The sequence below is a fragment of the Sapajus apella genome, unplaced genomic scaffold (assembly GCF_009761245.1).
Source record: "Sapajus apella isolate SASKATOON/1434 unplaced genomic scaffold, GSC_monkey_1.0 scaffold122, whole genome shotgun sequence".
In the NCBI taxonomy this organism is placed as follows: domain Eukaryota; kingdom Metazoa; phylum Chordata; class Mammalia; order Primates; family Cebidae; genus Sapajus; species Sapajus apella.
Genome location: NW_022437062.1, coordinates 8164936 through 8237024, shown reverse-complemented (window position 1 = coordinate 8237024; position 72089 = coordinate 8164936). Strand labels below are relative to the sequence as shown.

Here is a 72089-nt window from a genome sequence, read left to right as displayed (position 1 = left end):
TATAAAGCTATAGAAACTATTGAGTCGGTATAATAAGCTATATATTCATTTATCATTATTAAATTTTATATATATCCACCTATGTTGCCATATATATATATATACACATATATATATACACACACACACATATATACATATATACATATATATACATATATATCTCCACCCATCCATTAACTTATTCATCTATCTGCCCATACACTTACCTATTGGCTGTTTTATCTATTTGACTCCATCCATCAGTCATCTAAATATCCATCTATATTTATTTATACTCAGGCTAAGGGAATATTACACAGAATATTAAGTAAACTTTGACAATGCCAGGGAATAATTATTAGTGGTTACAATAGTTCAGTTTTATACAACAAACATTTCTCCTACATGTAGCTCTCAGAATGACAATGACCAAAATGTTCTTGGAGATAATCTGGCCCTAGTTCAAGAGAGAGAGAGAAAGAGAGAGAGAAAGAGAAAACACCTTTTATGCTAGATTCTTTCATCAAATAGCTTACTTGGGAAAGTAACATTATTCCTGGTTCTCAATTTCATCATCTGTAAAATAAATAGATTTGACTAGGTGATTTGTATTTTCTAAAATCTCCACTTATTATATGCATTATATATGTTGAAGAACCTCTGTTTAATGAAGTCCTTATGTCAAATACTGTGTTCGACCACAGGGAAAATGGCTCATATCCTTTAGGATCCCAGTATTTGCAATGTGGCTTTGGACTAAAAAATGGTACAGTAAATACCATGATACCAGAACAACTTGTTACTGCTTAGGAAATAAACAAATATCTATATTTGTAGATGAATGATATAGAATTTGCCTGTAATTAGCATGATTTTGATAAACCTTGTGTATCATTGGGTCTTATTTTTATCTTTTGTAGAACAGGGCTGTGGATAAGATTTGTTGTCTAGGACTCTAGGTTCCTTTGAATCTTTTAGATAGAGAGATGAAATTAGATAGATAGGTAAATAGATACATAGATAGATCCGACTATAAGAATTTGCATGGAGTTTTCTATATTGTTTTATAACTGTGAAGTCTATGGAATGTAGCAACTAAAGATAAATAAGATAAATTCTTATTCTAAACCACGATAGGTTACAAACATGTTAAATAAATATTTTTACTTACTAAAAGCCCTCTATTGTCTTCTAAATTTTTAGCTACAAAAACACCCATATTCATTAGCATCTTGTCAGCAATAGACATTCTATTATTACTTTAGTGTATAGGATACCATACTAAGTACTGGTGCTTTTATACTTGTCTTTTTTCGTAGAGACTATTGCTAGAGATAGGGATGAAATCTACTCTTTCTTAAAACGTGAATGTCTCAAAGGAAATTATACTCAAATAGATCTGAAAGAAAAAGTTGAATATTCTACAGTGTGGGTCATTTCACACTAAAACGTTAGGTATACATTTCATAATGCTCTGTAGTAAATGTTATGTCGTGTAAGAAATAATTAATATGACCAGAACTTCATGACAGCTGAGGTTGATTTCAGAAACAGTTCTACCGTGAACTATTTGATTTTTTGCAATAGCATCAGTATGTTGACCAATTGAATGAGGGGGATAAATGCTGAACAAGTATTTTATTTTCATATGAAGAAAATTAAGGAGTATGATCAGTCTTCCTAGATTTAAAGATACGGTGGCTTAGTTTCCTCATGGAATACTTGACATCTTTATTCCTAAGGGTATAGATCATTGGATTCAAAAGGGGAGTGAATATGGTATAAAATACTGAGAGTACTTTGTCTATTGGGAAATTTGTGAAAGGCCACACATAGATGAAAATGCATGGGCCAAAGAAAAGGGTCACAACAGTGAAGTGGGCACTGCAAGTGGAGAGGGCTTTGGAGGATCCACCAGAGGAATGTTTCCGAACAGTGACCAGGATGATAGTGTAGGAGATCACCAAGAGGACAAAGCACACTAGGGCAATCATGCCACTGGTGGAGATCATGAACACTCCCAGAATATATGTGTCGACACAAGCGAGTTTAATCACCAAAGGGAGGTCACAAAAGAAACTGTCTACTTCATTGGGTCCACAGAAGGGCAGATTCACTGTAAATGCTAACTGACTCAGAGCATGGAAGATGCCGACAATCCAGGAAAGTACCACAAGCCCAACACACATTCTCCGGCTCATGATAGTTAGGTAACGTAGAGGTTTACAGATAGCCACATACCTGTCAAAGGACATGGAGATCAGTAGTACAATCTCAGCACCTCCTAAGAGATGTAGGAAGAATATCTGGGTTATGCAGCCTTCAAAAGAGATGACTTTGTATGCACTGAGGAAGTCTGCAATCATTTTAGGGGTGGCAAATGAGGCCAGGGACATGTCAATGAAGGAGAGATTGCTGAGCAGAAAGTACATGGGGGAATGAAGGTGTGGCTCTGATGCAATGGTGAGCACAATAAGAAGGTTCCCCAGCACAGTGGCTGCATAGACTATGGAGAAAAACAGGAAGTAGAAAATCTGGAGTTCTGAAGAACTGGACAGACCCCTTAGTATGAATTCAGTGACCACAGACTGATTGCTCCAGGCCATTTGCTCTGATTTCTGGAAGGACTCCAGCATTTCCAGTTGGAGGAGAACTAGGAAAAAATACAGCAATCAAACTCAAAGTGGGATATTTGCATAGAATGATTTAGTGGCATCCCACCATCATATAGTTCCCTATTGTCTCTTTTCCGTATCCACAGTAGCCAGATATTTTTCCCAATGGCCTTTCCAGATATTTCAAATGATTCAACTAAATATCAATTTTTGTGACTTAGTAATTTGCCTTACAAGTAAAATACAAATATTCATAAAAGAAATAAAAATTAAGGGTTTCAAACATTTACTCCTCAGTTTGTGAAATACTTTTAAAATTTCACAGCTTGCTGCCAGCAGGTTTTGTAAGAAAAGGGAGTGAAAACCTTTTTCAAAACATCTTGAAGGGTGAAAGACGGACACGAGGAATACTTAAGGATCAAAGCTTGTTTTTAGTGGGAACACAATAGTGGAAAGAGATGTGGGCACTGTTCTCTTGCAGTGGCTAGGACAAAGGAATCAAACATGAGGGGAGGGAAAATAGCTACAGAGAAACATCATCTGTTCCAATTTTCTAATGGAGATTGTCTAGAATGAAAGTGAAATAGCCTCTAATTATTATTAATTTCAGTCATACAGATATTATGAATAATACTTGTTGTATGCCACCAATGCCATACATTTTTCAGAGGATAATGAACTTGTTCTGGTTAAAGCTTGAAGGACTCATACATTTCTAATTGTATTTTGATTAGAAAAACTGTTAAATACCATGCTGCCGGAAGCCAGGGAATTTTTAAATGCTAGAAATTATTGATTTCACAGAAGCTGTTTGAAAAAAACTCTTCCTGTTTCCAGAGTTTACTTGGAATAAATATTGAGACAAGTTTACATCAGACAGAAGATAGTAATGAATTTAGAAGTTATGTAACAACACACCACAAAAGTTGTAACTTGGCTGATTAAGAAAATCTCTCTGTCACTGAGATCTGAGATTTACTAAGTGTATCAAAAGCCAGTTGAAATGATGTGTACTCCAAATCATGACAAAACCTTTTCATTTTGCTACTAAACTAACCATTTGTTTTTCTTTTCTTCTCAAACCTCTGTTGTAACTATATATTCTAAGCAAATTGTTCTAAGACCAAACCCAGTTTACTCGTTCAGCTACCTACTGCTCTTTGGCTTTCTATTAAAAGTTCTGTGGCCTTTGAAAAACTAATAAACAAAAAACCTTCACATTGTTCTTCTAGCTTTACCCATTCCAGAAAGTAAAAAATTTTATTTTGCATGCACCTACCTGATATTTAAATAGATGTCTGTAGCACAGCTCTCGTTTAAATTGGTGTGTCAGAAATAACGGTGACCTGAGAGTCAGAAAATGGGAATTGAAATCTTGTCCTAGGAGTGTGAGGTCGAGTAATTTACTGAGTCAACCTATGCTTCCAATTCTTCATATGTAAAATAGGGGGATTGATTTAGATAATTTTAAGATCCTTTCCACACACACAATATAATACTCGACGAGTTTCTGAAGCAGAGACAACCACTTGAGAGTGAAGTTAGGTGAATCCCTTGCCTAATTTCTGGGGAAAGGAGGCTCACAGTTCTTGAGACCTTTGTATTTATGGCAGCTATATTGACATGAAATGATTTTGTGCCTTACATGGCAAGAAAAAGATCAGCTGCTGCTTGGGGAATAAACAAATGCTCAAGTTGCAGTGGGAGTTATTAAAACATTTGAGTTGGTTTGGCCATATTTAAAGGTAAATTACAGAATATATGATTGCTCATAAATGCTTCATGTACATGGCATGGATGTGATGGGCTGCGAAGATACAAAGAATAACCTTTATCTTGGACCACAGCAAAGACAAGACAGATAGTATCTATTATTTGACTTACGAGGCTACAAGTGTTATCTCTCAGTTCCTCCATTAATAAAGGCACAAGAATTGCTTGAACCCAGGAGGCGGAAGTTGCAGTGAACCGAGATTGCGCCACTGCACTCCAGCCTGGGCAACAGCGAGAGACTTGTCTCATAAATAAATAAATAAGGCCTGTGTCTCCCCATTGGGGAAAAACCTGATGCAGAAAATAATAAAAAGAATGTTTAAGAATTTAAATTTTGTACTATCCACTTATGTCATTATGGAGTAATTGAAGAGAAAAGGGAAAAGTGAAAACGTTCTGGTTTGTAAATTCTAACTATGTAAAGAATGTTATATAATCATCAAAATTTTAACATCTCCTAAAAATCAGAATAACAATAAAATTTAAATGCCATCCATACTTAAATATTTCTCTATTAACAAGAAAGTTTTGAATATTTACATTTCACAGAGCTGGTATTTATAAGGTGAAAAGAAGTAACTTGATGAAACTGCATTATATGCCTCTAGTGTATATATATACACATACATATACATATATATACATATATACAGAGAGAGACAATGCTGGAGTCCCGCATTGACTTTTTTTTGTACTTTAGGTTCTAGGGTACATGTGCAGATCATAAAGGATTGTTGCATAGGTACATACATGGCAAGGGGGTTTGCTGCCTCCATCCCCCCATCGTCTGTACCTGGCATTTCTCCTCACATTACCCCTCCCCACCCACTGCTGTCCCTCCCCTAGCCCCCCAGCAGACCCCGGTGTGTGATCTCATTCCCTCCCTGTGTCCACATTGTTCAACACCCGCCTGTGAGTGAGAACATGAGGTGTTTGATTTTTTGTTCTTGTGTAAGGTTGCTGATAATGATGGTTTCCAGGCTCATCCATGTCCCAACAAAGGATGTGAACTCATCCTTTTTTATGGCTGCGTAGTATTCCATGGGGCATATGTGCCACATTTTCTTTGTCCAGTCTATCATTGATGGGCATTTGGGTTGGTTCCAGGTCTTTGCTATTGTAAACAGTGCCACGAAGAACATATATGTGCATGTGTCTTTATAATAGAATGATTTATAGTCCTTTGGGTATATACCCAGTAATGGGATTGCTGGGTCAAATGGAATTTCTATTTCTAGGTCCTTGAGGAAGCGCCACACTGTCTTCCACAATGGTTGAACTAATTTACACTCCCACCAACAGTGTAAAAGTGTTCCTATTTCTTCACATCCTCTCCAGCATCCGTTGTCTCCAGATTTTTTAATGATTGCCATTCTAACTGGCATGAGATGATATTTCAATGTGGTTTTGATTTGCATTTCACTAATGACCAGTGATGATGAGCATTTTTTCCATATATTTGTTGGCTTCATATATGTCTTCTTTTGAAAAGTGTCTGTTTATATGCTTTGTCCACTTTTGGATGGGTTTGTTTGTTTTTTTCTTGTAAATCTGTTTTAGTTCTGTGTAGATTCTGGATATTAGCCCTTTGTCAGATGGGTGGATTGAAAACATTTTTTCTCATTCTGTTGGTTGCCAAGTTCACTCTAATGATTGTTTCTTTTGCTGTACAGAAGCTCTGAAATTTAATTAGATCCCATTTGTCTATTTTGGCTTTTGTGGCCATTGCTTTCGGTGTTTCTGTCGTGAAGTCCTTGCCTATGCCTATGTCCTGAATGGTTTTGCTTATGTTTTCTTCTAGTGTTAAGTCTTGTTTAAATCTTTAATCCATCTGGAGTTAATTTTAGTGTAAGGTGTCAGGAAGGGGTCCAGTTTCTACTTTTTACACACTGCTAGCCAATTTTCCCAACACTGTTTATTAAACAGGGAATCCTTTCCCCATCGCTTGTTTTTGTCAGGTTTGTCAAAGTTCAGATGGTTGTAGACATGTGGTGTTGCTTCTGAGGCCTCTGTTCCATTGGTCTATGTCTGTTTTGGTACCAGTCCATCAACACATGGACTTTTAAAACTTCTCATGTGTGGCATGTCATACTTCTAATCACATTACTTTGAACAAAGTCAGTCATGTATCCAAGGTTCTGGTAAATAAAGTGAGACTTATACTCCTCCCACAGTGTGGGAGGGCTCCTGAAGGGATGAGCCTTATACAAAAAGATAACCAATTTTGATTTTTTAAAATTCAGTCTGCCAGATACGGTGGCTCATGCCTGTAATCCCAGCATTTTGCGAGGCGGAGGTGGGCAGATCCGTTGAGGTCAGGACTTCAAGACCAGCCTGGCCAACGTGGCGAAACCCTGCCTCTACTGAAAATATAAAAATTAGCCAGGCATGGTGGCTCATGCCTCTAATCTCAGCTGCTTGGGAGGCTGAGACAGGAGAATCTCTTGAACTTGGGTGGCAGAGGTTGCAGTGAGCCAAGATCGTGCTATTGCACTCCAGCCTGGGTGACAAGAGTGAAATTCTGTCTCAAAAAGAAAATATTCAGTCTACTACATAGACTTCCACTTGATAATAATCATATTAATATTCCGTAAATAAAAATATTCATAATGACAGTTACTTGGAAGTCTCATTTAGTTAATTACAATCACATTCACATTGCTGGTAATCTAGTCCAAGTTATCTCCTTAACTCCATTTCATTTAATGACCTGCATTAAATTTCTCCCTTCTCCAAATTATCTAAATAAATTCTTACAAAACACTCCTTTCAAATAATCATAATTCTTTCCACTATGTTAAAATGATCCCTTATCTTTTATATCAAGTTAAATTTTTGGAAAGACATTCTTATTCTTCTAAAGTGCTAAGTATCCTGTTTCATGGTAAATAAGTTGCACTGTTTTCCCTCCACATGCATTTTTTTTTCTTCTGCCAATAGATATTTTAGTTTTCATCCTAAGTCAAGTTCATGATATGTCTCCTGCAAGAACACTTGCTTGACTGATTCTGCACATTACCCTTTTATTTTAGCTGAAGTCTACTTCATCCATGGTCTCTGAGAAGTGGCTGAACACTAGGTTTATTTGGTTGCTTTTTTCACCAATTGTTTTATTTAATATCTTCAAATAACTGTAAATTACTTGAAGCAGAGGTAAATGTTTTGGATTTTGTTCTTCATTGCTTCTAATATAGTATTAGATAATCAAGAGTGCTTATTAGAATTAGTTGACTTGATATTTCCTGCTGCTTTTTGAAATCAGGACTGTCCCAGCTTCTAGTCCCTGAGTCTCTCAGGTCCAGGTGAAAACAATCATCATAAATTCTCATAAGATTCTTGAAATATCTTTCCTTTGTGAGCTCAATAATGCGATTTTGTTTAATAAATCCCATTGCAAGATGATGTCTTTTTCAATTCCCAAGTCCCTACAACATCCATTTTATCCACAGTTGTTACACAACTAATGATTCAACTAGGTCATTTATTTATTTTTAAAATTGCCTTCTCTGCCCTGTCAGAGCCTGCATAACAATGAGTAATTTAAAGCCCTGGTTCTGCTATAGATTTGGTAAGTAAAAGTGTTTTACAAATGAGTTCTACTGAAATATTTTAAATGTTTGCCCTTCATACTCCCATTTCCTAATTCCTATTCCATGAAGCTGAGGTCAATACAACAGTTTACATATATTGACATTTACAGAAGAATAATTCAAACAGAGGTAAAATGAAAGAGATTGATCTTTGAGCACTTTCCCATGAAAATGTTCTTATATATCCTTTAGGATATAAACTTTTAAATCATAGAATGATAGATATTTGCAAGGAACGTGTTCATATTTTAATTAAAAGAAAGGACCAAAAGATGTTAAATGACTTTCCTTTGTCTATATGACTATATTGTAAGAAATCAGTCTTCGTTCTCTGGATTAATATCAACAAAACTAACTTTCTATGTATTTCTTTTTAGTTTCAAACAGAAAACTTTATCTGGGAATACTTTAACAGTTCATCTCTGGAAATTTACAAGAGCTCTACAACTGTCCATTGAAACTTCACTATAATGTTGCCTAAGAGCCCTTACAAGTGATATAATTTTTATATGTTTTTGTTGGGATATCTTTATGGACAAATTCCAAATGACTAAACATATATGTGTATGTGTGTTTCACACATTGTCAGCATAAAGTAAGTGCTTACTGTTATCTTTAGGATTACATAGATGAATAGATGGACAAATAGGTAGGTAGGTAGGCCTGTTCAGAATGATATTATCTTGATTGGATTGCCATTTAGTACCAGGAAAGAAAGTGTTCTTTTCAACACCTGTGATTTAAGGAGTATTTTGCCATAAGCTCTGATATTCCATAATTTCCTTTCAATCCAATATACCAAATGAGAAGAATGGAAAGAATAGTTAAGATAAATTTTATAGAGAAAATAAAATATCTGAAAGTAGGTTATTAGATGAATCTTTTTCTTCCATTGGATCTGACTTTCCTCTTTTTTTACTTTTGATATAGGCTCCTACCTATAAATCAAGACAATGGATGTGGCCAACAAGTCCACCATGTCTGAATTTGTTTTACTGGGGCTCTCTAATTCCTGGGAACTACAGATGTTTTTCTTTACGGTATTTTCATTGTTTTATGTGGCAACAATTGTGGGTAACAGCCTCATAGTCATCACAGTTATAGTGGACCCTCACCTACACTCCCCTATGTATTTCCTGCTTACCAATCTTTCAATCATTGATATGTCTCTTGCTTCTTTTGCCACCCCCAAGATGATTACAGATTACCTAACAGGTCACAAAACCATCTCTTTCAATGGCTGCCTTACCCAGATATTCTTTCTCCACCTTTTCACTGGCACTGAGATCATCCTACTCATGGCCATGTCCTTTGATAGGTATATTGCAATATGCAAGCCCCTGCACTATGCTTCAATCATTAGTCCCCATGTGTGTGTTGCTCTCGTGGTGGCTTCCTGGATTGTGGGAATCATGCATTCAATGAGTCAGGTTGTATTTGCCCTCACGTTACCATTCTGTGGTCCCAATGAGGTAGACAGCTTTTTCTGTGACCTTCCGGTGGTGTTCCAGCTGGCTTGTGTAGATACTTATGTTCTGGGCCTCTTTATGATCTCAACAAGTGGCATAATTGCTTTGTCTTGCTTTATTGTTTTATTTGATTCATATGTTATTGTCCTGGTTACTGTGAAGCATCATTCTTCCAGAGGATCGTCTAGGGCCCTTTCTACTTGTACAGCTCATTTCATTGTTGTCTTCTTGTTCTTTGGGCCATGCATCTTCATCTACATGTGGCCACTAAGCAGCTTTCTCATAGACAAGATTCTGTCTGTGTTTTATACCATCTTTACTCCCATTTTGAACCCAGTAATCTATACTCTGAGGAATCAAGAAGTAAAGACAGCCATGAGGAAACTGAAAAATAGGTTTCTAAATTTTAATAACGCAATGCCTGCTCATTATTTTTCATCTTATCTTTTAGTTCTACTTAACTTCTAGCTTTTATCTTTAAGGCATTAAGTGTCACAGTTTTTGTGACACAGAACGTTAGTGACAATACTGTGTTAGGCTCTTCTTTCTAGAGAATTCTTATCAAATCGTATTGCCAAGAATTTGTGAGGGCTCAAGGTCAGTGAATGTTGAAACTATTCTCATGAAGATGAATGTGTTCAAAATACATTTGAAATTTCAGAAAAGCAAGTTAATGAGAGCAATTTATTCCAGAAACAAAGACTATAAAAATTTCAGGAGTGACAGTTCCAGTTAGAACATTCAATATCAATAATCAATTTATTAGAAAAGAGGACCAAGGAATGAGAAGAAGAAATATAGATTAAAGCAGAGCTAGGAGATAATGACAATTACACACAGAAATTGAGTCATTCCGTGAGATGCTTCTAAAGTATGACAAACTAGTGAGATTCTATGATCCTTAGAAACTCCATACAGAAAAGTGATGATTTTTGACATACTTTCCGAAGCCACTCCTACTTAACATTTAAACCAATTTGTGATCTCTTCTATTAAAGAAAACTCTAGATATATTTTTATTACAAATGTTGATGTCCATAAAAATGCTGTAAGTGTAGCAGTCTTTACCAATCACTTTTAGTTCATCATCAAAGCAATACAGTCATGATATTTCTTTCTGATAATGCAGAATTGAGTAGAGTGGCTGGAGATTTCTGCAAATCAGAAAATATTATGTAATAAGTTGCAGAGCAGTACACTTTGTTTTGTATAGACTCTATGGTTACTTAATTCCCAAGAAGTCAAAGCTAGAATTAAGAGACACAGCTTATCATGGTTGAATTTATGGAAAGTCCATGCTTTCATTTTAAAGTGTTATATTGCTTTGCATTTTGGTTACTTTTTTCTTGAAATATTTGGATGTAAAAATAAGAAATCTGCATTTAGTAATATACTGTCAATGTAATAAGCATGTTTTTGTACACGAATAGGTTTTGTTACTATTATAAATAAGCCTGGTAGGGTCAATATTAGCTTTAATATATGCAAATTATCACTACCACCTGCTGCTGGTACTTACTGGAATTGCAAGTGTGAAAGAAACATAATTCTGTATATCCTGCTTTGCGAATCATCTTTAAATGATGGCAAACAAACGAAATAACATGAGTTAACAGTTATTTAGAATTTTCTAAATGATATTGATAAAATATAGTGTCCTATATATGATTCAACATGTATCCACAAATGGAAAGATATATTGCAACCACAGTATTTGATAATATCAGGTTGTTGTTTTCTGGTAAGATTGAATAAGTGGAGAAGACAAACAAAATTCACTAATTATCATTTACGAGAGACAATTAAAATAGAACATTTTTAGATGTTCATTTTAAGCAAAATTAGAAAAGGAATGTATTTTTCTTCATTGGTTTGTGTTTTTTTTCTTCATTAATGTACTAAAAAAATAAGGAACAAATTTACAGCTTGAAAGTCTGTGATATTTGTGTTTAAAGCCTGAGTAGCTTTGAAATTATTAGATAATAATGTCTACAATATTAACATAAAATAAAACATCCTTATGTAAGCACAAAATTAGCATAATTCTATTTTAAATAGAGAAACAAATAGGCCAATTTAGGTTTTAAGAGTGGACTTTCTCTCAGTTGCAGTTATATGTACAAATATGTTCATATTCAAGGACCTTGTTTATGTAGAATGTTTTACCTGATGTTTAAAAAATACTCAAAAGAATTCTTTCAGTTGATATATTTATTCGTCCGGGGAATATTTTAAAAACTGTACTGCTTTTTGCAATATAAAACTGTGGAGTCTTTTGAAAGAAATGCTATTGATTTTCGTGCTTTTGTGGAGAATTCTAAAACTCAAGAACATTTGCCAACATACCCTCAAAGGTGGAGCTATAAGGCAAGTCAATAATGAGATTGAGTAGTTGGATTGATAGTAAATTTCTGTAGCTGATAAAAAGGATTACAGAAAGCCACTGGAGGACTTCCATGTATAAATGGAAATATCTACCCCATTTCTTGGTGGCTTAGTGTGAGGAGTTAATATTCATGATACCTTTTCATGTTATATAGACATTTAAAAAAATCTTAGGTCTCTGGGACTCATGGTGGATGGTTTTCCTCCAAGGCCCTAGATTGGGACATCTTTTAGACAAGATGCTGGCACTCTTTTACCAAGGATAACTGCAGTGACATGACCAGGGACTCATTAAGCAATAGTAATGATGGTGCCAGTTGCCACCAGAGTATCCAGAGACAAAGATGATGTTCTGCAGAGAATAGAAGATAAGCAGAAACTAGTTAATGTAAATGTAACCGGACAAGTATAGTTTTAAGTGATCTGCACAATTTGCAATAACACAATTGAGGGAGTTCCAAAGCGTTTATAAGCAGATCATGTTGACAAGCAACTTCATCTTCCTCTAAGTGTTTAGGAAGCTGTGAAGCTCGACAATAGTAAAAAATACTGAATAATGTTAAGCAGAATAACTGAATGCAGATGGAAAAACTGTTAAAAATCAGGTACAGATGAAAACAGATAAAATGTAAATTTTAATATGTGGAGGAACGGGATATATGTAACAGCAATAAAAATGTTAAATTATGTTTGTTTCTGAAATTGCCTAAGAAAACTTTTAGAATAAATACTATATGGTATAATGATGGTGGATTTACATAAAGCTAGTAAAGCTTAAGTTATAGAACTCCTCCTTTGCATGGATTTCCTCCAAGGCCCGAGAATGGGACCTAACAACCACTTATTAGTTATTTTGATTTTTTTTTTTTTCCTAAAACAGATGTCCTCAAACTGTATAAGCTTTAGGTCTAGCTTGTCCAACCCGTGGCCTTCAGGTTGCATGCACTCATGAGATGGCGTTAAATGCAGCCCAACACAAATTTGTAAGCTTTCTTAAAACATTATGAGATTGTCTTATAATTTCATTTTTTAAGCTCATCAGCTATGGTTAGTGTCAGTCTATTTTATGTGTGGCCCAAGACAGTTCTTCTTCCATGTACCCCAGAAAATAAAGTACAATTAAAAAAAAAGAAAAAAGAAAAAAAGTATTTTCAAACTTAAGAACTCTTCCCTACCCATGAGTATTTAAACAACAGAGTTAAAGCAAAATTGTTGAGAGAGTTGGAGTAATTCTCTTATCTCCCTTTTTTCCCCCGATATTATTTTCCATGATTTTCAGATGTATGTGTCAATTGAAAAACAGGGAGAAGAAAACAGCTGGGAAATCTAATTCATGTGAACTTCTTGCATGTACGCTCAGATACAATGAAATCCACTAAGCAATTTGATAGCTTTTCAGTTTATAAGTTTCTTTTATGCTTTGTTGTTTGGAATTATTTTCAATGCTCTTGGTTACATCTGTGAGATAAATATGCACAAATTATTCTGGAGTCAGCAGGACCAACACTTAAATGAGATTGAAAATGTCTATGCGATCATTGATTGATGTATTCTGTCTGCATTATTGCTGATATAATTCAATTGACAGGTTGTTTATTTTTTCTCTCTGATTTTTGTAAAACAAATTTCAGTAATCTTTCATATTACACTTTCATTATTATGTTTTATTCTGATAATTTACACTGCCAATATAAGGAGATGTATACCTGTTTGTTTGTTTTTTTTTTTTTCTTAAATAAAAATATTTTAGGACTGGAGGCTCCAGGTTTTTTCCATTTTTATGACTACTAAATGCAGGACCATTGTTAATTTACCTATCTTTTTTCTTTACCTTTTAACTGTACTAGGAATCTGAATCCATGAATAAAAGCTAGATTTTTATCTTTTTTCCCACTTGCCACCTGTTAAAGAAAATTTAAAGGAGATAATTTTTTTTTTTAGTTTGAGACTAGAAATAGCAATTTAATTAGTCATTTTAAAATATATTTATATTTATTTTTTTTCTTGTTAGAGTATACTTATATTGGTATACTCCCATAGTAAGGAAAACATAGTAAGGAAAATATAAACCCATAGTAAGGAAAACATAAACCATAGTAAGGAAAACATAAACCACTGGGTAAATTAAGCAGATTTAATACAATGTATTAAATGCTTATGAATAATTCAAAGACTTACAGGAACATGCACTGGAGGCTGCTATTGTGCTCCAGAGCCCATTACCCCAGTAATGCGATGTAAAGGCAAAAGGCAAAAAGCCTTGCTGTCACTGCCACTCCTTCACCACCCTCAACACTCTTAAAGGTGGTGAATAGTCACTGGACACAGGTATGGCTGCCACAGTTGCATTCCCTCACATCTCATCATCATCTTGCTTACTAGCATCAATTACATCAGTAGATGCCCTCTGCCTCACTTATGCATTTGGTACATCTAATTGGTAGAATCTACTTTGCATAGAGAACCATGGCTTCAAAAATCAATTTGCAGATTTCAAGATTTTTATGCAAAAGAAAACATGCTAATAGAGGATGGATTGGAGATTCCATCAGTCAATAGCCATTACTTTAATATTTTTTGTTATTACAGTCTTTTCATTGTAGTGTAAAACCAAGGTAAAAAAATATACAAATATGCTTACCTTAATGAAATGTTATAAGGCAAATTATAATATTTATCATTTATATTTATAATTATAATAGTTATAAATATAATTATATATTATATAAATATATAATTATATTTATAACTATTATAATCACATTTCAAGTCACAAAATAGAACTTTGCCAGCTACTCCATTCTGACTAGTGTGAGATGGTATCTTGTATGGCTTTAATTTGCATTTTTCTAATAATTAGTGATGTTGGGCATTTTTTCTTGTGTTTGTTGGCTATCTGTGTTTCTTCTTTGAGAAGTGTTTATTCCTGTGTTTTGTCCAGTTTTTGATAAGGCTGTTTATAAATCCCTTGTTAGAGGCGTAATTTGTAAATATCTTTTTCTCATTCTGTAGATTGTCTGTTTATTCTGTTAATTATTTCTTTGGCTGTGCAGAAGCTTTTTAGTTTGTTTAAGTCCCATTTGCCTATTTTTGTCTTTGTTGCAATTGCTTTTGGGGTCTTCATCACAAACTCTTTGCTTAGGCCAATGTTCAAAATAATTTTTCTAGGCTTTCTTCTAAGAATTTTATAGTTTGAGGTTTTACATTTAGATCTTTAATCCATCTTGGGGTAATTTTTGTATATGGTGAGAGGTAGGGGTCTAGTTTTATTCTTTCACTTTTTGCTTAGGATTGCTTTGGCTATTTGGGATTTTTTTGTGGTTTCATATGAATTTTAGAATTTTTTTTTCTAACTCTGAAAAATGACATTGGTATTTTGATAGGAATTGCATTAAATATGTAGATTGCTTTGGGTAATAAGGTCATTTTAATGATATTCTTCTAATTCATAAGCATGGAATGTTTTTCCATTGTTTTGTGTCATCTTCAATTTCTTTCTTCAGGGTTTTGTAGTTCTCCTTGTAGAGATATTTCATCACCTTGATTAAGCGTATTTCTAGGCACTTTATTTTTGTGTGTGCTATTGTAAATGTAATTGAGTTGTTAATTTGGTTCTCAGCTTGAAGCTTATTGGTGTATAGAAATGGTACTAGTTTTTGTACATTGATTTTGTATCCTGAGACTCTCCTGAAGTTGCTTATCAAGTCTAGGAATCTTCTAGAGGAGGCTTTAGGGTTTTCTAAGTATACAATCATGTCATCAGCAAACAGAGATAATTAACTTTCTCTTTTCCAATTTGAATGTCTTTTATATCTTTTTCTTACCTGATAGCTCTGGAGAGGAGTGCCAGTGCTCTGTTGCATCAGAGTGTATGTTTATGCACATTAATTCTTTTCTTCTAGGTTTCTAGTTTGTGTGCATAGAGGTGTTCATAGTAGTCTCTTATTATTTATTATATTTCTTTGATGTCAGTTGTAATGTAATTTTTATCATTTCTGATTGTACTTATTCGAATTTCCTCTTTTGTTTCTTAGTCTTGCTAGCGGTATCAATTTTGTTTACTCTTTCAAAGAACCAATTTTTTTTTGTTTTATTGATTACATTGTATCCTTCTTTGTCTCAATTTCTCTTATTTCTGCTTGGATTTTACATATTTCTTTTCTTTTGCTAATATTGGGTTCGGTTTGTTCTTATTTTTCTAGCTCCTTGAGGTGCAACATTATATTGTTAGCTTGAGATCTTTCCATCTTTTTGATGTAAGCATTTAACGCTGTACAATTTCCTTCTACCGCTACCTTTTCTATATCCCAGAGACTTTAGTATGTTGTGTCTCTATATCATTTATTTCAAAGAATTTTTACAACTTTCGTCTTGATTTCATGGAAAGGGACAACTAGTACCAGCTACTACAAAAACGTAACAAATGGTGACTAAACCTAGAAAGGAACAACCAGTACTAGCCACTCCAAAAACATACCAAATGGTAAAGAGCATTGACACAATGAAGAAAATGTGTCAACTAATGGGCAAAACAACCTCCTAGCACCAAAATAGCTGGATCAAATTCACACATAACAATATTAACCTTAAATGTAAATGGGCTAAGTGCCCCAATCAAAAGACACAGCCTGGCAAACTGGATAAAATGTCAAAACCCGTCAGTGTGCCGTATCCAGGAAACCCATCTCATATGCAAGGACACACATAGGCTCAAAATAAAGTGGTGGAGGAAGATTTACCAAAGCAAATGGAGAACAAAAAAAAAAGCAGGAGTTGCAATCCTAGTCTCTGATAAAATAGACTTTAAACCAACAAAGATAAAAAGAGACAAAGAAGGGAATTATGTAGTGGTAAAATAATCAATGCAACAGGAAGAGCTACTGATCCTAAATATATATGCACTCAATACAGGAGCACCCAGATACATAAAGCAAGTTCTTAATGACCTACAAAGAGACTTGACTCCCACACAATAATAGTGGGAGACTTTAACACTCCACTGTCAATATTAGACAGATCAACAAGACAGAAAATTAACAAGGATATCCAGGACTTGAATGCAGATCTGGACCAAGCAATCCTAATAGACATCTACAGAACTCTCCAGCCCATATGCACAGAATATACATTCTTCTCAGCACCACATCACACCTACTCTAAAATTGACCACATAATTGGAAATAAATCACTCCTCAGAAAATGCAAAAGAACGGAAATCATAATAAACAGTCTCTCAGACCACAGTGCAATCAAATTAGAACTCAGAATTCAAAAACTAACTCAGAACTGCACAGCTTCATGGAAACTGAACAACTTGCTCTTGAATGTTCACTGGATTAACAATGAAATGAAGGCAGAATTAAAGATGTTCTTCAAAACAAGTGAGAATGAAGACACAATGTACCAGAATCTCTGGGACACATTTAAAGCAGTGTCTAGAGGAAAATTTATAGCAATAAATGCCCACATGAGAAGCAAGGAAAGATCTAAAATTGACACCCTATCATCAAAACTGAAAGAGCTAGAGGAGCAAGACCAAAAAAACTCAAAACCTAGCAGAAGACAAGAAATAACTAAGATCAGAGCAGAACGGTAGGAGATAGAGACACAAAAAACCCTTCAAAAAATCAATAAATCCAGGAGCTGGTTTTTTGAAAAGATCAACAATAGACAGACTGCTAGCCAGATTAATAAAATAGAAAAGAGAGAAGAATAAAACAGATGCAATAAAAAATAGTAAAGGGGATATCATCACCAATTCCACAGAAATACAACCTACCATCAGAGATTACTACAAACAACTCTATGCACATAAACCAGTAAACCTGGAAGAAATGGATAAATTCCTGTACACTTGCATCCTCCCAAGCCTAAACCAGGAAGTTGAAACCCTGAATAGACAAATAGCAAGGGCTGAAGTCAAGGAAGCAATTAATAGCCCACCAACCAAAAAAAGTCCAGGTCCAGATGGGCTCACAGACAAACTACCAGACAAAGAGGAGCTGGTACCATTTCTTCTGAATCTGTTCTAAACAATACAAAAAGAGTAAATCCTCCCTAACTCATTTTATGAGACCAACATCATCCTGATACCAAAACCTGGCAGAGACACAACAAAAAAAGAAAACTTCAGGCCAATATCCATGATTAAAGTAGATGCAAAAATCTTCAATAAAATACTGGCAAACCGATTGCAACAGCACATCAAGAAACTTATCCACACCATCAAGTAGGCTTTATCACAGGATGCAAGGCTTGTTCAACATACGCAAGTCTATAAATGTAATCTACCACATGGACAGAACCAAAGACAAAAACCACATGATTATCTCAATAGATTCAGAGAAGGCCTTTGACAAAATTCAACAGCCCTTTATGCTAAAAACTCTCAATAAACTAGGTATCAGTGGAACATACCTCAAAATAATAAAATGATAAACCTCCTCCTCCTAGGTTCAAGCGATTTTCCTGCCTGTCTCTCGAGTAGCTGGGATTATAGGCATATGCCACTACGCCTGGCTAATTTTGTAATTTTATTACAGATGTGGTTTCTCCATGTTGGTCAGACTGGTCTCAAACTCCTGACCTCAGGTTATCCTCCCACCTCAGCTTCCCAAAGTGCTGGAATTACAGGCTTGAGCCACTATGCCCCGCCTAATATTCTAGACTTTTAACCTCCAACCCAAATTATAATTTTGTCATCTTAATTCACATCTTTTATATGGTTTATTTCTTAAAACCTTATTGCAGCTGTGGTTATTGTTGAACATTTTGACTTTTTAAAATTGCGTTTTAGGTTTTGGGTACATGTGAAGAACATGCAAGATTGTTGCATAGGTACACACGTGGCAGCGTGATTTGCTGCCTTCCTCCCCTTCACCTATATCTGGCATTTCTCCCCATGCTATCTCAGCTCTGGACCAAGTGGAACTAATAGACATTTACAGAACTCACCACCCTAAATCAACATTCTTTTCAGTGCCACATCACACTTATTCTAAAATTGAACACATAATTGGAAGTAAAACATGCCTCAGCAAATGCAAAAGAATGGAAATCATAGCAGTCTCTCAGACTACAGTGCAATCAAATTAGAACTCAGGATTAAGAAACTCACTCAAAACTGCACAACTGCATGGAAACTGAACAATCTGCTCTTGAGTGATTACTGGGTAATAACGAAATGAAGGCAGAAGTAAATAAGTTATTTGAACCCTTGAGAACAATGTCACAATGTACCAGAATCTCTGGGACAAAGCTAAAGCAGTGTTTAGAGGGAAATTTATAGCACTGAATGCCCACAAGAGAAAGCAGAAAAGAGCTAAAATTGACACCCTAACATCACAATTAAAAGAACTAGAGAAGCAAAATCAAACAAATTCAAAAGCTAACAGAATACAAGAAATAACTAAAACTACAATCAAATCAATTAGATAAATACCAATATGACCTCTTAGGATTCCAGAAAAAAGACTCTGCAGAAGACAACTGCTTAATGTTTAAAAAATAAATCTTAGTATGCTGTTGGGCCTTATCAGGGACAATGTTCCTGACCATTGATTTCCAAGTGATTGCCTATGTGACAAACACTGCTCATCATGAACTGTTATCAGATTTATTAAGTCATAATTTCTAGCTGCCACAGCAGAAAGCCATCACACATTGGAAATGGCATGTCTAAGACCATGCTGAAGCAGGTATAAAGGCACTAGTAATTGGTATGAACAGGTAGTCTAAATCCCTTATCAAGTATATCTGTTGCATTAATATATTTTCTTAAGCTCAGTATTATGGGTTGGCAGTGGGTGGGTGTTCTGTCGATGACTTCATGCTACATATTGGTGCAAGCCAAAAAATGGACTACTGTTGCGTTACAACTCACTAAGGTGACCCTTATGGACACTCATAAGAAAGAATTCTTTCATTGGCCAGAGCTATAAATATTGCACTTAGTTATCAGATTTAGATGGAGAATTGGTCATAAATAAAAATAAACATGAATTTCTGGACTTTGAAAAATGGCTTTGCTAGCTTGTAGGGGTCTTGAAGATCAAAAGTGAAAATTGAAGGAAAATAGTCTTGGAAGGAAGAATGAGGATGAACCTGTGTGAGTCGGCACAAAGTGTATAGATTTTTGTACCACACAAAAATGCCCATCAGAGACCAAAAACATGGACTCCCTTTTATCAAGGTTAGTCTCATACTACTACTACAGCTCCTGAATGCTTGATCTGTTGGTAGAAGGGAGTGATGCTGCAATGTTGTTATGGTGCCATTCTTCCAAAAAACTCCATCCATTTGGTGGTAAATCAACTGTATTACCCTGCTTTCTCTGATGTGGATGGGGGAGGGCAGTGATTTGTCTTTATTGGAATTCATTCTTACTCCTGATATGAGTTTTCCTTCCCCAACTGTAGTTCTTCTACCCAGACACAATTCCAGGGCACACAGAGTGTTTGATATATGGATATAGGATTCCACAAAGATTGTCTCTGGAATTGTAGACAAAAGTATTTACAGTGAAAAAAGTGGAATTTATTGGATTTACGGAGAAGAGGTGTGACAATAGAGACATATCACGAGATTTATTTTTCTGGGACACTTGCAGCCGCAGACAACATTGCAATAACCTTTAAAAGCCTCAGATAAGAGGCTGTTGTTGAGATTATACTCAAATTTGTTGAGATGGTGAACTCCAAAGGGTAAAATATTAATTGAAACAACAGTTAATTTGTAATTTTGTGTTGCCAGTAGCTAAAATACTTACATAAGGATAACAAGGAATAGACAAAAATAGATGGGACTTTCTCCCCAACATTCCCATTGATCCACTTGTGCATTTTGTGCTTCCTGTCCTAGCAATTCCAGGATTTACTACGATCTTGCTTATTTATTTATTTGTTTGTTTGTTTATTGCTAGTGGTTTATTGAACATCTTGCTTCTATGGCTAGAAGTATGCTTCAGTTATGGAAAGGTTTTAGCCAGGATCTCTTCAGCTATTGATCTAGGCTTGTGCTCCCTTCTTCTGTGACTACAATTACGTTTACCTTTTTCCCATGTGTCTCTAATGCATGTCTTTTCTTCGCCATCTTTGCACATTTAACTGACAACAAAAAGCTTATTTTTAAAATTCCTATTTGTCTTGGATTTTTTTTTATTCCTATTTATGTATTTTACATTTCTGTAAATAAAAACAGAGTATTTTTAATTCGGCATTTTTTTGTCACTTAAAATATTACTTGTTTTCTGCTTTAAATATATTCACTAAGTACAAAATGTATGTTTCTAACTAGGCTTTCATTGACATGAATTAACACATTTTTTTCCCAAATTACTTCAAATTATGTTGACATTTTTTCGATCTGTAAAGAGGCCTTATTATTGTGATAGAGTTGTACTTGTGTTCTTTTGAACGCCTCGTGTATGCTTTCTACTTAGTTATTGATATTTCCTTATTTTCATTGCTAATAGCATTTTGATCTACAAGGAATTAGTCTTGTTGGCCATATGTGTTGCACATATTTTACAGTTTGCTATTGTCTTCTAATGTTCATTGTGGGTTTTATGATATATCAAATCTGAACATGATTGTTAAGTCAATTCTACCCATTACATATCCATATATTTATGGCGTCTTTAATATCATGCTTTAGAGGCTTTAACAACTCCAAGATTATAAAAAAAAACTCCATGTGCTTTTTTCTGATATATATATACATATTTTTATTGCATTTTAGGTTTTGGGGTACATGTGAAGAACATGCAAGATTGTTGCATAGGTACACACATGGCAGTGTGATTTGCTGCCTTCCTCCCCATCACCTGTATTTGGCATTTCTCCCCATACTATCTCTCCCCATCTCCCCATTCCCTGCTGTCCCTCCTCTATTTCCCCCCAGCAGACCCCAGTGTGTGATGCTCCCCTCCCTGTGTCCATGTGTTCTCATTGTTCAACACCCACCTATGAGTGAGAACATGTGGTGTTTGATTTTCTGCTCTTGTGTCAGTTTGCTGAGAATGATGGTTTCCAGGTTCATCTATGTCCCTACAAAGGACACAAACTCATCGTTTTTGATGGCTGCATAATATTCCATGGTGTATATGTGCCACATTTTCCCTATCCAGTCTATCATCGATGGGCAGTTGGGTTGGTTCCAGGTCTTTGCTATTGTAAACAGTGCTGCAATGAACATTCGTGTGCACGTGTCCTTATAGTAGAACAATTTATAATCCTTTGGATATATACCCAGTAATGGGATTGCTGGGTCAAATGGAATTTCTATTTCTAGGTCCCTGAGGAATCACCACACTGTCTTCCACAATGGTGGAACTAATTTACACTCCCACCAACAGTGTAAAAGTGTTCCTATTTCTCCACATCCTCTCCAGCATCTGTTGTCTCCAGATTTTTTAATGATCGCCATTCTAACTGGCGTGAGATGGTATCTCAATGTGGGTTTGATTTGCATTTCTCTAATGACCAGTGATGATGAGCATTTTTTCATATGTTTGTTGGCCTCATGTATGTCTTCTTTTGTAAAGTGTCTGTTCATATCCTTTGCCCACTTTTGAATGGGCTTGTTTGTTTTTTTTCTTGTAAGTCTGTTTTAGTTCTTTGTAAATTCTGGATATCAGCCCTTTGTCAGATGGGTAAACTGCAAAAATTTTTTCCCATTCTGTTGGTTGCGGATTCACTCTAAAGACAGTTTTGTTTGCTGTGCAGAAGCTGTGGAGTTTGATTAGGTCCCATTTGTCTATTTTGACTTTTGTTGCCAATGCTTTTGGTGTTTCGGTCAGGAAGTCCTTGCCTATACCTATGTCCTGAATGGTTTTGCCTAGATTTTCTTCTAGAGTTTTTATGGTGTTAGGTCTTATGTTTAAGTCTTTAATCCATCTGGAGTTAATTTGAGTGTAAGGTGTCAGGAAGGGGTCCAGTTTCTGCTTTCTGCACATGGCTAGCCTGTTTTACCAACACCATTTATTAAGCAGGGAACCCTTTCCCCATTGCTTGTTTTTGTCAGGTTTGTCAAAGATCAGATGGTTGTAGATAAGTTGTGTTGCCTCCGAGGCCTCTGTTCTGTTCCATTCATCTATATCTCTGTTTTGGTACCAGTACCATGCTGTTTTGATTACTGTAGCCTTGTAGTACAGTCTGAAATCTGGTAGTGTGATGGCTCCAGCTTTGTTCTTTTTGCTTAGAATTGACTTGGCTATGCGGGCTCTCTTTTGGTTCCATATGAAGTTTAAGGTTTTTATTTCCAATTCTGTAAAGAAGGTCATTGGTGGCTTGATGGGGATAGCATTGAATCTGTAAATTACTTTGGACAGTATGGTCATTTTCATAATATTGATTCTTCCTAACCATGAACATGGAATGTTTCTCCATCTGTTTGTGTCCTCTCTTATTTCGTTGAGCAGTGGCTTGTAGTTCTCCTTGAAGAGGTCCTTTACATTCCTTGTTAGTTGTATTCCTAGGTATTTTATTCTCTTTGTGGCAATTGTGAATGGCAGTTCATATTTGATTTGGCTCTCTTTAAGTCTGTTATTGGTGTTTAGGAATGCTTGTGATTTTTTCACATTGATTTTGATTCCTGAGACTTTGCTGACGTTGCTTATCAGTTTCAGGAGATTTTGGGCTGAGACGATGGGGTCTTCTAGATATACAATCATGTCATCTGCAAATAGAGACAATTTGACTTCCTCCTTTCCTATTTGAATACGCTTTATTTCTTTTTCTTGCCTGATTGCTCTGGCTAGAACTTCCAGTACTATATTGAATAGGAATGGTGAGAGAGGGCATCCTTGTCTAGTGCCAGATTTCAAAGGGAATGCTTCCAGTTTTTTCCCATTCAGTATGATATTGGCTGTTGGTTTGTCATAAATAGCTTTTATTATTTTAAGATACGTTCTGTCAATACCTAGTTTATTGAGGATTTTTAGCATAAAGGGCTGTTGAATTTTGTCAAAGGCCTTCTCTGCATCAATTGAGATAATCATGTGGTTTTTGTCTTTGCTTCTGTTTATGTGGTGAATTACGTTTATAGACTTGCATGTGTTGAACCAGCCTTGCATCCCTGGATGAAGCCTACTTGATCATGGTGGATAAGCTTTTCGATGTGCTGTTGCAATCGGCTTGTCAGTATTTTATTGAAGATTTTTACATCTATGTTCATCATGGATATTGGCCTGAAGTTTTCTTTTCTTGTTGAATTTCTGCTAGGTTTTGGTATCAGGATGATGTTTGTCTCATAAAATGATTTGGGAAGGATTCCCTCTTTTTGGATTATTTGGAATATTTCCAGAAGGAATGGTACCAGCTCCTCTTTGTATGTCTGGTAGAATTCGGCTGTGAACCCATCTGGACCTGGGCTTTTTTTGGGTGGTAGGCTCTTAATTGCTGCCTCAACTTCAGACCTTGTTATGGGTCTGTTCAGGGTTTCGGCTTCTTCCTGGTTTAGGCTTGGGAGGAGGCAAGTGTCCAGGAATTTATCCATTTCTTCCACGTTTACTGGTTTATGTGCATAGAGTTGTTTGTAATAACCTCTATGATGGCTTGAATTTCTGTGGAATCTGTGGTGATATCCCCTTTGTTGTTTTTTATTGCATCAATTTGGTTATTCTCTCTTTTCTTTTTTTATTAATCTGGCTAGTGGTCTGTCTATTTTGCTGATCTTTTTTGAAAAACCAGCTCCTGGATTTATTGATTTTTTGGACTTTTTGTGTCTCTATCTCCTTCAGTTCTGCTCTGATCTTAGCTATTTCTTGTCTTCTGCTAGGTTTTGAGTTTTTTTGATCTTGCTCCTCTAGCTCTCTCAATTTTGATGATAGGGTGTCAATTTTAGATCTCTCCTTGCTTCTCATGTGGGCACGTACTGCTATATATTTTCCTCTAGAGACTGCTTTAAATGTGTCCCAGAGATTCTGGTATGTTGTGTCTTCATTCTCGTTGGTTTCGAAGAACATCTTTATTTCTGCCTTCATTTCATTGTTTATCCAGTCAACATTCAAGAGCAAGTTGTTCAGTTTCCATGAAGCTGTGCGGTTCTGGGTTAGTTTTTGAATTCTGAGTTCTAACTTGATTGCACTGTGGTCTGAGAGACTGTTTGTTATGATTTCCGTAAATCTCTTTGTAAGTCATTAAGAAGTTTCCTTATGTATCTGGGTGCTCCTGTATTGGGTGCGTATATATTTAGGATCGTTACCTCTTCTTGTTGCATTGATCCTTTTACATTATGTAATGTCCTTCTTTGTCTCTTTTGATCTGTGTTGCTTTAAAGTCTAATTTATCAGAGATGAGAATTGCAACTCCTGCTTTTTTTTTTGCTCTCCATTTGTTTGGTAATTCTTCCTCCATCCCTTTATTTTGAGCCTTTGTGTATCCTTGCATGTGAGATGGGTTTCCAGGATACAGCACACTGATGGGTTTTGGCTTTTTATCCAATTTGCCAGTCTGTTTCTTTTGATTGTGGCATTTAATCCATTTACATTTAGGGTTAATATTGTTATGTGTGAATTTGATACTGCCATTTTGGTGCTAGCTGGCTCTTTTGTCCATTAGTTGATGCAGATTCTTCATTGTGTTAATGCCCTTTACCATTTGGCATGTTTTTGGAGTGGCTGGTACTGGTTGTTCCTTTCTATGTTTAGTGCTTCTTTCAGGAGCTCCTGTAAGGTAGGCCTGGTGGTGATGAGATCTCTGAGCAATTGCTTGTTCATAAAGGATTTTATTTCTCCTTCACTTATGAAGCCTAGTTTGGCTGGTTATGAAATTCTAGTTTGAAAGTTCTTTTCTTTAAGGATGTTGAATATTGGCCCCCACTCTCTTCTGGCTTGTAGGGTTTCTGCTGAGAGATTTGCTGTGAGTCTGATGAGCTTCCCTTTGTGGGTAACCTGACCTTTCTCTCTGGCTGCCCTTAGCATTTTGTCCTCATTTCAACCCTGGTGAATCTGACGATGATGTGCCTTGGTGTTTCTCTTCGTGAGGAATATCTTTGTGGTGTTCTATGTATTTCCTGGAGTTGAATATTGGCCTGCCTTGCTAGGTTGGGGAAGTTTTCATGGATAATATCCTGAAAAGTATTTTCCAGCTTGGATTCATTCTCTTCGTTGCATTCGGGTACACCTGTCAAATGTAGATTAGGTCTTTTCATATAGTCCCACATTTCTTGGAGACTTTGTTCATTCCTTTTTACCCTTTTTTCTTTAATCATGCCTTCTCGTTTTATTTCATTGAGTTGATCTTCGACCTCTGGTATCATTTCTTCTGCTTGGTCAATTCGGCTGTTGAAACTTGTGCATGCTTCGCGAAGTTCTCGTGTTGCGTTTTTCAGCTCCATCAATTCCCTTATATTCCTTTCTAAGTTGTCCATTCTTGTTAGTGTTTCATCAAATCTTTTTTCAAGGTTCTTAGTTTCTTTGCATTGGGTTAGAACATGTTCTTTTAGTTCACAGAAGCTTCTTACTACCCACCTTCTGAAGCCTGATTCTGTCATTTCATCACACTCATTCTCCATCCAACCTGTTCCCTTGCTGGTGAGGAGTAGTGATCTCTTGTAGGAGGAGAAGTGTTCTGGTTTTGGGTGTTTTCATACTTTTTGCACTGGTTTCTTCCCATCTTTATGGGTTTATCTACCTGTCATCTTTGTAGTTGCTGATTTTCAGATTGGATCTCTCAGTGGACATTCAGTTTGTTGATGATGAAGTTATTTCTGTTTCTTAGTTTTCCTTCTAACAGTCTGGCCCCTCTGCTGTAGGTCTGCTGAGGTCCACTCCAGTCCCTGCTTGCCTGAGGATCACCTGCAGCAGCTGTAGAAAAGTAAAGGTTGCTACCAGTTTCTTCTTCTGCTATCTTTGTCCCCGAAGGATACCCGCCAAATGTCAGTCTAATGTCTCCCTTATGAGGTGACTCTGGATATACAGGGGTCAGGGAGCTGCTTGAGGAGACAGTCTGTCCTTTATAGGTGCTTCAAGCACTGACCTGTGAGCTCCGTTGTTCATTCAGAGCTGCTGGGCAGGTACGTTTAGGTCTGCTGCAGCAGAACTCATAAACTGCTTTTTGTTCCCAAGTGCTCTGTCCCAGGTAGTTAAGGCTTTATTTATGAGTTTCCATTGTGCTGCTGCCTTTTTTTTTTCAGGGCTGCCCTTCCCAGCAAGGAGGCAGCCTAGTCACTGTCTGCCTGCAGAGGCTTTGCTGAGCTGCTGTGGGCTCCGCCCAGCTGCCGTGTGAACTTCCCTGCAGTCCTGTTTATATGGGTGTAGTTAGAACTGCCTGGCAATGGTGACCCACCTCTGTATTGGCGGACTCTCTCTGTAATGGCGGGTTGCCTTGGCAACAGCAGGCTGCCTCAGGAATGGCGGACTAACTCTGTAGTGGTGGAGTGCCTTGGTAATGGTGGACGCCCCTCTCCCACAGAGCTGGACCATCCTGTGTTCACCTGTGCTTGCTGTGAAACTCTCAATCCAGAGTTTCTGATTGCTGTTCTTTTGTAGGGGTGGGACCAGCTGAGCCTGATCACCTGGCTCCCTGCCTCAGAGCCTTTTTTTTCTTTTTTAGTTGAACAGTCAACTCTATCCCAGGTGTTCCAGTTACCTGTTGAAAAGGTCCAGGATCTGTGTGATTTCCCATGCGGTGACTCACTGTGCTGGCTTAAACAGCTGCACTGAGATTCGTGACGCTTTTTTTTCCCCAGGAATCTCCTGGCCTGACTCCCTGTTCAGTCCCCTCTTTAATCAGATGAATGGGCGATTTCCCAGGGCTCCGATCGCCAGCCACAAGGGCACCAGGACCAGTGTATTTTGTACCGAGAACCGCTGGCCGGGGTGCTGACAAACCAGTGGCGCAGAGCAAAATAGCCGCGCCGACCGAAAGAACTGCATCAGCCAAAACAGCCGTGCTGGTGAGCCATGGGGCTCCTCCACCTGGGAATCTCCTGGTCTGTGGGCAATAAAAATGTGGCGTCCACTCACCCTCTGCGCTTTCACTGGGAGCTGTAACTCCGAGCTGTTCCTAAACGGCCATCTTGGATCTTCTTCCTTCTAATATTTTAAACTTAATCTTTGATCTAGTTAAAATTTATTTTGCTTTTATAACTGTATGCAGATAGAAATTTACCTTTCCCCATAAATTTCATTTATATAGCAATCTTTATTTCTTTAAATTATAATAAATGTTATTATAAACTATAATTTATATGTATTTGGTTGTATTTCTGGATACTTTTCTGTTTCATTTATTGTTTATAAATATATATAATTTAATATAATATATACATTTTATACATACCACACATTTTGTGTTGTGTGTGTGTGTGTATTTGTGTGTGTGTGTGTATGGGGAGAGAGAGATTGATAGAGAGCATGGACTAAATATTTCACCTTGGAGCATTTCTAATTTTTTGAGTAAAGTTTCTTCTGGTTATTTTTCTCTTGCAAATATTTCCTGTCTATTCTCACACAATTTATCTTCTAATAACCTTTGTAGACTATTTTAATAAATCAAAAGAAACTATTTCTAATCATCCTGAGCAAAATGTAATTATTAAAAGAATTTAGCATTATCTGCATGTTTGATAGCACATTTAGAGAAGTAGCCTCAGAAAATCAACAGAACCATTAGAAGCCAGACAACATGAAAACCAGTTAAGATTATGCTTGCCTGGTAAAAACAGATGCTTGTTGACACTGGGTCTTCCCTGAAACATTGCTGCTGAAATCCAACACATTTTACCATTGTGATATTCCCTTAACTGTCTGTCATTGTATATCTCCCTTAAGATGCTACATTAGACTTTGTGCTTTTTAGAATTTTCTTTGTAATCTAGATATTTTTCAACTTTAATTCATAAGTGTGTCCATTTCTTTGGTTTATAAAAATTTGAACATAAATTTACAATCATTTTTACCCTCAACATTATGTTTTTAACCTTACATATTCTTGTACAAAATACTATTTAACAACTTTAATCACTGAATGTATTTCATCACACTAAAATGTTTTATTTCTCCACTCTCAAATTTATATACATATGTACTTAGGTTTTTTCCAGTATCTCTGTCCTTCATTCAATGCTGCAATATGTGTCATTGTGCACAAATGCTTATATTTGTGAACGTGCTACTAATGGGTACACACACACTCACCGAATAGATAGGAAGACAGAAACACTGAATAATAGGGAATCTTACCTTCAATTCCTTTACTTAAAGATGACCGCTTGAAACTTACATGAGAACCTGTGGAGATCTAGAAAACTTATTATATAAAATATAGTTGAAAAGGGCTGTTGATGTATTTTGGGAAAGAAATTTTTATAGGGAATAAACGAGAGCCTTTTAAAATATTTGAAGACACATAATATCAAAGTGCTAATAGATTTACTTGTTAAATTACAGATGGTAGAACCAGTGGAGCATAGAATAAATTGTCTTTTGAAGTATTGGGCATAAGATTGTGATTGGAGGAAACACCCTCAGGTGAGGTGATCATTTTTAAGATCGTGTGATTATTTTATTAACAGAAAGGAGTTGAATACTTCCTTTGCTGACTGATACTCCGTTAAAATCAAGTGACCTTTTGCTTTCCTATATATCCACTATTGGCAAAAACAACAACAACAACAGCAACAAACTTTTTTTCTTTTCCATTCCTGGAACATTATTTTGTAAAACATAATTACTCCCACTGGAAGGTGACTCGAGATCTATAAAGGGTGATTTCCTGCTTCACCAATGAAATGAGTTTTCTAGAATGAGGTTATGAGGCTTTATATCATATTGCCTTAAGATACTGTAATTACTCAGTTGAGTGCAAGAGGATCAGAGCCCTCACTACCTGAGGACATGACCTGAGAGACTTGCTTCCACATGGCATAGTGTAGGGAACCATGTTAAAATGGGTCAAGTCAAGACTATATTACAAATATTTTCAGCATGAAGACTCAGCAGAAAGTGGGAAACAGAAACTAGAGGACACCAAACTGGAAAAAATAAGGAGGAAGTGAAAGACTTAGAGCCCTTTTAAAAAGTGTAAGTATTTTATATTCATTGTGAACATATTGTTGCACTAGAGAAAAATTAATAAGATCTCTTACAGATGCAAAATCAGCAACTAGAAGATAGCAAAGTGGAAGTTATTATTGTCTCAGTCAAACTGAAAACTCCCTCTGGAAGAAGAACATTCCTGTTCTTCACTTCTCTGTCTGTATGATTCTTCCACTGCAGTGGTTTTGGGCAACCCTGGTAAGAAGAGGATCAGAATCTGATAAACAGAGGAACAAATGTTACAACCATTATCTGTCCATTCTCTGACCCTTTTATGCTTTCTCTTCAGTGACTGTGTAGCCATTAGTTTAACAAATATTTATCGACAATCTAAATTTGTCTCACATGAAGAAATGTATAATTACAGACTAGAGTAATGGTCAGTAGGATATCTTTCATTGTTTGCTTCTAGGCTTATAGGGAAACTAATATTATACCTTAAAATAAAGACAAGAAAAGTTATGCATGCTTATTTTTTCAGAGTTCTGTTGACACATTTTATAGATATATATTAATGTAAAAGCAACCCCTTCATGTCTAACTTGGTTTTACACCAAGAATAGGGAAACTTTTTTATGGTATATTTCGGGATCTGAAAACACTCCTATCTCTGACTTACAGTGGCAATGACAAAATTAGTGATTCAATAATGGAGAAGTTTTTGGGTGCTCCGTGGACCCCCAAGGAATTCTGGGTGACTTTTATAAACTCTATGTGTTTCCATTACTGCCTCTGCACTTAGAATTTTAGAGATGAAACTAGCTTTAGAGATAACCCAGTTCTATCTTTTAAGCTCAGTCACACAGCTAGAAAGTAGCAAATGTTATTTGTCTATACTAGTGGGTAACTCCCTTAATTATTAAGAAGAAAATGAAATATAATGTTGAGCCTGATCTGTTCTACTTGCATTTAAAAAATCATAGGAAGTTAGTCTGAAGAGGAATTTCTAGTGGTTTCCTATATTTTAAAAAATTAAGGCTAAAAACCTAATCACTTATTAGATAGCAAAAAGATATAATTTGTGGGAAATTTGGATATTTTAATAATATGTATTTTTTGAAGATAAGATGATTTTTGAAAAAGGACTAATACCACTAACATTGTTTAACATTGTTGTTAATCATGTTTTATTCTCTTTCTTCTTCCTTCTCCTTTTCCCTCTCTTTGCTTCCTCCTCCTGCTCCTCCTCCCTCTTTCTCCCTCTTTGTTTTCTTGAACACTGTCTTTCATCTCTATATCAATCCCCACTCCCATGTAAATGCCTATTATGTTCCACTCTGAAATGTAACAACGGACGTCGCCATTTCACATGTTAGAAAAGGAGTTGAGAAAAGTCAAGGAACTGTTCATTTCATGACAAATTTTAGGAGCTGAGATTGAATCCAAGTCTGTCCCAGTTTAGAGCCCCACCACTGTGTTCTATCACTCATAAGATTTATCTTTGTTTGTCCAAAAGCATCTCCCAGTCTACTGTAGGAGTCATAACTACAAGCATACAACTTCCTACTACTGTAAACTCAGGAATTTACTTAGTCTAAGCTTCTCTGTGCCTCAGTTCCCTCAATTATAAAATGCATATTTGAATGGTAGCTACCTTGTAGGGTTATTTTGAGCTTTAAATGAGTAAAAATGCATGCCATATGCTTAGAATACTGCTTAGAACATAGAAAATGCTATAAACATTATTAATATTACTATTTTTATATAAAGCACATTTTCTAATATTTGCTATAATAGATGTATGTGCAAAATACTGTGCGATTCATTTAAGTGGCAAATCTTATCACAAATGACATTTCAATTATGGAGTATTTTTTAACTGTAATTATAATCATTCATTATTATTATTGTATACTGAACTGGTATATATTCTTTACCAGTAGCAGTAGAATCTAAATTTATTTGCAAGCTTTGTGTCAAGGATAATTTTTTGTTAATAACTTATGAAAATGAATAATATTTTATTCTATTAAATATCCATGTTTAATAGGCTTTCCACAATGAATTGAATGCTATAAGCAATCCCTCATGGTGTCAAATGTTATCTTTTTTAAATTCATAACTGTAGTTCTTTAGGAATTTTTTTACTCTTAGACAAAGGAATATCTTTCTTTTTCAATGTTTCTTTGCTTCCTTATTTCCCCTGCTCATGTAGACACATGATCAGATATGCCAGCATTGTTCCAAATCTTCCACATGGAAATGAGATCCCATAATGGAAACTTGTAGTTAGGTCAGTTTATGTGTCATTGATCTGTTTACATTCTTGAGTAACTTAGGTTTCTGCATTCTTCTTAAAACTACATGTCATAATAAAATGCAAATATAGAAGCTCCTTAAAGTGTAGGATATAGTGCTTCAACATCCAGGTTAAAATTACATAAAGAAAGCTTGAAAACAGTTTAAACACTTTTTAAATTGATTTATGGTTACCTATACAATTTTAACTTTTAAAATATAAAACATTTATTATTTTGGTCATATCTAAATAACCTAGTTCAACCAAACCACTGAAGAATATGGAGGGGTGTAGAGCTTCAATTAGTATAACAACAAATAAATATGTTGTATACTGTTGGATACACAGAGCTAAGGTTAAACATGTTTCCTGAACCACTTCAGGAAGGTTGTGTATGATTTTCTCTGTGACCAAGTGGCCATGTGTGTTAAGTAAAATGCCAAAAAACATTTAAGAGACCATTTACATACTAGTTCACATTTCTTTTGTGAGAATTTCTTATGCATTTGAAACGAACCATGTGAGATACTTCCTAAAGGATTCAAACGGTGTTAGAGATTTCGACAAATTCAAGTTTGTCAGGCATGTATAGAAAGAGATAAAAGTCAGAAGAAAGAGAATGAAAACACATTGTTGGTTATTGTTTCATTTATAGTTGATGGGTTTTTATGTGACGGACGGTGAATTTTGATTAACTGTTTGTTAAAAGGTTGAAAGGTAGTGTCCTTGACCTTCAGAGAAACTTTCAGAGTGTTACTATTGGCTCTTCCTTCTCTCTTATGGCAAACTGCATTTTTTTGTTTGTTTGTTTTTTGAGATGGGGTTTTGTTCATTTTGCCCAGACTGTAGTGCAGTGGTGCGATCTTGGCTAACTGCAACCTCCACCTCCCGGGTTCAAGTAATTCTCCTGCCTCAGCCTCCCTAATAGCTGGGATTACAGGCACACACTACCAAGCCCAGCTAATTTTTTGTACTTTTAGTAGAGATGTGTTTCACCATGATGACCAGGCTGGTCTCAAACTCCTGACCTCAGGTGATCCACCTTCCTGGGCCTCCCAAAGTGCTAGAATTAGAGGCATGAGCAATTGTGCCTGGCCACTTCTGTTGTTTCCTAAAATACTCCCAAGAACGTTATGATTTTCAATTCCATTTAGTTTTGTGTTTAAAGCTAATTGCATTCATGATTTGCTCCTGATCTACCATTTGTAATTTAATTTTTATAGTTTCTTAGCATGCCCTCTTCTACAGCCAGGCTATTCAACTCACAGGTTCCTGAATAAAGTACATCTTTATACTTTTACCTTTGGATCTTTATTCCTGTTACTTTTTTTTGCCTGAAATCATAGATGTCTCCTTCATTTTTGGCTAGCAAATTTAAAACTTTTAAGAACTTTTAGCTTGAATAAAAGTTATTTGAGCTAAAACTTATTTTATCACTTTGGCATAATCTCTTTAATTTTATTAATATTTATGCTATTAATGTATTGTCACTTATACTTTCCGTTTCTGATTTTGTATTTTAATTTTTTTAGTATGAGTATTTTTCTTCTAATTATGCCAGGGATTCATATATAATCCTCTTTTTCACACCCTTTCAACTTTCATAGCAGTCATGGGTGTTAAATATTAGTCAATTGAGTATTTACAGGCATACATAGATATAACTTAATTAAATTGAGTATATTTCTTTTGTTTATAATTTACTGCATTTCCTTTGTTTATAAACTAGAGGTATTGTAATCCCAATCATTGCGATATTTTACTAATTTCTTTTTTTTTAGGTAACTGCATGTTGGATACATGGCTCACACAAATGAATCGGTGGTGTCTGAGTTTGTACTTTTGGGACTCTCTAATTCCTGGCAACTTCAACTTTTCTTTTTTGCCATCTTTTCTATAGTCTATGTGACATCAGTGCTAGGCAATGTCCTAATTATTGTCATCATTTCTGTTGACTCCCGTTTGAACTCCCCTATGTACTTCTTGCTCAGTAACCTTTCTTTCATTGACATCTGCCAGTCTAACTTTGCCACCCCCAAGATGCTTGTAGACTTTTTTGCTGAGCACAAGACTATCTCTTTTGAAGGTTGCATGACCCAGATATTCCTTCTTCACAGTTTTGTTGGGAGTGAGATGATGTTGCTTGTAGCAATGGCATATGACAGATTTATAGCCATATGTAAGCCGCTGCACTATAGTACAATTATGAACCAGAGGCTATGTATAATTTTTGTGTCCATTTCCTGGGCAGTGGGCATTCTTCATTCGGTGAGCCACTTGGCTTTTACAGTGGATCTGCCATTCTGTGGTCCCAATGAGGTAGATAGCTTCTTTTGTGACCTTCCCTTGGTGATAGAGCTGGCTTGCATGGACACATATGAAATGGAAATTATGACCCTAACAAACAGTGGCCTGATCTCATTGAGCTGTTTTCTGGCTTTAGTTATTTCCTACACCATCATTTTGATCAGTGTCTGGCGCAGATCTTCCAGTGGGTCATCCAAGGCTCTTTCTACACTTACTGCTCACATCACAGTGGTGATTCTTTTCTTCGGGCCTTGCATTTATTTCTATATATGGCCTTTTAGCAGACTTGCTGTGGACAAATTTCTTTCTGTCTTTTACACTGTTTGTACTCCCTTGTTGAACCCCATCATCTACTCTCTGAGGAACGAAGATGTGAAATCAGCCATGTGGAAGCTGAGAAACCACCATGTGAACTCCTGGAAAAACTAGGGATCACTATGAAGGAGCATAAATCCTGTATTAGAATGAAGACCCTCCAGTGTATCACAGTGTCATGCCAACCATCTTTGCCAGAGACATGGTTTATTGAGTTACAGAATTGGCTTCTTGTTTTAAATGCAAGGAAATTTCATCAAGTCAGTTTCTGGTTCTATTTAAATATAATGTTAACTATTTTTGCATTGTCTATAATTTAAAATACAAACTCTTAAAAACATTTAGTAATATTTTTAAAGATTTTATAAAGAATTTAGAGAATCCAATGTACATAAAATGTTATTCATGTTACTAAGCTTGTGATTCTTTTCAATTCAATACATGATATATTCAGACCTGGCAATCAAAATGTACAGGCATATTGAATTTCTGATATCTTTACCCAATTTATTTATAACCTTGCAACATACATTGACATAGTTAAAAATGTATTTTATTTTACAATATGGATTTCACCTTATACATTTTTAGCTATTCTTTATCTTATGTATTGTTTTAGGAATTTGTGATTTTATTGTTATATATTTGTATATTTATAGTTTTCTGTATTTACTACTTAGTTCCTGTATTTTTTTTCTGTTTTCCTTTAGATTATTTGACATAAATTTTTGCTTTTTACAAAATTTTCTAGATATTTGGTGCCATCAACAACAACATATATATATAGATACATATATGTATCTCTATATATACACTTTTAGCAAGCCTACTTATTTTTATAGTAAATTGGCTATAATGAATTCCACATTATTAACAGAAAATTTCAAATATCTTTGAAACTCTTTGCAAATATGGCAGATGTTGAATATTTAAGTTCAAAGAAAAAGTTAAGTATCTAAAACATAGAAGTGCACAGAATGACACAAATCATTTGCTACTGAAGACCCAAACTGAAATCTATTCTTTCATATTTGATTGAAAACAGAAGAGAGAAAAGTAAAATTTACATACATCTAATACAAGTGATTAAAAGCATCTGTTAAGTATTGTTTAATTTCCCAGCTATAAGTTTTTTCATGTACTTCTCCCTGAGGTTTGCATTATGAAAAGTCCTTGTAATAGAAAGACTAAATGTACTCTGTAATAACAATGAAAATGGAAAATATAGAGCCTGTGATTGTCATCACTAGATTTGTATTTTAATTATAAGAATTATCATAGTAGCTATGTGTACAGATATTAACTCTGCATACTAAGTCCTAGTGGAAGCAAACTTTTAGATATAGACCCACAGCCCTGTGGAATCATCATCATACTGTTTAGCTGGTTTTTTGTTTGTTTGTTTTTGTTTGTTTGTTTTGTTTTGTTTTTGCTTCAGGTTGTTTCTGGTCAACTTCATTTGTACACTGTCAAACATAATGATCTGTTAAATTTGAGTACATGTTATATTTTTATATGATGCCAAAAACATTTTAAACATACAATAAGCATGAAGGTAGTGACGATATTTTTGATGTTATTATTTTTTCTTCGCTATTAGTGAGAGTGAAATGGTGTTGACTGTATACTTCAATAATGAGGTCATTTCACTGCTCTTCTAGAATTTTCATATGTAAAATAAAGTTAAAATAGCTATTTCGTAGGAAAGATGTGACACAAGAGGATATAGTGGAAATAAGGCACTTTATGAGGCATAAAACATACAAATAGCTTTAGTGCTATTATTTATGAAAAGGTAATTTTGCAGATAGCTGGATGGATATGAATTCTGTGCAGGTAGCCTTTTGCTACTTTTGCCTGTTAAGTAAACAAAACTGATGACGTATGGGCACACTCCCTCTGTTTTCCCTTATTAAAATGTACAACTCTAAATTTGGAATTTTGCAGTGATCATTTATTAGCACCAACCTAGAAACTAAATAAAGTATATTCATTCAATAACAAATAAATATACACTGTGCACAAAATACACTATCAGGATTATACAAATACAAATTGATCCTTTCCATTAGTTCATTAGATTTTGCTCCATATTAAGCCACCTCAAAATTTATTAAACTAGGAACCATTTTATATTTGTTCACAAACCAGGTGAGTACCTTTTCTAATCTGGGCCAACATGTCTGATCTCTGCTAGGATGCCTGGTGAGTCTGGGAAGCTGGACAATCTGTACTGACCACACTCATATTTCTGGTAGTTGGCAGGTTAGCAACATGAGCAGGTCTACCATCAGCCAGATCCCTAAATTCTCTCCAGATCGCCTTTCATCTGTCAGCAACTGGAGCTGACTACACCTGAATGAGAGCTTATTTTACATTATCAGGGGTTTTGGGAGGTAATTATATACTTGGTGGCTTGAAATCTGACATAGTGGTAGTATTTTTACCACAACATTGGAAAATACTACAAATCAGGGCCTTCTCTGCCCCCTTCACCCCAAAAACCAGCTCTTAAACATTTACCAGAACATCATTGCTTCTTATCTTTCAGAAGACTGGCTTAGACTCGATTACATGGTGGCCTCAGGATTCTAATAGTAGCAATAGAGGCTACTCCCAGTGCAAAACTCTCTTGTGCTATTATTCCTTTCAGCAGAACAAGAGACAAGGCCACGTCCAGAGGTAGTGCAGAATACTACTCATCAATATAAAGGAATGAAGTGTTGATTCACACAGTAACTTGGGTGAATCTCAAAGGCATTATGTTGAGTAAAAGAAGCCAGTATCATTAAAAACTTATGTATGACCCAATTATAACAGTCTCATTTTTTTTTTTAAGAAAAGAGTTTTATGGTATTTTTGAAAGTTAAAAAGTAACTACCTCATGGCCACTTGTACATTCACTTATTCAGTGAATCAACAGTATTCTGTGAGTATCTACTATTTGCTAGGTTTTGGGCCAGCAAGGTGTTGGGGATATGATAGTGATCCTGAGAGACTCAGTTTTTGTCTACATGGGTCTTACTGTCTTGGAGTGGAGATGCAGGAAGGAGAGAGAAATAAAAACATGTAAGAAAATCAAAATGAACAAATTAAGAGTTTAGTGAGTGTTATAAAGGTAGGAAATAATGTTGTGAGATGAAAAAAAAATAGGAGTAAAGACGGGGGAACGGTGTTCAGAAAAAGCCTCCCTGTGCTCTGTGTAATAATAACCTTTCGTTTAGTTCCTGTGAGAAGGATATACAGGAGACGAAGGAAACAATATTCAGGCAGACAAAAGAGAAAGTGAACGTCCTTGAAGGCAAGCATGTTGATGTATAGTACAGAAAGAGCAGAGAATTGGACTTAACTTTGTTATTTTAGAGGTAGATCACTTGAGGCCAGCAGGTCCAGGCTGCAGTGAGCCATGATCACATAGCTACACTACAGTCTGAGTGATGAGAAAGACCCTGTCTCTTAAAATAATAATAAATTATTTTAATGACCAGGTAGACTTCCTTTGATAGAGGTTTTCAGTAATCAGATCCTTAATTAAGCAATATATAGCAGTTAAGCTTATGTTCTCTGCATATTCAAACCCTTAGACTACCAGTGTGCCTTGTGATATTAACTTTAGCACTAAAATATAGCTGCTTTTAACACAAAGTTTAGATTATAATAGTATCTACTTTATAGCATCGTAAGGATAAATGAGGTAATTATTAGTCACATATCACTGCAAGACAGCTAAACCAATCTTGTCATACCCAAAAGCCTTTATTCAATTATCTACGTAGTAAGAAGCCGTTTTTTCCCCATAAATAGGGTTATCTTCATTACCAAACTGTCTTCTTTGTCTTCTATGACTTTGATTGACTCTTCATGTCTGACATCTGTACCACTATCACCAAGACCTCTAAATTTTTCTATTTGTTAATCTGGACTGTGCAATCTGCAGTTTGATCCATAGGAGAACCTTCTACAATTTGACCTCTTGCCTTATAAGCTTTGCTTCTTCCTTTCTGTTTGACCAGAATGCTTTGAGTTAAACATCCTTGCTCAGATTAATTTCTGAGTCCAGAAAGTAATTCATGAAAATTTCGCATTTCTTCTTTAAATGGAAGTCTTGTTTCATGTTTGGCTTATAATTACTTTAAGCAGAGAACTGCAATCAGTTTCCAAATTCAGGTACTAAGGATGGGGTATTAATCCCATTGGAGAAGATTATATCCAGTATAACCAAGACTGGGCATTATTTAACTGTGTATTTGAAATCTGAAGTAGAGTTAATAATGAAACATCAAAGAATGTCCTCCCCTATTTCTTTCTTCTTTTTTTTTTTTTTTTGCTTTCTTTTTTAAATTTTTTTATTCTTTTTTATTCCTATACTTTAAGTTCTGGGGTACATGTGCAGATCTTGCAGGATTGTTACATAGGTATATACCTGCCATGGTGGCTTGCTGCCTCCATCTCCTTGTCACCTACATTATGTATTTCTCCTAATGTTATCCCTTCCCTATCTCCCTACCTGCTGCTATATCTCCCCTACTCTCCCTCACCCCAACAGACCCCAGTGTGTGATGTTCCCCTTTCTGTGTCCATGTGTTCTCATTGTTCAACACCTACTTATCAGTGAGAACATGTGGTATTTGATTTTCTGTTCTTGTGTCAATTTGCTGAGAATGATGGTTTCCAGATTCATCCATGTCCCTGCAAAGGACATGAACTCACCCTTATTATGGCTGCATAGTATTCCGTGGTGTGTATGTTCCACATTTTCTTTATCTGGTCTATCATTGATGTGCATCTGGGTTGGTTCCAAGTCTTTGCTATTGCAGTGAACATACGCAATGAACATATGTGTCTTTATAATAGAACGATTTATAATCCTTTGGGTATACACCCAGTAATGGGATTGCTGGGTCAAAAGTCAAATGATATTTCTATTTCTAGATCCTTGAGGAATTGCCACACTCTATTCCACAATGTTCAAACAAATTTACAGTCCCACCAACAGTGTAAAAGTGTTCCTATTTCACCACATCCTCTCTAGCAACTTTTGTCTCCAGATTTTGTAATGATCGCCATTCTAACTGGCATGAGATAGTATCTCAATGTGGTTTTGATTTGCATTTCTCTGATGACCAGTGATGATAAGCATTTTTTCCTGTTTCTTGGCCGCATAAATGTCTTCTTTTGAGAAGTGTCTGTTCATATCTATTGCCCACTTTTTGATGGGGTTGTTTGTTTTTTTCTTGTAAATTTGTTTTAGTTCTTTGTAGATTCTGGGTATTAGCCCTTTGTCAGATGGGTAGATTGCAAAAATCATTATTGCTTAGGATTATGGTCTCCAGATTTATCTATGTTGCTGCAAATAGCGTGGTTTCATTCTTTTTTATTGCTGCATGGTAGTCCATAGTGTATATTTGCAATTTTTAAATATCCACTCTTATTATATAAAGAATAATCCTGCAAGATCTGCACATGTACCCCATAACTTAAAGTATAATTTAAAAAATGAGGCCGGGTGTGGTGGCTCACGCCTGTAATCCCAGCACTTTGGGAGGCTGAGGCGGGTGGATCACGAGGTCAAGAGATCGAGACCATCCTGGTCAACATGGTGAAATCTCGTCTCTATAAAAATACAAGAAATTAGCTGGGCATGGTGGCGCGTGCCTGTAGTCCCGGCTACTCAGGAGGCTGAGGCAGGAGAATTGCCTGAACCCAGGAGGCAGAGGTTGTGGTGAGCCAAGATCGCGCCATTGCACTCCAGCCTGGGTAACAAGAGCGAAACTCCGTCTCAAAAAAAAAAAAAAAAAAAAGGTAAAAAGCTTATTCTTAACCCATCTCAATTGCTTTTTCTTCCCTCCAGATAACTTGAGCAGCCCAGATTCAGTTAATGGATGGAGTAATAAGTCAGTGGTTACTGAATTCATTTTGTTGGGGCCGTACAGCTCTTAGGAACTTCAACTCTTCCTGTTCTTTATCTTCTCTGTGTTTTATGGAGCTGCAGTGTTGGGAAACATCCTTATCATCCTCACAATAATTATAGACTCTCATTTGCATTCCCTGATGTACTTTCTTCTTAGCAATCTCTCCTTCATCGATGTGTGTCAGGTTACATTTGTCAGGGGTTTCCTGGGCCATTGGCATCTTGCACTCAGCCAGCCATCTGGCATTCACAGTTGATCTGCCTTTCTATGGACCCAACATGGTAGACAGCTTTTTCTGTTACCTCCTCCTAGTGATAAAGCATGCTTGCTTAGACACCTATGTTTTGGAGATCCTGGTGCTCACCAACAGTGGTCTGCTCTCACTTATGTGTTTCCTCATTCTGCTCATTTCTTATACTTTATCATCCTTGCTATTGTGCGTCATCAGGCCTCTGATGGGATGTCCAAGGCACTTTCCACTCTGTCTGCCCACATTACTGTTGTAGTTCTGTTCTTTGGCACATTAATATTCATCTGTATTTGGCCCTTTGAAAGCTTTCCAATTGACTCATTTACCTCTGTGTTTTTTTACTGTTTTCACTCCTCTCCTTAGTCCCATGGTTTATACTCTGAGGAATAAAGATGTAAAGGAAGCCATGAGGAAGTTAAGGAGACGACATGTGGGTTCCAAGCAGGGTTTTTAGACAACTGTGAAGAAGTAATACACATTCCTCTTTCTTGGCCTTTGAAATTAACATATGTGATTGTTATTATTGCATTTATATCACAAATAGTTTTTTACTAGACTGAATTAGAGGGCCTGAATATGATGATCTGGAGTTGGCAAACACAGTGCAGAATCTTACGATTCCAGTTCCTATATTCTGTGTCTCACATCATCCTCCCTAAAGCTGCAACTACATATATTAAAACTCATAAGCAGTTTTTCCCTTATACAGGCATCATTTAAAAATATCTCTTTGAGAGGTGGAGGTGGGAGAAACACCTAAGCCCAGCAGGCCGAGGCTGCAGTAAGCCAAGATCATGCCACTGCACTCCAGCCTGGGCAACACAGTGAGACCCTGTCTAAAAAAAAATAATAATAACTTTGCAGCATTTAAAATTCAGCTCCATATTAAAGAAGATTAGCTAGTTTGTGTGATTCACTTTGGGTAGCATAGAGAATAATTTAACATTATCTAAGTTAAAACAGAATTTGCTTTGACATAAAAGGCTATACAAAGACTCTAAAAGTGCTGCTTTATCTCATCATTTACAGTTCATAATTATTCTGGCTAATAACTTTATGTTATAAATAGAGGCAAAATTTTATATTCACAAATAAGGCATTTATGATTATCTAATCTGTCTTTTGTCATACTTCTTATTTGTGCTAGAATTTAACTATATAAAATCCTATAGTGTCAGTTACAGGACTGAATTTTGTTGCTCTGGTTTTGAAACAAATAACACATTAATAACTATAACCAAGTCCATAGTTAAAATTACAAGACTACTGTTACCTTCTCTGGAATAAATGTCATAGCACTTACAAACTCTCTTTATATCATTAATAATAAACCTGTCATCAGTTGATAATGACTGCAAAATGTCTGAATAGCCAGTGATTTTGTTTAATTTCATTTGGAAGTGTATTTTTCAAAGTAGTTGCAGAATATATATACATTGGTAATTAGAAAACATATCACAGCTTCTCTTTTCCCCAAACTTTAATTGAAACTTCAGAAATAGCTCATCAAACATTGGAAAGAATAAGAGAAAGAAGATGATCACATGATTTACTGTATCTGGAACGGTCATCATTGCATCATATAATTCAAGCTTGAAGAGTTCTTTCTGTTTATGATAGCTTTCAACTCAAACTTGTAATTTTTTGACTAAAGATATGATTATGTGTTTTGTTTTTATTACTTAAAATAGATTGTAAGTCCCTAAGGCAAATGTTGTCCTATCTTTTACCATACTTGTCAATTTATCAAAAGTTTAACATGCAAACACATATAGTAAATGCCATAAAAAGGATATGATACCCAGAGCAATTGATATCCAGGTGATTTCTACCCTTGTTTTATACAAATGTGGTATTTGGAGTGATGGGTTTGAAAGTCAGTGAAAAACTAGATTGTCCATTTCTAAGTCTTAGTTAATGCAGGCCATTGCACTCTGTGAGGATCTATTCTTATTTTCGCATTTAGTTTTCTATGTGTGGTATTACTTCATTGGATGCTACTTTACTAAACTGTTATTTATCCACACACTGGTGCTGAATATAGTCTTTCTTAGGTATGTTAATATCTTTACACAGGTTAAAATCAACACACATAGCCAAGACTCATGCCAAGAGAACATTGGCATATCTTCCTTTACCCATTATATTATGCTTTCAGAGCTTAACCCTCAAGTGGCCAACTTATTTTTTTTACTTATAAATATTTGTGAGTCAAATATTGTGAGTAGAACATTTTTAAAGATATACAAATATAAAAGTAGCAAAAAATAATCAATCTAATAGATTATAAAAATGGACCTCTACTAGATTACTAAAGAATGAAACAAAAGGACATTACTAAATAGGGCTGAAAATTTGAAAACATGGAAGCTCTATCTGGTCAAAAATTACTGAACAACTTTTAGAAAGCAATTTGCTGTATTTATCAAATTATATCCATATTCATGAGCTAATAATTGTATTTCTGGGAGTCTACCTTGAATAATTTCTTTCCTAATTCTGTAACATAAAATTAAATGCATATATATGTATATGTATATTGGAGATGATAAACTCTAGAAAATATAATCTCATGAAGAAATGGGTAAAGCAGTCATAAGGAGAAAAGAGACTTGTTGATTTTCTCAGTTCAAGAGTGTCATATTCACACTTATCTACCCACAAAAATTGGAAATTAAAAATATTAATAAAGCGTGTCATCTGAAACAGACTGTCATTTGTTCCTCTTTCTGAGAGAACATCACTCCACTCACATAATGAGCTAGAATAATTTTGACTTCAAAATTTGAAAAGGGTTATATTGATATTGCTAAAGTGCTTCATTTTTGTAACTTAGGTTTAAGAATATGCTGTTTTATAAAGTGTGCTCCCAGTAGAAAGATAATTTATGCAATTGAATCAAAAGTGAAATTTTTTATATAGTGTTTAAAACTGTGCTTTTCTTATAAGAATGTATAAGAAGTTGTCACATTTCCCATTTAAAAAAACGTAAATAGTCTTCCCACACAAGCACACTTTACATTTTTAAATGAAGACCTATAGAGGATATTTGTCAAATTTTTTTGGCCACCAAGCATCATAACCTCTCTGCCAAATATCTTTTATTCATTCCTCCAGACATAATCTCTATCCTTCCCTACCTGCTATCTGTGCTGGCAGTCTTGCCACATGGAATATATTAGTGGGTTCAAATTCTTTGAGCTCTGTTTAGGTTCAGCAAGGGAGGAGTCTTCGTAGGAGATCAAATGAGGTAGGGAAGTGAGAAAACTCTCTTTTAGCTCTCTCATTGAAAGACTATCTTGAATTGGCTACATTCAATCAATGGCATTTTGCTCTGGTCAATGCTTCTCTCTAGGTTGCTGACTATTAAAATAGCTGAAGTTATATTATATTTGATTGGTTAAATCTGTATATCCTACTATGATTTAATTTTAATTATCACTGGAGTTAGCCATAGTTTCATATTCTGTCCCTCTACTCATATTTCTATTGGATTATTCAGTTGTGTAGTTCCCCGAAATATTTAAAATAAAAATCCTTTTTGGTTGTATGCATTGAAAATAGCATCTTTCAGTCTCTAATTTGCCTTTTAAGTTCATTTTTGGGTCCTTTGTCATAAATAAAATTTAAAATAAAATTTGATAAAAAAAAGAAGGGAAAATTCTAGGCCAATAGCTCTTAAAACCAAAAAAATTTTCATAAACTAAAACAGATTTACAAGAAAAAACAAACAAGCCCATTCAAAAGTGGGCAAAGATTATGAACAGATACTTGACAAAAGAAGACATACATCAGGCCAACAAACATGAAAAAATGCTCATCATCACTGACCATCAGAGAAATGCAAATCAAAACTACATTGAGATACCATCTCACTGGCTTGAGAATGGTATCATTAAAAAATGATTGTCATTAGAATGGCAATCATTAAAAAATCTAGAGACAACAGATGCTGGAGAGGATGTAGAGAAATAGGAACACTTTTACACTGTTGGTGGGAGTGTAAATTAGTTCAACCATTGTGGAAGACAGTGTGGCGATACTTTAAGGACCTAGAACTAGAAATTCCATTTGACCCAGCAATCCCATTACTGGGTATATATCCAAAGGATTATAAATTGTTCTACTATAAGAACACGTGCACACGAATGTTCATTGCAGCACTGTTTACAATAGCAAAGACCTGGAACCAACCCAACTGCCCATCGATGATAGACTGGATAGGGAAAATGTGGCACATATACACCATGGAATATTATGCAGCCATCAAAAACGATGAGTTCGTGTCCTTTGTAGGGACATGGACAAACCTGGAAACCATCATTCTCAGCAAACTGACAGAAGAGCAGAAGATCAAACACCACATGTTCTCACTCATAGGCGGGTGTTGAACAATGAGAACACATGAATACAGGGAGGGGAGCACTACACACTGGGGCCTGTTGGGGGGAAATAGGGGAGGGATGGTGGGAGGTGGGGAGTTGGGGAGAGAGAGCAAGGGGAGAGATGCCAGATGTAGGTGATGGGGAGCAAGGCAGCAAATCACACTGCCACGTGTGTACTATGCAACAATCTTGCATGTTCTTCACATGTACCCCAAAACCTAAAATGCAATAAAATAAATGGGAAAAAAAAAAAAAGAAAGTGCCATGAGACAGAAAGCACTTTCCAAGCAGGAGACCAAGTGTGCTTTGAATGAAGGGCAGAATACATATGTATTTGTAAAGACTGCTAATATTTTAAAAAAATCAGTCATTACTTAATACTTACACATTTCATATTATGGTGTATGTGTGAGATTGTATATACACACAGGCACACACACATGCTTCCAGAGACATCTCTTTTGGTATTATCAAAATGATAAAGTTTAAATCATTATTCTCAGAGGCATTTGGAAAGGTTAGAGGAGAAAAGAAACAGAATGGCATTCAAACCCATAACACTATGTCAGGGGATCACTAACTTCTTCTCCTCTGCCCTCTGAGCCCACCATAGATTCTTTAGATATAATATCGAAGGAGTTGTATCTCAACTTTTTAAATTAGTACTAGCAGTAGCTAGCAAGACAAACAAAACATTTCTCTAGAGCAGTTGAGAAGAAATGGTAACTGAAAACTCACCCACTAGGTTTTGAGTGCTAGTTTAGAGAGAACACACTGTCAATTGACACTTGCCTTTGACAATCTGAACAGAGTCGGGTCACCTGACCTCAGGCCTCATACACAGCTTAGTAAACTGCATTGCTCCCCAAAGAATAATTTATCTTTCCCTTTTCAGAGTGCTAGACTTCACTCCAAAATGAGGTAACTGAGACTGGTCAACTGACTTCACATGAAAGAATTACTCTTAAGGAAGAGTCAAGAATAGACAATTAAGTCACAAAGGCAAGAGTTTACATTTTATTCTACTTGCCATTTGATTAAGTACATGTTTACCTAGGCGACAAGATGTTTTGCATTGCAACTAACAATGCAAACTTAAATTTTAAGGTACATTTTTTATCCTAATGCTAACTCATTTTTCATAATTTGTTTTTAGTAAAATTCCTGTTTTTCAAAGTAGAAATAAAAATGACTAATAAAATGCAAAGTTAAATCAAGAATAAATGTCCTCACATATCTTGGGTGACGAAGACCAACATTCCTAAATGAAAGACCCCAAAAGGTTAGTATATAGATGCTTTACAAAGTGAGTAATGTATTAGCTCCTCAGTAAAAGCTGTATTACATGTCAACCATATGACACAAAATAAATGTTCAATACATTTCTAAAAAAAAAATAACATAAACATAAAAACCTACAAATGTTTATAGCAGTTTTACTCATAATCACCAAAAACATAGAGAAAGCAATCAAGAAGTCCTTCAATATATAAATACACAAACTGTGATAGATAATACAATGGGATACTATTCCATGATAAAAAAGAATGAGCTATTAATCCATGCGACAGCAGGAATGAACTGTAAATCTATATTGCTAAATGAAAGGGGACAGTTGAAAAGGCTACACATTGTACAATTTCATTTATATCGTATATTGGAAAAGGCAAATCTGTAGGCATAAAAAGCAGATTAATGGTTTCCAGGTGTTTGAAGGGAGAGAAGTGGTTGTCTGCAAAGTGGGTGCACAGGGGCATTTTTATCATGACACATCTAGACTGTATGGTACCAGAGTCTTGAGTCTTGTGTTATGAATCCAGAGTCCCATTAATGTTCAAATTCTTTATTTGAACTCCGAAGTATAAATTTTTGCATAATTATTTGGTGTCTCTTTGGTAGAATCTACTCTGTAGGATACAGCATTTCTATGTATTAATAAAGCAGATTTCACTTTTTTACTCTAGAATCCTTGCCCTAGAAACCAAACATATGGCGCTTGTGAAGCTGTCAAAATGCCAAGATTTGCCATGTAATATGCACAGTCACAGGATGACTCCCCACCAATTTTTGACACTCCCAATAGTGCTTTTCTAAAGCTCTTCTGAAACATAAGGAATTAGCTAACAGAATTACTTTTTGCTTAAAAAATAGTGTTACATCTCTTACAGAACAAAGTATTTCCATTAGCCCTGCTGCTTTGTCCATTTGTGAAATCCTCAAGGTGATTCACTATAATTCTTCTGGGCAAACAAATTGTCTCACATAATTATCCCTGATTAAGGTGATTTCTGCTATCATAACTCTCCTCTGGATTTCTTGGTCACCACAGTCCAGTGACGTCAAATTCCTGATTAGTGTATAATAATCGTGATGGCTTTTCTTATATCAGTGTGCTGAGTATACTGATACTTCAGAGTGTAAAGCTTAAAGACTGAAGTCTGGAAAGACATGAGTTCTCTATCTTTGTCCCTCATCCAATGGCTCCCAGTGAATTTTGTTTTCCTGGGTAAGTGTTGATATTTTAAGGTCAAGAACAGGAATTGAGCCAGAACAGAGAACAGAGACAGTCAATTATCCTCCATATTTTTAAAATTAATCCTTGAATATTATGCCCATTTTACCTACTTACTGTTGTCCCGGTACCTAACTCTAAAAGTGACTGCTGCATTACTTTACTAAAACCAGGAGTTTTTCCCTTTTGATTGAATATAGTTTAATTTCAATATAACCTTTTATAATTATTCTTATCCTTGAATTGACTTACGCATTTTGGATCATGTTTTTTAAAGACCGGAGAATTATAACATTTGGGAGAGGGAATTCTACTCTTTTTTGAGGAAAAACAGAGCACCTGGGACGGTATGTAATTTACTTACAATAATTAAATTATTTAGTGAAAGAAAATTGGAACATATATTTTCTATATCCCAGGCTAATAAATGTATTTAATTTTTAAAAATTAATAGATTCTTTTATTTCAATAGCTTTAGGATACAAGTAGTTTTTGGTTACATGGATAAATTATATAGTAGTAAAGTATAAGATTTTTAGTGCACCCATCACCCACAAACACAAGTAGTGTACATTTTTCTCAATATGGCTGATACATTTTTAGTAGTCCATAATGTCTTTAGACAGCATCCATTAATTTGAACTTCAGGTTTTTAAAGCTTATAGCTTAGAATGCTCCTTATTAATTTATGACTAGAAAATACTAACACAAGTAACTAATGAAAGTCAACATTTTCTTGCTGGATGTGTATTCTATTTGTGAACAAAAGTATATCCCATGTATAATTCCTTAAAATATATTTTAAAATATTACTACCATTATGGTAAACTCATTCTATCACTATTGAACAAGATGTCTGATTCAATTATATAATGATTGTATATATTACATCTGTGAGAAGCAAGTAAAAAGTTATCTACACTTGGAATCAAGGGAAAGTGAGATGAAAGGAAGCAAACCCTAAATCCTCCCTGATGAAATTTTTGATAAAATGATACTACTACTTCAGTGTCTTTAAAGGTTCGAATCACATAACAATCACTATTATTAATGGTACTTCCTAAGACATTCTACAGTTTTATAGCTCCAGTAAGGCTGAATCCTTTGCAAAATTGTGAAGCAGATTTGTTTTCAGCATTTCTTCTTTTCAATCTACTCCTTTTTGCCTTTCAGACTCCCTACTGCTCCCAATGCTCCTCTAGCTGCCTAAGACTTAGGTTAAGATGCAGCATCCAGACCTGTCTCACCTCCTTGAAGACAACTCACTACAGACTCCCTGAATACACTTCTGTCTTATTTAGAAGTAAATTCTTTATGACTTATCTCCTCAAGGATTTGTCTGTTTTCTTAGGAGAGGTGGAAGTAACAACTAAATTTTTCCCAAGCATTAATGACTGTAGATTATAGGATATCTCCACACTTTCTATTTCATCTTAGGTAAGTGAAAGCATTTTTGTCAGCATCCTTCTGAAGACTACCCACTAGCATTCGTCTCTAATACAATCTATAACAGAGACTGCTATTTTTCTGATCTGCCTTTGGAGTGGGAGGGTCAGGGGAACTACAATATTGGGAAGTTTGTGAAAGATATCTCTTTGAACTGGAAGAGTTTTGTGGCCCCTGTAAATGATATCTATTTATTTCACTTTATCTATCAGTCATATCTGAGATAGAAATATTGAGGAAAGATTCAGTTGACAGAATTTCAAATAGGAGGGAACTGAGGTTCGCCTCACACAGCCCTGTATACATGCATTAATTCAAATTCATCGTCGAATATTTCAAGAATTTTTTAAATGTCTTTACATAAACACATCTACTTATTGGAAACTTATGTGAGTCAGACCACATCATGTAAAATTATCAGAAAATATTTACTTCTTCTGATTTAAAATAATGTTACTAATAATGCATACATACACTTATTCACTACAGTTGGTTAAAGAGTTTTCATCTACATAATCATTTAAGAAGTATTTTAAATGTCTTTTTGAGGTTAATAGTCTCAAGATTTAATATTTGATGACAATTGTCCCTCAAAGGCTTAAGGAACTGCTCAGCGTCACACAATCATAAAACATAGAACATTTAAAAATAATAGCTTTATTTTCACTACAGTACTGCAATTTTATTGGGCACAAAAAGACAGCCCATTTTATCTAATCAGGAATGTGCTAGGGGTAAAGGGAAGTAAATTAGTCAACTTGTCTAAATAAACAAAGGGTTATTGATATTAGTAAATGATTTTTAGGGAGGCAAGTTAAAAACCTGTTTTATCACCAGTGCATAGCACAGTGCCCAGGGAAAAGCAGGCATTCAGATTTATATAAAGTCAGTGAGCTAAAGTAAGTGAGAATGGATTTAGGTAAGAAACGAGTTTAGAATTCACGTGTTTCACCACTTTCATCTTATATACTAAGAAAGTTCTTGATTGAATCAATTTGCCCAATGTTTTTTCTACATGAAAAACAGGGTCTTTTCTTTTACTGAACACCTGAGGAAGCCGATGAAAATGGAACAATAGAGCTCTGCAGAAGAGTCAGAAAAGTTAGTGGGAGGATGATTCTTATGACTGTTTTTCACACAATTGGATTTTGTGTTTTAGCCTAAAGACACCAGGAAGTTTCTGTGCTCAGAAATGTCTCCTGATGCCCTGCTCTACTGTAGCACTGAAAGGTCTCCTAAGGACATTCATTCCTTGTGCTTATGGCTTTGCTTTTTCTGATGGAGTACCTATGAATCCCTATTTGCTGATTTTGTTAGATTTTATTTCCATTCCTGCCTTAGGGATTCAGTGCAGTATTTATGTCACAAGACTGAAAGGTCAGGGCTCCTGGGAAGTGAGAAGGAAGAGAGAAAGGCACTGAAGAAATTGTGGTGGCTGCTCAAAGACAAACTTGTTGCATTGTATGATTTTTTTCTATAGCCTGCTTTACCTTCAAGCTCCACTTTTTAAACTTTTCTAAAAAGCTTCGAGCCATAGTTTTGACATAATCTATGACAATACAAGAGTCCCATCTTATCAGTGGTTTTGTTTCAGCAGTTTCAGTTACCTGAGGTCAACTGTGGTCCAAAAATATTAAACTTATTTGAGAGAGAGAGGAAAAAATAAACACATTCACATAAATGCTATTACAGTATATTGTTATAATTTTTTTATGTTATTGTTAGTTATGAGTGTTCATCTCTCACTGTGCCTAATTTATAAATTAAACTTTATCTTAAGTATGAATATATAAAAAATATGGCTTGTATAGGGTTCAATACGATAGCGCTTCCAATGGGGGTCTTGAAACACATCACCTGCAAATGAGGGAGAAAATTTATATGTTTTTCTTTTTGGAGAATTGGAGATTTGAGATACAGAGGTGAGCCTAACATTTGGTTTCTGAGAGTTAAAATTATTCATCACATGCTTTGTTCTTATATATAAACCCTCCAGTCTAGCCCAAGAAGAGAATAAGCAATTTGCAGTTATGATCTAAGAAGACATTAGTATCAAAAATTGCAAGTGATTAGAAATTGGTAAAATAAAAGACATCTTCTACCAAGACCTGCTTAAGATGTGGAGAAAGATTCTTCAAAATCAGATAATGTAATGCTCCTTTATGATTCACATTTTATTTTTTCTTATTTACTATGAAACTTTTCTTAGTTCAAAATAGCTTCCACAAATAAAAATAACATAAAGAAAGTTCTGATAACATGGAATATAGAGGAACTGAGTAGAAAAATCATTTTCCTTATGGTCTGAATTTCTTGCTAATAAGTAATATAACTTATTAGTTATATTATTATTTATAGTACGTAATATAACATAAGTTTTTAAGCCACATCAAATCAAATCAAATATCAGTCATAGCTCAATTAAATGTCCATGGTTAGTAACACCTATGACTGAGTTTACAGAAGCTTCATAGCTTCAGGGATTAATTGAAGGAAACCAATGTGCTAGATTTCATGATAAAGTAGAACTTCATGAAGAACTGAATCATAAAAGAGTTCCAGTAAGATTGGGTCACTTCAATTTTGCCAGGGGTTTGTATTTTAGTTTATATAAATTGTAACTGGAGAGAAGAAATAAGATATAATCATTTAAGGCAAAGATTCCTCCTGTGAGCTCTCTTACACAAATCTAATGCTGTCTCTCTCTCTTGTTTTAATTTTTATAAACATGCAACTTGTGTATACAAAAGTGAAAAAAAGCAAATATTCTTATTTCAGTAAGTTTTCATAAACACTCCTACGTAACTATCAACCATATCAAGAAAGAATATTGCTAGCACTTCAAAACCCCCTCCCATGACCACTTCCTGTTCCTTACACATAACTGCTATGAGGTTTTTCTACACCTTAGTTTTGCCATTTTGAATTTTATTTAAATAGATCAATGCAATGTATACTCTTCTGTGTCAAACTTTTTTTAGTCATCAAGTTTGTGAAATTATCTTCCTCTGTGGCAAATGTTCAAAAAATTTTTGTATCATTTACTTAGAAAAATTGGTTTAGATTTTGTCTCTGTAGATTTTTTAGACTGGATTTCTGTAGTATCACAAAAACTTCACATGCCCAAATTCATTTTTAAATTGTTGATTTCATTTCTTAAATTTATGTATTTGGATATGCCAGTTGGTTGGACATCTCCTTGACAACTCTCCTCTTTAAACCAACCTTCCATTCTTAGCTGTACTAGCTGCATAGTTTGTAATAGCTCATGAAAATTCAGACACATAAATATAAATAGGAATTGGAATTCTGAAACGTTTAAGCGTAACTGGAAAAATCAAACCTATGCACAACTCTTTAACTGATCTCTGTTTCTCTCCTATTCAGGTAACTGGAACTAAGTCCCTTCCAAAATCAATGAATGGGACAAATTATTCTCGGGTAACAGAATTTGTGTTGCTGGGACTGTCTAGTTCAAGGGAGCTCCAACCTTTCTTGTTTCTGATATTTTCACTACTTTATCTAGCAATTCTGCTGGGCAACTTTCTCATCATCCTCACTGTGACCTCAGATTCCCGCCTTCACACCCCTATGTACTTTCTGCTTGCAAACCTCTCATTTATAGATGTATGTGTTGCCTCTTTCGCTACCCCTAAGATGATTGCAGACTTTCTGGTTGAGTGTAAGACTATTTCTTTTGATGCCTGCTTGGCCCAGATTTTCTTTGTTCATCTTTTCACTGGCAGTGAAATGGTGCTCCTAGTTTCCATGGCCTATGACCGCTACGTTGCCATATGCAAACCTCTCCACTACATGACAATAATGAGCCGCCGTGTATGTGTTGTGCTCGTCCTCATTTCCTGGTTTGTGGGCTTCATCCATACTACCAGCCAGTTGGCGTTCACTGTTAACCTGCCATTCTGTGGTCCTAATAAGGTAGATAGTTTTTTCTGTGACCTTCCTCTAGTGACCAAGTTAGCCTGCATAGACACTTATGTTGTCAGCCTACTAATAGTTGCCGACAGTGGCTTTCTCTCTCTGAGTTCCTTTCTACTCTTGGTTGTCTCCTACACGGTAATACTTGTTACAGTTAGGACTCGCTCCTCTGCAAGCATGGCAAAGGCCCGCTCCACGTTGACTGCTCACATCACTGTGGTCAGTTTATTCTTTGGACCATGCATTTTCATCTACGTGTGGCCCTTCAGCAGTTACTCAATTGACAAAGTCCTTGCTGTATTCTACACCATTTTCACACCTATTTTAAACCCTGTAATCTACACGCTAAGGAACAAAGAAGTGAAGTCAGCTATGTCAAAACTGAAGAGTCGGTATATGAAGCCTGGTCAGGTTTCTGTAGTCATAAGAAATGTTCTTTTCTTAGAAACAAAGTAAACTTATGAGAATGTTACCACTTTAGCCCTGTCTCTATATGCTTACGAGTGGATTCACTGTAATGTTAAAGCAATTCAACTTGGCCAATTGGAAAGGTCTGTTGATCGATTAAATTAAACTGTAATGATAATAAAAATTCATAAAATAAGCTTTAGTGACTTTAAATATTCTTTCTCCAACTTAGGATTTTTAAAAAATATCCCACTTTGTATTCTTATTTAAAATTCCTTAAGATATTTAAAACTCTTATTTAAAACTCCTATAAGATAAGACATTGAGAAAATGACATTGTCTTATAAATGCTTAATTTGTTATCTTTCCCTCTGAAAACAGTACTGCTCACAACAACTTTGGAGTAATAATAGGAGCACATCTCTAAGTCACAGAGATAATAGATCTATTTATAAGTACATATATGTGATATATAACATGCGATTAATCTAGATAAGAATGCATTTTATACTGCACTATATATCTGACAGCACATGAAGACACTTCTTTGAAAATGTGCTCCTATTTCACATGAAGTTGCTCTGGTTCAAACGCCTTTGACATTTCCCCCCTTCCTTTTATAAGAGAATACTTAATCCTAAGGGTTGCAGACGGATGAAGATCTATCTTCTGTCATTTCTTCAGGCTGAATAGGGGTGATGATATTCTTGCCTAATTATGAGGGTCTCCTGTATTCAGGAGCTCCATAGAGAGGAGCTCAGTCAGGGCCATTCCTAACTCCAAGTTCTGGCAAAAGGTGATAGCTGGAAGATTAATAAGTGTTTAATTGAAGAAAATATTGAATAAATTTATCCTGCATTCCTACACTAAGAGCACAACAGCAATATATTCCATAAGAGTAAAGCAAAATAAGTAAAATTATCCCAAGTAAACTAAATTAGAAGGCTTTCCATGAACTGGGCAACTGTTGGAAACTAGCTAATATGGGATTACTAGCCAATTCCAATATGTGCCCAGAATTAGAATATCGATTCAGATTTTTACCTTATCTATCCCTCTTGTTTCTTCTGAGCAGCAGTCAGAGATCACTGGTTAGCTTAGCAGAATTCTTGTTAAAGGCTGGCCAAGAACTTAGATATCAAAAGTTGGTAGTAAAGAAACAAATTTGATTTCAAGTTTGCAGGGATTCTTACCAAACTGACTTAACAGGATTTTTCACTGAAACCTGGCTAGATAAGTCAAGAGAGCAGGGTGTTGTGTCATGATTGTGAACTATTCAAGAACAATGCTCAATGTAGCCTGACTAAAGTTTGGAAAAGGAGAGAGCATTTTTTTTTTTAATTGTACTTTAGGTTCTGGGGTACATGTGCAGATCATGCAGGATTATTGCATAGGTACATACATGGCAATGTTATTTGCTGCCTCCACCCCCTATCACCTATTTCTGGCATTTCTCCCCATGTTATTCCTCCCCAACCTCCCTATCCCTAGCTGACCCTCCCCTAGTCCCCCCAACAGACCCCAGTGTGTGATGCTCCCTGCCATGTCCATGTGTTCTCATTGTTCAACACCCCTCTATGAGTAAGAACATGTGGTGCTTGATTTTCTCCTCTTGTGTCAGTTTGCTGAGAATGATGGTTTCCAGATTCACCCACGTCCCTACAAAGGATACGACCTTATTGTTTTTTATGGCTGCATAGTATTCCATGGTGTATATGTGCCGAGAGTCTTTATTAATAGTAACAAGTATAATCCAGCAATGTATAAAAAGTTTTAGTTTTGTTTTGGGATGTAGGAAGCTAGATAGAGTGTCTAATTCAAGATGAGATTTGGTTGAGGACACAGCCAAACCATCTCATACCCAAAAGAATATAAATCATTCTACCATAAAGGCACATGCAAACTTACATTCATCACAGCGCTATTCACAATACCAAAGACATGGATTCAGCATAGATGTCCATCCACGGTGGACTGAATGAAGAAAATGGGGTACATATACAACATTGAAAACTACAAAGCCATAAGAAAGAATGAACTCATGGCCTTTGCAGCAACATGGATGGAGCTTGAGGCCATTATCCTAAACGAATTAATGTAGGATCAGAAAACCAAAATCAGCACATTCTCACTTATAAGTGGGAGCTAAATGTTGAGTACACGTGGACACACAGAAGGGAAATATAGACACTGGGGTTTACTTAAGGGTGAACGGTTAGAGGACAATAAGAATTAAAAAACTACCTATCATATTCTACACTCATTACCGGGTGACAAAATAATCAGGCCACTAAACCCCTGTGACGCCCAATTTACCCATGTAATAAAGATGCACATATACCCTCAAACCTAAAATAAACATTGGAAGGAAAAAAAACTACCTATTGGATATTATATTCACTATTTGGGTGGTGTACCAAACATGCATATGTACTTCATGAATCTAAAAGTTAAAAATAGTAAATTAAAAAAATAAAACCCAGAAAGTTTTCAAATCAACAACTTAGCTTTACAGCTTAAGGAACTTGAAAAAATAAAGCAAACTACACCTGAACCTAGCAGAAAGCAGGAAATAATAAAAAGTAGAGATAATTGAAATAGAGTACCTGAAACAATAGAAAAATTCAATAAAATCAAAAGTTGGATATTTGCAAAGACAACAAAATTGGCACACTTTAGCTAGATTAACAAAACAGAGAGAAGACTCAAATTACTAAAACCAGATATAAAAATGAGAACAGTCTATTACTACAAATTCTAAGGAAACAAAAATGATTACAAAAGAGTACTATGAATAATTGCATGGCAATAAAATGAATAACCTAGGTGAAATATACAAATTTCTAGGAGCACAAGACCCAGAAATACTTAATAATGAAGAAATAAAAGTATGAAAATATCTATAACTAGTAAGGAGATTGAATTAGTGATCAAAATCCCCCAACAAAGAGAAGTCTAGACATGATGGCTTCATTAGTGAATTTTACTAACATTGAAAGAAGAATTATTTTGTACCCATTCTCTTCAAAATGTTTTCAAAAAATTTAAGAGGAGGGAATACTTCCTAATTCATTCTATGAGGCCAGTGTCACTTTGATACCAAGGCCGGACCAAAAAACTACAGGAAATGAAAACTATAGGCCAATGTCACTTCTGAACATTGTTGCAAAATCCTCAACAAAATAGTAGCAAACTGAATTCAATAGCACATTAAAAAGATTATATACTATGACCAAGGAGTATTTATTCTTAGAATATAAAGATGTTTTAATACAAAAAATCAATGTAAAATATCACATTGCATTAACAGATGAAGGGAGAAAAACAATTGATACAGAAAAAGCATTTGAAAAAAATTCAGCATCTTTTCATGATAAAAGGACTTCACACTAGGAATAGAAGGAAGCTACCTCAATACAAATTAACAGGATACAGAAGTTAACACATAAAAATTGTATTTCTATACACTAACAATGAACAGTCAAAAAAGAAAAGAATATATATGTTATATATCTCTTAATATATATAGACGAGAGGTGAGAGAGAGTGAAAGAGAGAGATGAGAAAAGAGATTTATTAGGGGAAGTTGGCTCACTGATTATGAAAGCTGAGAATTCCTCTACCTGGATCCTCAGCTTCTTGGAAGGTACCTGCTCACATTTAGGGAGGTTATTCCCCACTCAGTCCCCTGAGTCTCGTGGCAATCTCCCACATAAACTCCTTTACAAACACACCCAGGGCAGCCTAATCATTCCAATCAAGTGTCAAACCACCTGGATTTCCATTTCTGCAGACGGAGGACAGGTTCAGTGCTTACTGAAGCATTGAGAATAACTAATACAATCAATGAGACTAAATAATGCTTTATTAGGTATCTGGGTACCCACTAATGCAGTTTATTTGTAACTAAAAATCAACCACCACACTGGGCTTCAAAAATTAAGAACTTCTGTTTACTAAATGATATCACTAAGAAAATGAAAAGGTAAGCTGGAGATAATATTACAAAATTGTAACATATATATCAACAAGGAAGTTGTTTATGTCATACATAAGAGATTCCTATAAGTCAGTAAGAAAATGCAAGGGACTCAGCAACTGAATGAACATTTCATGAAAAAGATTTTCAAATAGCCAATAAACATACAAATTGTTCAGCATCAAGGATATGCAAATTAACCACAATTCATACCCAGCAGAGTGACTAAATTATTTTTCATTTTAAAGGTACATGCTGAGGAGGATATGGAGCAATGTAAACTCTGTTACAACAATGGTGGTATTGTAAATGATACAACTATATCTGAAGAATGTTTTACAGTTTATTATCAAATTAGATATACATCTACTTTAGCATTGAAAAGTTACGCTCCTGGTATACCTCCATCAGAAATGCATGTAATGTCCATCAAAAAATATGTACAGAAATGTTTATAAAAGATTTTTTTTTGTTAGTCAAAATTAGAAACCACCCAAATGTCCAGCAACAGTACAACGTATAAACATATCGTAGTGTGCTCAAATAGTGGAAGAAATAATAAAGACATAATAAAAAATATACAAACAATGATACACACAATAACTAGATTAAATTTCAGTCATAATGTCAAAGTAGTCAACTCACATAGAAAGAGTATGTATTTTGTAATCTCGTTTATACAAAATTCAAACACAGGCAAAATTAAAGGCAATAAAGATTATAAAAGAGGATAGCTTTAGGCGTTACTGTTGGGATGAGGAATGAAGAAGTCATCTGAGGCATTGTTTTTGGGGTTTGTTTGTTTCCCTTTCTTTTGAGATGGAGCCTGTCTCTGTTGCCCAGGCTGGAGTGCAGTGGCACCAACTCGGCTCACCGTAACCTCCGCCTCCTGGGTTGAAGCCATTCTCCTGCCTCAGCCTCCCGAGTAGCTGGGACTACAGGCGTCCACCACCATGCCCTGCTAATTTCTTAATATTTTTAGAAGAGATAGGGTTTCACAATGTTAGCCAGACTGGTCTCAAACTCCTGACCTCAGGCGATTCACCTGCTTTGGCCTCCCAAAGTGCTGGGATTACAGGCATGAGCCATTGTTCCTGGAAAGTAAAGTGTACTATCATTACACATCATATTTGAAAAGTTATAATTAAAATTGAAAAATGATGTTATCTAGTGTAGGAAAGAGTGTAAAAATAGTTTCACATACATGGTTTATGGAAGTATAAATTAGTACTACAGTTTTTGGGGGGAGAAATATCTGTCCACATTTGTTTCAGAAATTTTACTTTCAGCCTCTGTCTAACAAATACTGAACAGCAGTCTGAAGAAATATGAACAGATTTTTCACTGCAGAACCTTTTATTATAACGATAATAGTAGATCATCTACACGCTTGTTGATAGAATATTTATTATAGCATACAATATTTGATGGTTTTAATATCATATATCAGTTAAAAAATAATTAGAGCTAGAGCCGTGCGTGGTGGCAGGGGCCTGTAATCCCAGCTTCTCAGAAGGCTGAGGCAGGAGAATCTCTTGAACCTGGGAGGCAAGGTTACAGTGAGCGGAGATGGTGCCACTGCACTACAGTATGGGGACAGAGTGAGACTCCGTCTCAAAAAAAAGATTGATAAGAATAATTAGAGCTGAATATAGCACATGAAATCACATCCACAAGCATGTTCCTGTAGTGAAGAAAGCCTTTTTCTTTCTCTTCCCCCATCTCTTCTCCTCTCAGTGGCATAGAGGCAGAAATAGAAGAAAGGGGAAAACTTTTATTTTTACTTAAGATATTTTGTAATATTAAACAAAATTAAATGGAATCTAAAGTCAGTAATTCTGATTGGAAAAGGTCCTCCAGATAAAGCAGTACAAGCAAAGGTGTACTGGTAGAAGAAATGCAAGGCACCTGAAGCCAGATATTCCTTAATGTTCCATCATCCTTTCCGTTAGCCTCAGCCGTGTGGGCCAGAGGGCCCCTTACCTCACTATAAAATCCAGCTGACAATATTACAACTTTCATGTCTTCTTTTCCCCTTCTATTAATTGCTTTCTACCCTCTGTCATTCAACACACTTATTTTTATGTTTCATAATTTATGACAAAGGGTTGTGATTAAAAATTTTTAATGATTTCCTTTGTGATTTGACTGTGAATACTTGAATCTCAAAATCCCTAAACATCAAAAGTTCCTAACGGTGGCCAGTGGAACCAGGGGATTTCATCTTAATTCATTAATCTTCTTGGTTCTATAATATCTAGGATGGTTGTATGCTGTTAATGTGCCACGAGTTCATGGCTGCAGGACCTAAGAATTTACTCTGTACAGACAAGGAGGTGTGTAATTTGACTTAAAATCTATTACACTGACAGCTTTTCTTCATGCCCCTGTCATCAGGACTCACCTGCAGAATCAGTATTCAATGCTAATTGTGGTCTTTTAAAATATAATATTGTCTATGCCATGTTATATTGTGTAAATCAAACAATGCATTTTAAAAAGCTTTTAAGAGTATATGGCTAGCAAAATAAACAATCTTTGCCTCTGGGAATTGAAAAGATAATTATTTTCTTCATGTTTTTTATGATTCTGAAACTGAGATTATTTAATGTTATATCTAGACATCCGTTACTCTCAAAACAAGCTGAATGGATTATAATTAAGTTAAATTCTTACCTGAAAGTAAAATGTTAAGTAATAATTAAGTTGCAGAAAGAGAAAAAATCCATTAAGAAATTTTTAAGGTAAAATAAAATGTCATAAACCCTACAGGTATGCATACCCACAGAAATTCACAGAAAGTTTATTATTTTTCATAAATATAATTAAGTTCATTGTAGAAAATTAGGAACTCAGTAGGTGAGAAGAAAATCTCAATCATTATGGTGAAAGTTTGTAAATTTTTTATTGCCTTTACATGTAGTTTAGTGTCTTATATGGTTTAACCTTTCTGTGTACATAGATTGTATCATATTTTATGTATAGTTTTGTGTCCTGTTTTTTATTTTATTATATAACCATTTTTTCAAGTTAATATTTTTACATATCAGTTTAACAAAATAAAATTTAAATTTGAAAGTTTTACCTCATAGTTTCTTGATATTTTTTAACTGTTAGCATATAATTGATGTAATCTTTATATCTACGTAAGTGCCTTAAATAAGGAGTATATGAATTTTGTTTTTAAGCTAACTTTTATTTAGTTTAAAATTAATTTTATTTCTAAAATATTTATTCTCATTGATCTGCCTAAATGAAAGTATACAGTTTATAGAATTAGAGGTGGCACAAACTATAATAAGTTGAAGAAAATTCAATATTTAAACTTTAAATTGTTATCTGATTATTATGTCTTAAGTCTTCAGAATGTTGCTCTGTGTATGGCAGAACTGAGCTGTAGAATCTGAGTGAATAACAGCTATCACGAAACGCCAAAACACCCCTCCCTGCAGTCAGCGCTCCCTCGACTATCACTCATTTCATCTCATACAGTATCATGTTCCAGCTATTGCTCATGAAAATGGATAAAATATATACAACATACAAATTGCTATTTTCATCTCAGAGAAATAGTTGATTTTTATTTGATTTGATAGACTAGTCAAAGGAGAGTCATTTAAATGCATGAACAGCCGTTACATTCTATTTAGATCATTATAAGCATAATGTGTACCTGTATACCCACAGGTATGATTTAAGATGAGAAACCTATTATTACAATAATAAACTGGAAATAAGTGTATTATAGAATATGGCAAGCTGGACAGGCATACCAAAGAAAATATAGTAAGAGGTCAATGAACTAGCAATAATCTCAAAGTGGAATGTGATCTTTCCTGTAGCGATTTGCACAGGTTAGAGTCCTATGAGAATTATCTTGATGGCAGAGGGTTCAGGGATTCCATTTTCTCAGATAAAACTTCTACAGATCCAATGTTCTTTTACTGGAATCTGAAATTCTACCTTTGATTTTATTTTTTCCCAAACATTTTTATTAAAAAATAATATTTGAGAAAAATGTAACATTTCTTGATACTGAATGCGGGAAAGGAGAGAGACGTAATGTGCTGAATGATGGAAGAGAGAAATGCATCATGTGGAAGTTAGTGGCTTGGAGCCAGGTAATTTCACGTTCTAATTAATGTTGGCCACTTTATCAGTCTCAGGGTTGCAGCTGGTGAGATAATATACATAATATTAGGTAAGGAGAAAATAGTTTCTTCCAGCTAATCAATCAGGATTATCTTAGAGGATGAAAAATCTCTCTTTTGAAAGGAGCAGAGTCTTGTATTTGATGTGAATTACCTCATTCTTTTTAAATGTCACTAATGCCCTATTGTTTAATCTCTTTCATCTAGGTAGAGCCAGGTCAAATGGATAAAAACCAAACAGTAGTGGTGAGAGAATTTTTCTTGTCAGGCTTCTCACAGATATCATCTGTTGAAGCAGGACTATTTGTATTATTTCTTTTCTTCTATGTGTCCACTTGGGTTGGCAACGTTCTCATTATGATCACGGTGGCATCTGATAAATACCTGAATTCATCAGCCATGTATTTCCTTCTTGGCAATCTCTCATTTCTGGACCTATGTTATTCAACAGTAACTACCCCTAAGCTTCTGGCTGACTTCCTTAATCATGAAAAGCTCATTTCCTATGACCAATGCATTGTGCAACTCTTCTTCCTGCATTTTGTAGGGGCAGCTGAGATGTTCCTGCTCACAGTGATGGCCTACGATCGCTATGTTGCAATCTGTCGCCCCCTGCACTACACCACCGTCATGAGTCGGGGATTATGCTGTGCGTTGGTTGCTGCCTCCTGGATGGGAGGATTTGTGCACTCCACTGTCCAGACCATTCTCACTATCCGTCTGCCCTTTTGTGGGCCAAATCAGGTGGACAACTTTTTTTGTGATGTTCCCCCTGTCATCAAACTTGCCTGTGCTGACACTTTTGTCATTGAATTGCTCATGGTATCTAACAGTGGGTTGATCTCTACCAGCTCCTTTGTGGTGCTGATTTCCTCCTACACCACTATCCTAGTCAAGATTCGCTCCAAGGAGGGAAGGCGAAAGGCACTCTCCACATGTGCCTCTCACCTCATGGTGGTAACACTCTTTTTTGGACCCTGTATTTTCATCTATGCTCGTCCTTTCTCTACATTTTCTGTGGACAAGATGGTGTCTGTACTCTACAATGTCATTACCCCAATGCTAAACCCCCTCATCTATACACTTCGGAACAAAGAGGTAAAGTCAGCCATGCAGAAGCTCTGGGTCAGAACTGGACTTACTTGGAGAAAGCAGGAGGCATGAGACATTGAAGTGAATTTTTGAAAGTAGAAAATCAGGTTAAAATACTTACTTTTTGAATAATGAGTTAGAAAGTGGTTGCCTAGTTTTTAAATGTGTTTTATTAAATCAAAATAGCCCTATTACTGCTTTATCATCAATTGCACACTATAACTAATCTGTTTACTTTTTTATTGAATCAAATCTGCTTTTTCTATCAAATTGTCTTTTTTCATCTTATGTAATCATCTCATCAAATTTTATTCCATACACTATTTCTATTTAGTTTGTCATTATAGAACTGTATATACAATATATGAATGAACATTATAGTACAAACCGCTTTCTACCTTCTCTACCTTGCTTTATTTTTTCTTCAATTTTAGCTTATTCTAACTACAGATGGTCCCTGACTTATGATGATTCACTTTACAATTTTTTTGTCTTTAAGATGATGCACAAACCATACTTTGGGTATTCATATAACAATTTTAGTGAATTATTTAACCATATAAGAAAAAATGGCACCAATGTTGTACAAACTTCCAGTGAGTAAAAAATAGAGGATAATTTTTACTTTTTTGTTACCAGTATGTTTTAATTTCCAAAATCTGACCAGTGTCATAATAATAAATTAATTATAAATTAATCTCACCTATGAACATAAATATAATGATCCTTAAAAGAATTAGCAAATTGAATCTATAGATACACAAAAAGATAATACAATATGAACCACGTGTCTGTAAGACTAGTTGAAAATTCAAAAATCAATCCATGTAATTAACTATGTTTGCATATTGATAGATGTAGTAAAATACTGTAAAATTCAATGCCAATTTATTAAAAAAGATACCAATTTTGTAAACTACTAATCCCAAGCAATGGGATTGCTGGGTCAAATGGAATTTCTATGTCTAGATTCTTGAGGCATCTCCATATTGTCTTCCAACATGGTTGAACTAAATTACACTCCCACCAAAAATCTAAAATTGTTCCTTTTTCTTCACATATTCTCCAGCAACTGTTGTCTCCAGATTTTTTAATGATTGCCATTTTAACTGGTGTGAGATGGTATCTCAATGTGGTTTTGATTTGCATTTCTCTAATGACCAATAATGATGAGCATTTTTTCATGTGCTTGTTGGTCACATAAATGTTTTCCTTTGAAAAGTGTCTGTTCATATCCTTTGCCCACTTTTGAATGGGTTTGTTTGCTTTTTTCTTGTACATCTGTTGTAGTTCTTTGTAGATTCTGGATATTAGCCCTTTGTCAGATGGGTAGATTGCAAAATTTTTTCCCCATTCTGTTGGTTTCTGGTTCACTGTCATGATTGTTTTTTCTGCTGTGCAGAAGCTCTTAAGTTTAATTAGATCCCATTTGTCTATTTTGGCTTTTGTTGCCATTGCTTTTGGTGTTTTAGTCATGAAGTCCTTGCCTATGCCTATGTCCTGTATGGTGTTGCCTAGGCTTTCTTCTAGGGATTTTATGGTGTTAGGTCTTATGTTTAAATCTTTAATCTATCTAGAGTTAATTTTTGTATAAGATGTGAGGAATGGGTCAAGTTTCAGTTTTTGCATATGGCTAGCCAGTTTTCCCAGCACCATTTATTAAACAGGGAATTCTTTCCCCATTGCTTGTTTTTGTCAGGTTTGTCAAAGATCAGATGGTTGTAGATGTGTGGTATTGCTTCCAAGGCCTCTGTTCTCTTCCATTGGTCTCTATGTCTGTTTCAGTATGAGTACCATGCTGTTTTGATTGCTGTAGCCTTATAATATAGTTCAAAGTCAGGTAGTGTGATGCCTCCCACTTTGTTCTTTTTGCTTAGGATTGTCTTGGATATGAGGGCTCTCTTTTGGTTCCATATGAAGTTTAAAGTGTTTTTTTCCAGTTCTGTGAAGAAGGTCGATCGTAGCTTGATGGGGATAGCACTGAATCTATAAATTACTTTGGGCAGTATGGCCATTTTCATGATATTGATTCTTCTTAACCATGAGCATGGAATGTTTTTCCGTCTGTTTGTGTCCTCTTTTATTTCCTTGAGCAGTGGTTTGTAGTTCTCCTTGAAGAAGTCTTTTGCATCCTTTGTTAGTTGTATTCCTAGGTATTTTATTCTCTTTGTAACAATTGTGAATAGGAGTTTGCTCATAATTTGGCTCTCTGACTGTTATTGGTGTATGGGAACGCTTGTGATTTCTGCATTGATTTTGTATCCTGAGACTTTGCTGAAGTTGCTTATCAGCTTAAGGAGGTTTTAGGCTTAGATGACGGGGTCTTTTAAATATGCAGTCATGTTATTTGCAAATAGAGGCAATTTGACTTCCTCTTTTCCTAATTGAATACCTTTATTTCTTTTTCTTGCCTAATTGCTCTGGCTAGAACTTCCAATACTATACTGAATAGGAGTGGTGAGAGAGGGCATACTTGTTTGGTGTCAGTTTTCAAAAGAAATGCTTCCAGTTTTTGCCCATTCAGTATGATATTGGCTGTGGGTTTGTTCTAAGTAGCTTTTATTGTTTTGAAATACATTTCATCGATACCTAACAAAGCCCCCAAGAAATATGGGATTATGTGAAAAGACCTAATCTACGCTTGATCGGTGTACCTGAATGTGACAGGGAGAATGAATCCAAGCTGGAAAACACTCTTCAGGATATTATCCAGGAGAACTTCCCCAACCTGGCAAGGCAGGCCAACATCCAAATCCAAGAAATACAGAGAACACCACAAAGATGCTCCTCAAGAAGAGCAACTGCCAGGGGCATAATAGTTGGATTCACCAGGGTAGAAATGAAGTAAAAAATGTTAAGGGCAGCCAGAGAGAAAGGTCGTGTCACCCACAAAGGGAAGCCCATCAAACTCACAGCAGATCTCTAGAAAGAAATCCTACATGCCAGAAGAGAGTTGGGGCCAATATTTAACATATTTAAAGAAAAAAACTTTCAATCCAGAATTTCATATCCAGCCAAACTAAGCTTCATAAGTGAAGGAAAAATAAAATCCTTTACAGACAAGCAATTGCTGAGAGATTTTTCTTTTTTTCTTTATATATGTATATATATATATGTATAAAATATATATGTGTATATATATATATATACACACACACACACGTATATTTTATTGCATTTTATGTTTGAGGGTACATGTGAAGAACATGCAAGATTGTTACATAGGTACATACAAGACAATGTGGTTTGCTGCCTTCCTCCCCATCACCTATATCTAGCATTTTTCCCCACGTTATCCCTCCCCACCTCCCCACCCCAGCTGTCCCTCCCCTAGTTCCCCATCACAGACCCCAATGTGTGATGCTCCCCTCCCTGTGTCCATGTGTTCTCATTGTTCAACATCCACCTATGAGTGAGAACATGTGGTGTTTGATTTTCTGTTCTGTGTCAGTTTGCTGACAATGATGGTTTCCAGGTTCATCCACGTCCCTACAAAGGACACAAACTCATCATTTTTTTATGGCTGCAAAGTATTCCATGGTGTACATGTGCCACATTTTCCCTGTCCAGTCTATCATCGATGGACATTTGGGTTGGTTCCAATCTTTGCTATCGTAAACAGTGCTGCAATGAACATTCATGTGCATGTGTCCTTATAATAGAATGATTTATAATCCTTTGGATATATACTCAGTAATGGGATTGCTGGGTCAAATGGAATTTCTATTTCTAGGTCCTTGAGGAATTGCCACATTTCTTCACCACAAGGCTTGCCTTACAATAGCTCATGAAGGAAGCATTATTTGCATTTTAAAACATTCACTGTAATATGTATTTAACTTACCTCATTTCAAATTAGAAAATGTGTTTTGTAAATGCCTCCTCAACATTCAAGAGGATTCCTCTAATTTGAAACCTGTGGCTTCCTCTGAATTGACTGTAACAAGTTATCTGCAAATGCACATTGTTTATGTGCATTTATAACAAAAACTCGTGATTTTTATCAAGTTTCACTAACGTAGCAATAGCCATGTTTACTCAGTCCAGACTACTAGTTAAACCCCAAGAATGTCTGTGCCTGGAGAGTGCAATGATCCACATTTATTGTTATGGATCTGGACAAAGCAATGTGGACAGCTGAGCAGAGATTAGGAGTGGAGCATGAGCAATTGGATAGTTCTGAGAAGTCAGACACACCTGATGTGATCTGGTATATATACTGGAAATTTACTACATGACTTTACTATGCTAAACACACACACTGACTATACATGTATATTTATATACAAATACACACATTATATATACATACTATATATATTTATAGTGCATAAAACATATACACACTATATATTATATATAAATATATTTTAATATATAATTATATATATAACTTAATAAGACAGAATTCTAGAAAAATCAAAGAAAATTTGAAGGAATAAGGGCTTCCTAACAATCAGGATTGGATTAGGTTTCCCTTTGATGCACTCTCCGAGGTTATCCTGTTTATTTCTGTCATTTTGCCTCATATTTTGTAATTGTCTGTATACTTGTCTTTATTTCACTAAATGAAAAGATTCATGTGTCTGGTAATGTATGTTCTCAAATACTCTATCTTCACTCCTAGACCATTGCCTGTAATCTGAAATGTAGCGAGTAATTGAAAAGCATACAATTAAAAAAATACATAGATAATATTTGTTATATTTTGATTAAAAAGCTATGTCCAGAGTCTTCAACAAATCAATGATCAATATTACATCAATAACAACTAAGAAAATTACTTTTAAGACAGATGTTTGTTTCTCTTTAAGCTTTTGTTAATGTTCACATACATAGGTATAATTGATTGTAAAAATTGACTATGTCCACAGTCGATAAATCAAAAAAATAGTATTAGCATAATAGGCAAGGGGACTTTATATTAAGGCAGAAATTATTTTCCTTCTATGTTCTTTTCTTTTTATGCATATGTTTAGGATTGGAATCATAAGGCAAGTCAGAAGTACCCAGAAGCATGCCTTCCTGGATTGAATACAGTATCCAAAGTTATTGGAAGTTCCAACTGAATATTGCTTAAGTAACTCAATCATCACCCAATTTCTCTCCTTTGGTTTGATGTCTCAGAGTCAACCTAGGAGAAAAATTGCTTGAGTTCCCTGAACATTAATTTAGTAAAAATCAAATTAAACTCTTGTTTATAATTGTCTTAAGATCCATGGACATGTAAAAACTCTGCATAGATCTGAATCCATGGCATTCAAACACACACTTCCTAATAAATGACTCCCCAGGAGATAGAATCGTATCAGAAAGAGATGCAGTGTTTACTGAAAATCTAGTTTGGGTAAAAATGTGTTAATTTAATAATTTAATATGTATTAAATGTAACACCATAGTTTGTGTTTACATTATAAAATATTTAGTTTTACTGTTAAATATTGGATTTTCCAGTGTTAAAACTAATTTCTTTAATGAAAATCACTGGAATGTATTCATTTATTAAATCAAAGTGTTCAGTACAATACACATTTACTAGGAAAAGAATATTTTTTAAATCAATAGGATCTTGAAATGGTGCTTGAAATATGCACATACATGTATATATATTTGTAATATAAATACATACATTATGCATATATGTAATATGTATACAAATTTATAATATAAAATAAAATGATATATTTTTGTTGAAATCAACGTTTCTCTGTAATATAACACATTACAAATTATATAAATGTAATGTCAGAATGAAATCTTTAAGCAGAATTATATTAAAGAAATTATATCCCCTGAAGAAGTAGAAACATGTGGTACTATGGAAGGCTGGAATTCAGTGAAAAGTTACCCGTCGGTTTTGTAGTTTCTTCATGGCTGCTTTCATCTCCTCATTTCTCAATGTGTAGATAATGGGGTTCAGGAGGGGAGTAAAAATGGTATAAAACACAGACAGGAGCTTGTCCACAAAGAACCTACTGAAAGGCCACACATAAATAAAAATGCAAGGGCCAAAGAACAGCGTAACTACCATGATATGTGCAGAGCAAGTGGAGAGTGCTTTGGATGCGCTACTAGCAGCACGTTTTCGGACAGTGAGGAGGATCACAGTGTAGGAGATCAAGAGGAGCAGGAAACAGCTCATGGAAAGCAACCCACTGTCTGAGATCATAATTAGACCTAAGACATAGGTGTCCATGCAGGCAAGTTTGATCACCAGAGGGAGGTCACAGAAGAAGCTGTCTACCTCATTGGGGCCACAGTAAGGTAAATTCACAGTAAAAGCCACTTGACTGATGGAGTGCACAAATCCAATGACCCATGAAGCCAGCACCAGCCTGATGCAAGTCTGCCGACTGATCAAAATCATGTAATACAAAGGTTTGCATATGGCCACGTATCTGTCATAGGCCATGGAAACCAGTAGCACCATCTCAGCCCCACCAGTAAAGTGCAAGAAGAAGATTTGAGCCATACATCCTCCAAAGGAGATGAGTTTTTGATCACTAAGGAAATCCCTGATCATCTTGGGAGTGGCAAAGGAGGCTAGCCACATGTCCAGGAAAGATAGGTTCCCTAGCAGGAAGTACATAGGGGAGGAGTGCAAGCGGGGATCAGAAATTACAGTGACCAAAATGAGAAGGTTACCCAGCATAATGGCCACATAGATGCCAAAGAAAAATATAAATAAAAAATTTTGAAGATGTCGTGAAGTGCAGAGTCCATGCAACACAAATTCAGACACCAAGGAATAGTTCTGCAGGTCCATTGCCTCAGGTTTGAAATCTAAATAAAGAAAAAAAATCCTGTTAATTGCAACAACGCCTGAAGGACAATGTGTTAAGTGAAATAACCCAGGCACAGAAAGATAAATGTCAAATGATGTCATTTAGTATGTGGAATCTAAAAAAGTCAAACTTACAGAAACAGAAAGTAATATGATGTTTACCGGAAGCTGGGAAGTAGGAGGATGGGGGATAAGTTCATCAAAGAACAAAGTTTCAATCAGACGGAAGAAATTCAAGAGATCTGTTGTACCTCATGGTGATTATAGCTAATAGCAATATAGTATACATATGAAAATCACTGAGTATATTTTGCATTCTCATCACAAAAAATAAGTATGTAAGGTAATGTATATGTTAAATGGCTTGATTTAGCCATTCCACAATGTTTAGATATATGAAAACATCTTGTTGTACAGGTATGTAGGTATTATAATTATAAAGGTATATAATTAGTTTTATTATTTTTAAAGTAGACTTTAAGTTCTGTACATGTGCAGAACGCACAGGTTTGTTACATAGGTAAACACGTGCCATGGTAGTTTGCTGCACCCATCAACCTGTCACCTACATAAGGTATTTCTCCTGATGTTATCCCTCCCCATCCACCACCCCATGACAGGCCCTGGTGTGTGATGTTCCCCTCCCTGTGCCCGTGTGTTCCCATTATTCAACTCCCACTTATGAGTGAGAACATGTGGTGTTTGGCTTTCTGTTCTTGTGTCAGTTTGCTGAGAATGATGGTTTCCATGTCCCTGCAAAGGACATAAACTCCACAAAGGTATATAATTTTTATTTGTCAATTAGAAAGAAAGAGAGAGGGAGAGGAAGGAAGAAAAGAAGCAAGTGAAAGTGCCTGTTAACTGCCTGACACATGAAAATGATCAACTAAGTGTTAGCTCTGCATAATTTTTAACTTGCAAGAACTAATCTAAAATATGGAATGTTATATACTAGCAAATATGTCTATTTGCCTTTTCAAACTCCAGTGATTCCCGAGGGGCAGTTAGACATTCTGGAAGGCTTCTGCTTAAGCCAGAGTTGCAGGAACATATTTTTTTCCTTCTTTCTGTGCCCTCTGTCTGTATAAAAACATGGATCAATCAAGTGCAGTAGGTGAACTAAAATTTCTTCAGAGAACTGAGAATATAAAGGTTTTTTTCAGGGGTACTATCTTCTCACCATCTGTGTTGATATCATTGCCCAATGGATAATTAATTATTCTTATGCACTAATTACTGAAATTAAAGCCTCATTTTAAAAAATGTCAACACAAAAAACATGGAAAACTGCATGTACATTATCAAGTGTCTCTTCTTCTTCCTCTCTCTCCATTTATCCACACACACACAAAACAAAACCTAGCAAAGGCATGTGGATAGGTAGATGTATCTATGTACAAATATGATCAACATGTTTTTCTGAATCAAAGAGAAGCAAATTTTGTTCCTCAACGGTTGCTTAAAGCTAAAAAACATGTTTTGGAGATAAAGACTATGGGCAGGAAATGATGTATAAATACAGAATACCTCCCAAATCATGTACCAAAGCTATGTATATTGCCTAGCAATTTCATACAAGTCTCATTTATTGTGTTATATGTTAGCTGTAGAATGGCTTTTTTCATATTCTCAGGTAACCTCTTTGAGGAAAATATGATCTAAATAATAGCACGGTTACATAGAGTTTTATTTAAAGTATCAATCTATGCCATAAAGGAGGGCAACCTATATCTGCAGACCATGGGACTCTTTCCTCTTTCTTGGTGTTCATCAACAACCTCGCTATGATATGATTTACAAGTTTAGATAACACAAATCTGACAGGATTTACTTTCAGACTTACAGGATATTTCAACATGCTGGAAATATGAGCCATAATCAGCAAACTAGAGAGAAAACGTGGAAGGATGAAGGCAGAAGAGTATAGACTGTTACTTATCAGTCTAACAGAGACATAGAGTATTATATTAATATATTTCTTTGTAATCTTGCTTTTACTATTATAATTCTTTTTTTCTCAAAAAATGAATAAAAATATGGTAAAATATGTTTTTATGCTTTTAATTAAATGAGCTAAAAAATAGATCTGGTTCTGGGCATTCATATCTTATTCTCCAGTTAAATTTCAGCTCAAGAAATTGCTTTCTGTAGAGCCATAATGTTGAGATTTCTCCCATATTAATCCTGCTTGAAATATTTCTTTTTTTCCCAACCACTTTATTAAGGTATAACTTATATACTATAAAATCATCTATTTGAAATATTTACTCAATTATTTTTAAATTATTTTACCAACTTGGTTATCTTCATAATGTTTCCTTTGGAATTTTGAAAATCTCAGTCCCTTCCAAGACTTCTCCTGGTAATAGTCGGGCTATCTTCTTCCTTATTCATTAACTCACTTACGCACTCATTCATTCAGACTGTATCTATAAGACATGAACACATTTTTTCATCTCGCTTTATTTGGTATAAAAACCAATCAATACACAAAGAAATAAGTCACTTAATCTAGGATC

The 72089-nt window shown here is 35.4% G+C and overlaps 6 protein-coding genes and 1 pseudogene across 6 annotated transcripts; 5 read left to right on the top strand and 2 right to left on the bottom strand.

The window, feature by feature from the left end:
• Positions 1–1640: 1640 nt before the first annotated feature.
• LOC116538764 (olfactory receptor 4K3) lies at positions 1641–2612 on the bottom strand. The gene has a single exon (XM_032261310.1). The coding sequence runs from the start codon at positions 2586–2588 to the stop codon at positions 1641–1643; it is 948 nt and encodes a 315-aa protein (XP_032117201.1). The 5' UTR covers positions 2589–2612.
• Positions 2613–8913: 6301 nt separating this feature from the next.
• Positions 8914–9897, top strand: LOC116538779 (olfactory receptor 4K2). The gene has a single exon (XM_032261320.1). It carries the CDS (start codon positions 8914–8916, stop codon positions 9895–9897), a length of 984 nt encoding a protein of 327 aa, XP_032117211.1.
• Positions 9898–33841: 23944 nt separating this feature from the next.
• Positions 33842–34905, top strand: LOC116538763 (olfactory receptor 4K1). The gene has a single exon (XM_032261309.1). It carries the CDS (start codon positions 33894–33896, stop codon positions 34827–34829), a length of 936 nt encoding a protein of 311 aa, XP_032117200.1. The 5' UTR covers positions 33842–33893; the 3' UTR covers positions 34830–34905.
• A 5895-nt stretch (positions 34906–40800) lies between these two features.
• On the top strand, positions 40801–41331 carry LOC116538778 (annotated as a pseudogene).
• Positions 41332–52495: 11164 nt separating this feature from the next.
• On the top strand, positions 52496–53700 carry LOC116538649 (olfactory receptor 4K15). The gene has a single exon (XM_032261120.1). The coding sequence runs from the start codon at positions 52566–52568 to the stop codon at positions 53610–53612; it is 1047 nt and encodes a 348-aa protein (XP_032117011.1). The 5' UTR covers positions 52496–52565; the 3' UTR covers positions 53613–53700.
• An 8121-nt stretch (positions 53701–61821) lies between these two features.
• LOC116538766 (olfactory receptor 4Q2) lies at positions 61822–62937 on the top strand. Its single transcript, XM_032261312.1, has one exon. It carries the CDS (start codon positions 61917–61919, stop codon positions 62856–62858), a length of 942 nt encoding a protein of 313 aa, XP_032117203.1. The 5' UTR covers positions 61822–61916; the 3' UTR covers positions 62859–62937.
• Positions 62938–68619: 5682 nt separating this feature from the next.
• Positions 68620–69555, bottom strand: LOC116538761 (olfactory receptor 4K14). Its single transcript, XM_032261308.1, has one exon. It carries the CDS (start codon positions 69550–69552, stop codon positions 68620–68622), a length of 933 nt encoding a protein of 310 aa, XP_032117199.1. The 5' UTR covers positions 69553–69555.
• Positions 69556–72089: the final 2534 nt, after the last annotated feature.

Excerpts from the sequence above, each read along its gene's own strand:
- LOC116538764 (XM_032261310.1), bottom strand. The coding sequence starts at position 2,588 with ATGGCCTGGAGCAATCAGTCTGTGGTCACTGAATTCATACTAAGGGGT.
- LOC116538779 (XM_032261320.1), top strand. The coding sequence starts at position 8,914 with ATGGATGTGGCCAACAAGTCCACCATGTCTGAATTTGTTTTACTGGGG.
- LOC116538763 (XM_032261309.1), top strand. The coding sequence starts at position 33,894 with ATGGCTCACACAAATGAATCGGTGGTGTCTGAGTTTGTACTTTTGGGA.
- LOC116538649 (XM_032261120.1), top strand. The coding sequence starts at position 52,566 with ATGCACAACTCTTTAACTGATCTCTGTTTCTCTCCTATTCAGGTAACT.
- LOC116538766 (XM_032261312.1), top strand. The coding sequence starts at position 61,917 with ATGGATAAAAACCAAACAGTAGTGGTGAGAGAATTTTTCTTGTCAGGC.
- LOC116538761 (XM_032261308.1), bottom strand. The coding sequence starts at position 69,552 with ATGGACCTGCAGAACTATTCCTTGGTGTCTGAATTTGTGTTGCATGGA.